This window comes from Podarcis melisellensis (assembly GCF_964234715.1).
Source record: "Podarcis melisellensis genome assembly, chromosome: 3".
Classification (NCBI taxonomy): Eukaryota; Metazoa; Chordata; class Lepidosauria; order Squamata; family Lacertidae; genus Podarcis; species Podarcis melisellensis.
In genome coordinates this window covers 119,396,801-119,468,889 of record NC_138530.1, presented here as the reverse complement: position 1 = coordinate 119,468,889, position 72,089 = coordinate 119,396,801, and the positions used below count along the sequence as shown (strand labels likewise).

Below are 72,089 nucleotides of genomic sequence, written 5' to 3'. Positions count from 1 at the left end.
AAGAACCCCCTTTGGTGATCACTTAATGCAAAAAGCCCTCCACTCCCCCCCCCAAAAAATATCCAGACTGTGCTGTACAGAAGTGAAAGAGATGTGACAGTCCAGGGAAGAGTCAGGGAGCCTTCTGGGTGCTAGTCTTGAAGGGCAGGAGGTCCCAGCCATCACATGATGGTGGGCAGTGAAATTTTGTGAGTGCTGGGATTTTGGCTCTGTTATGAGATTTTGCAACGAAGCTTGGGGTGAGACTGCAAAGCTCCATCCTCCTGGCCTCTGGTCAGTCATTCGCCATGAGACTGGGTCACAGGCCAAGGAGTGGGATGTAAGATAAACTCCACAGGGGCGGCTACTCACTTGTGGGCCTTATGGCAGTGCGTAATGTGGGAAACCTTGCCAGGTATGGGCACGGAAAGGTACTATGGCAGATGGGTCACTGTTTCAATTCAGTGGGGGGGTGGCACATGGCCCTTCTTAGCTAGTGGAGCAATTTGTCTGGTCAGTTCCCAAAGTTAATGAGACAGGCATGGTAACAGGCTTTTATTGGTTGATTTCAATTGTTTACTGTCTGTGGTATTCCACTGTTTTGATCATGCAATAATCTATCATGGGACCTTTGTTAAGGGGTAAATAATAAATATGCTAAGTACAGTAAAAACAAATAACCAAATACTGGGGATCTGTGGCCTGGGAATGGGTGGGGAAGAGGGAGTGGGAAGATTGCCCATGGCACCTCTCCTCCGGGCCTTGGGGCTCCCCTTTGCTGCAGGACTTGGGCCCTGTGGAAGGGCCGCCATCTGGCTTCTGCTCCAAAGCAGGCAATGAATCCCACCACAGACCTCCTGGGCTCGACAGGTAGCAGGAACCATGGCATGCTTTAGGTGCTGCAGACTTCGGCTGATCAGCCCCCCCACCCCCCGGATCAGGTGGGTATGGAGCTGTGTGATTTTGTGGTTGGCAAAACAAGAGGCAGGATGCTCAGGAAGGTACCGCCCCTTCTACTCTCTTTAGAAACCATTTGTGCCTACAGCAACTTATCATCTACTTGGCCAACTTGGCAGGGGGACACTTCACATATTTTGCTATTTATTTCACAAAGAATGACTATTTTATCTCTTCTCCAATCTTTTGTGTACATTGCATTGTGCATACAGTACATGTATGCAATATGCAAGGGCACCATTGTAAGCATTCATTAAAGAGGTGTGTTTTAGTGGAGCTGGGAAGGGAGGAACTTGTGGCCATTCAGGATCAAGCACTGGAGCAAGAATGCCTTGGGCTAGAGCAGGGGGAGGCAACCTAAGGCCCGGGGGCCGGATCCGGCCCAGTCGCCTTCTCAATCCAGCCCACGGATAGTCCAGAAATCAGCGTGTTTTTACATGAGTAGAATGTGTGCTTTTATTTAAAATGCATCTCTGGGTTATTTGTGGGGCATAGGAATTCTTTCTTTCTTTCTTTCTTTCTTTCTTTCTTTCTTTCTTTCTTTCTTTCTTTCTTTCTTTCTTTCCAAAGTATAGTCCAGCCCCCCCGCCCCCTGAAAAGGTTTGCTGACCCCTGGGCTAGAGGCTCCAGGATGCAGCTTTTCCTCCCTGCTTTATGCTCACTCTGTGGGCCCATTAGCAGGTGAGGGGGATCCTCCTGGGATTCTTGGCTTTAATGGAGCTCTGGATGGGATGGCAAGTCTGCATCACTTGTGACCATCCAAGCTGCCAGAGGCTCCCTGGATGTGCTATTTTGGTGACCTGTCTGGGGTGACCAAAGTATAGAGGGTCCCTTCTCAAGCACAGTCCAAGCTGACGGGCTGCATCAGCTTGATGGACCAGAAGTTTGGTGAGGCCTATGTCAGGCACAAGAACTGTATTTGGGAAGGGTGCTTTCAGTTGTAGCTCTTTGGGGTAAACCACAGTTCCTGGGTTTCTTTGTGGGAAGCCATGGGCTTAAATGTTGGGTGTGGCTGTGAACTACAGTGGGTTGCTTCCAAAATCTATTTTTTAACAAATAACAAAGAGTTAAAAGAACATTTCCCTGCATCTCAAATGCTCTTTTCTACTACATTTTCTTTTCTTTTCTTTTTAAATGCTGGCAAGTAACCATTAAGAAGAAGAGCTTGTAATGTATAATTGATGTTTTGCAAGTATCTGAGAACTTAGAGCAATTAGGCCCAAGGTACAACATGACTTATTCATCACCATCTGGGAACTTACAACTTGGGGAGCCCTGCACTGTTTATGTTTCTCTGGCAGAATTTTTTTAGCCCTGAACAGCTGCATTCTGCTGCAGAAAATAAATATTTAATGGCATCTGTGCTTAATTCAGCTGAGTCATGAAATGCCCATGCTATGTGGTCAGGGCAGACTAGGATGCCGATCAAGCAAAGTGGAAAAGAGGCCACAGTGTAGTCCTTTGAAAGAAATGGCACTCCCTTTTGTAACTCTCTTGTGTGGATTAATTGCCTTGGTCAGAGAATGTGTCATGTATAAAACAACGTGCAGAAAGTGTGCACAGCAAATACGCAACACCATCTTCAGTTCTAATTAAATGCGCAGAGCTGCAATTTGTAGTGCTGTATTTCTTCAACATAGCATTCCTTTAACAAATAGCAATGAAGCAGATGCATTGGAATACTTCTCCATTTAGGGTTTGGATGAGTATGAACTGTACTGCATCCCATACATGCAATTCACATGCGCCATCAACCCATTCCTGTCCCGTGTGGAGTCGGCCTGGCCAAGTTGCGCTGTTGTCACAAGCTGCTTTGCTAAAAAAGAGAACTACTTTTCTAGCCGTTTGGGTAAAACAATGTTAGTCCAAAACTGGCACCACATGGGAATGCCTATATTTGACTTCCATACACACATTTCTGGGACACAGGTGGCGCTGTGGGTTAAAGCCTCAGCGCCTAGGACTTGCTGATCGAAAGGTCGGCGGTTCGAATCCCTGCTGCGGGGTGCGCTCCCGCTGCTCGGTCCCAGCGCCTGCCAACCTAGCAGTTCGAAAGCACCTCCGGGTGCAAGTAGATAAATAGGGACCGCTTACCAGCGGGAAGGTAAACGGCGTTTCCGTGTGCAGCTCTGGCTCGCCAGAGCAGCGATGTCACACTGGCCATGTGACCTGGAAGTGTCTCCGGACAGCGCTGGCCCCTGGCCTCTTAAGTGAGATGGGCGCACAACCCCAGAGTCTGTCAAGACTGGCCCGTACGGGCAGGGGTACCTTTACCTTTACCTTTACACACATTTCTGTATTGACCTTTCCAAAACATCCATAATTTTTAAGTCCAAATTACTTACCGGACCAGTTCAGAACTGACATTGTGTGCTACCAGGGACCAGTTCTCCACATCTGACACATTTTTTAATAAAAAGGAAGAACAACATCTGAGGGCACAGGAGTACACTGTATTTCAGAAGAGTATTTTTGCATTTGTGCTGAAGGAGGCACAATTTTTGCATGCTTCCATTTCTCTGAACTGCTTGCATTCCCAGGAGACATCTTATCAGGTGAGCATTGTTCTGCCCTCCCAGAACATGACAGACTACTATTAGATAAAGAAGAAGGTTAATAAAATAGAAATTTCAGGTTACAAGCAGTGTTTTAGCCTGAGGCATTCTACAAGTTGCTGGAATGGAAATAACAGAGAGTCAGCTGCAGGTAGTCACCAACAGCGGCACCATTTCTTGATGTCTATATTTTGAGGTTGTCCTACAGGCACGTGTGAGGAGAATTGTGCTGCTGGTGCCCGCCCCTGCTCTCCAGGACCCAGGAGGGGAAGCAGCAGCTTTGCACACTGTCCGCTGGGAAGGATGAGACAACTGTGAGGTCTTCACATGACTGCTGCGTTACAGCAAGTGAAGTATTATTTTTGTACTCTCCCTCCCGCCCCCCTGCTGTTAACATTGTGATAGGAATTTTATGGTCTTAGATAGAAGGCAACGTTCATAACCACACGTACATAGATCAGCACAGGAAAGCCAACCTGGAACCATTTTGATTCCTAAACTGAGCAAATGTTTCTCTGCATGGTCAAAATGGAAAAGCCTCCCCATTGTCTCTTCCTTCACAAATCCTGTCTTAATCTATGTTTGAATAAGGGTGTGAGCCTTATCATTACAAGACTGCCCAGGCTCCCCAAGAAATCCAATCAAGTAACCTGCCAGACAGGAAGTAAACAAAGCGACAGGAGAAAACAACATGCAAATGTTCTGTTTTAGACCGCCTTATCTGAGGGGTGGTCTTAGGTTACACCCCTTCTGTGATGAATGCATGTTTCTGGGGGTGGTCTTGATCTAGAGGATGGGAATTTCAAAAGTCTTTATAAACCCTTGCACAGCATTGTTCTGGGTCCTCTTCCTCTCCTGCGTGTGAGGGGAGCACCCTGTTGCAACAGATCAATAAAGATCAATAAAGGTTGGCCTCTGTTATTTTCTCCTACCAATAGGGAACCTATGTAAGGACTCTATATGGGCTCTTGGATACCCCAGAAGGGAAAAGGGCATATTTTTATTTACAACAACATCAGCATGGCTTCCTTATTGTCAGTCAAGGGGCATTGGGGGGGGGGGGAGTGGCAGGGAGGCCTTTACCCTGTGCAAAATTAAGAAAAAAGCCAAGAGACTTCATAAACCAGGCTAAAAGCCAAAATGGCTTGATTTAATATTTTAAATCCAAGCAGCACATTCTGAGTATAGAAAATCATGGAGCATTGTAACTGTGCTATTCCCAGCGGCAGACGGGAATAATTTACACCGAGGCTTCCTCTATATGGAATAAAGTAATTAGAAATCTGTGGAGGACTTTGTGGCTGTATCCATTTTTATGTTTTTCTAGGTTGCCATCGTTGAAGGAATTCCTCAATTCCCAAACACGTTGTGCTTCATAAACCCTTTTGGCGCTTTGGGAATTGGTGTTCTCTGGCCTTCTCTGGTGCCCCTTTGCTTTCTGGAACAGGACTGCAGCCAGCCTGGCCTCACTATGCCGGGCTCCCAGGGGTGAAAGCGGGCGAAAAGAGAGGAGAGGAAATGGCCTCCTCCTGCCTTCCTTTCCCTCGCTGCTGAAACTTTCTCCACTGTGTTAAACAGCACTAATAAACGGCTCTGCTTCAGGGAAAATTAAATTGAAGGACAAAGAGCCTAGATACCCTAGGTAACATTTCTGGACAAACTGGTATCTATTTACTACAAAGGCTTGGTTGGAATGACCCCACTCTGTAAATATGCATTCTCTTGCCCTAGAAAAGGGATGAAAGGACACTGTTATCACTTGGTGTCTGAAGAGGGTGAACCCTCAAGATCTATAAGCATGTATGAAATCTTTTTCCCCCAGGTGGTTTTATTGATGAGAAAAATGCAGCATCTTTTATTGATGAGAAAAAGCCAATGCAATTCTGGGCTGCATCAATAGGAGTATAGCATCTTTCGGTCTTATTCAACATCTTTATCAACGGCTTGGATGATGGACTCAAGGGCATCCTGATCAAATTTGCAGATGACACCAAACTGGGAGGGGTGGCTAACACCCCAGAGGACAGGATCACACTTCAAAACAACCTTGACAGATTAGAGAACTGGGCCAAAACAAACAAGATGAATTTTAGCAGGGAGAAATGTAAAGTATTGCACTTGGGCAAAAAAAATGAGAGGCACAAATACAAGATGGGTGACACCTGGCTTGAGAGCAATACATGTGAAAAGGATCTAGGAGTATTGGTTGACCACAACAGTGTGACATGAGCCAACAGTGTGACGCGGCAGCTAAAAAAGCCAATGCAATTCTGAGCTGCATCAATAGGAGTATAGCATCTAGATCAAGGGAAGTAATGGTGCCACTGTATTCTGCTCTGGTCAGACCTCACCTGGAGTACTGTGTCCAGTTCTGGGCACCACAGTTCAAGAAGGACACTGACAAACTGGAACGTGTCCAGAGGAGGGCAACCAAAATGGTCAAAGGCCTGGAAACGATGCCTTATGAGGAACGGCTAAGGGAGCTGGGCATGTTTAGCCTGGAGAAGAGGAGGTTAAGGGGTGATATGATAGCCATGTTCAAATATATAAAAGGATGTCACATAGAGGAGGGAGAGAGGTTGTTTTCTGCTGCTCCAGAGAAGCGGACACGGAGCAATGGATCCAAACTACAAGAAAGAAGATTCCACCTAAACATTAGGAAGAACTTCCTGACAGTAAGAGCTGTTTGACAGTGGAATTTGCTGCCAAGGAGTGTGGTGGAGTCTCCTTCTTTGGAGGTCTTGAAGCAGAGGCTTGACAACCATATGTCAGGAGTGCTCTGATGGTGTTTCCTGCTTGGCAGGGGGTTGGACTCGATGGCCCTTGTGGTCTCTTCCAACTCTATGATTCTATGATTCTATGATCTAAAAGAAACAAAAATACAGAGAGGAACAAAATATTGAGGATCTGTTTCTTTAAGAGCATCTAAGTGGATATCTGGGTTTGAGGCCCAAACTGTAGGTATCCCTCATTTTCAAAAGCTGTTCAATCACATGTTCATGACCATATTAAGCACTTGAAATTAAAAGATTGTCAACTAGGCCTGCAAGAGGAAGTCATTCAGTTTGTGTTTTAATGTGTTTTAATACTTCACAGACCAATAAGTGAACGGAAATACAGCTATTCTTCAAAATGTGCACCTCTTTGAATTTTGTGTTGCGATACATTTTACAATTTTGTGTTGCGATACATTTAAGCACATCATTATCTCTCTCGCTGAATTCAGTGAGACTTATGGCTGAATTGCACCCTGGGTTTCTGCCATGGTAATAAAGTATTTTAAATTCCTGCCTGGGACTGCTTAAGGTCAATGGTGAAAATCCCCAAATCTTTGCTGCAAAAGAATCTGTACTATGCTCTTGCATGCTGTCCAGAGAGTTCCATGAAGTGTGCTTGTTTACAAATTAAAAGGTAAAGGTAAAGGTAAAGGTACCCCTGCCCGTACGGGCCAGTCTTGACAGACTCTGGGGTTGTGCGCCCATCTCACTTAAGAGGCCAGGGGCCAGCGCTGTCCGGAGACACTTCTGGGTCACATGGCCAGTGTGACATCACTGCTCTGGCGAGCCAGAGCTGCACACGGAAACGCCGTTTACCTTCCCGCTGGTGAGCGGTCCCTATTTATCTACTTGCACCCGGAGGTGCTTTCGAACTGCTAGGTTGGCAGGCGCTGGGACCGAGCAGCGGGAGCGCACCCCGCCGCAGGGATTCGAACCGCCGACCTTTCAATCGGCAAGTCCTAGGCGCTGAGGCTTTAACCCACAGCGCCACCTGCGTCCCTATTTACAAATTAAGTGCTCTCTAAATGCTTTGTTGTCTCCCCCCCCCGCATCTTGTCTCTTCCCAAACACACACTATGTCGTTTTCTCCATTTGTTCGGGGGAATCTGCTAGCAATGACTCTTGATTTCTTTTAGTGTTTCTATCAATGATAAACTTTGTGAGCTTAAAAGGATACATAGTGTTTCCTCTGGTTAAGTCTCCATTTAAACTCCCACTTTGCCTGCAATGAATTGCCTATATTTTGATTAATAGGCTAAATTCCAAAGCTGACCTTTCCAAAGAGGCTAAATTGCAGAATCCCAAGACGGACAAGAGCCCTCTGCTGAAAATGGGAAAAGATACGGCGGGGATCCGTTCCAGAGGCTCTGCCGCAACCTGAAAAAAGACGCAACCCAAAGTGTCACGTCTGCGTACGCACACAATGCAATTTAGCGCTTATGCATGAACGGCGCGAAGCCGGAAGTAACCCATTCTGGTACTTATGGGTTTGTGCCGGTCGCAAGCCGAGGGTGACATAAGCCGGAGGCAACGTAACTCGAGGCTCCACTGTACCCTGTTTTGTAAAGGCCTCAAAATGCAATATGGAGTCGGGCCTTAAGTGCCCCACAGCTCAAACAACTATCCAGAGTAATCTGAGCCAGAACTCCAGAGATCGGCCGGCCCTGAAAGTGACCACAGAGACAGTGATCCTAACTGGATCTGCTCATCTGCAGTAGCTATTTAAAAGAGAAGGCAGGGATTTGCTAATGCGCTAATTTGCATGCATTGATGCAAATTTAGAAATAATTAGTATATTTTTAATAGAAACGCACTGCATCTTGCCTTGGCAGGGACAGAGCAAGGCGGGTGTGGCGCGCTCCAGGTGCCATCCTGATGGGGGTGACATTCTGCCCCCTGCCTGCCCGCCACAACTTCCACGGCAAGCCTACCCGCTAGCCATCGGCTGCGCGCGGCTCAGCAGCTCCAGCTCTCCGGCACTCCGAGGCGGAGGGCCCCCTTCCCTCCCCGGCTCGCTGTAAAGTGGCAGAGCCGGGGAGGGAGGGGGACAGGCACTTCCCCATTTGCAGCTGCTTGCAATAACCTCCTGGCACACGCCACGCCCCCGGGCAGGGACCGGAGCAGGGTGCTGCGCCTCTATTCCTTGGTAGGAAAGACTATGTGCAGGTGACCTTTGTGACAGACAGTTGTATTAATATTATTAAATTTATATACTACTTATATGCCAAAATAGCTTCTGTCCAGTTTACAACTATAAAATCAATGACAAAATCCAAAGAAGGCGGGGATTGCTAATGTGTTAATTTCTATGTATAGATGCAAATTTAAAATTACTATAATTTAGTAGAAACACAGTCCATCTCACCTTAGTATTCCTCACCTATAAGGGCACACTAGGTATCATTAAAAAATCCCACTAGCTTTCAATAAATGTTTCTAATGTGCATTTGGGCTACAGGTCTCTCTCGCTCTGAGATAAGACTTTGTCAGTTACAGCCACAAAGCTCCTCTGTTTATTTCAATCCCCTAAATTGAAGATTTGGAAAATACTCTGTACATGCAAAAGAAACTGCAAATGGTTTTTTTAATACAAGTGTATTTATTAAAATATCAACTTACAGTAAGCAGTTTGTAAGCAAATACCCAGGGACTGGGGTGAATCAGTGACAGTTTGAACACTTCTTTTCACATCCACATTTTTTTTAAAAAAAACCCCAAATATTGTGCCAATGGCTGCAACAGAAACTCTATTTACTCAGAGGTAGAGTCTACTGAGCTGAATGGGATTTACTCACAAGCAAATGTGGTGATTCCGAATCAGTGAAGCCACTTGCACTCCTCAGTCTGCATTCCTCTGGACTGCAATGCAAAGATCACAGGGAGCAACCAAATAAGCAAGAAACAGTATAAGGAATTAGCTAATGACCACAGAATGACCCTTTGCAGTACCCCCCAATGGGTAGAAGTGGCAAAGAGTTCTCCAAATGAAAAGGAACTAGGTTCTAAATTCCCATAAATGTTTCTGTTCCAGTTAGTATCCATTTCATTGTCCTGGTGCTTCATCAGCTGCTTTCCAGGGACTCAGCTACATTAGTCAAAAAAACCTTTGTTTTGAATGCATTTGTCAGAGCTGCCTCCAGGTCCCAGCTCACAGAGGACCAACGCTAGCCGGTTGTAATGTACAAAAGTCTTTATTGAAGTTCAGTTTCCATTTACAAGCTGCAGCGTGCAGCTCTACGTCTAGAACCTAGACCGGCGAAGCTCCGTCTGAGTCTCCGCCCCCTGTACACCAGTTTAAGACTCTAGCCTTACTCCACCTCTTCCGTTGTTCTTTCCTCCTCTGGGTCCTTCTGCCCCCCGGGGTCTCCTCCTTTCTGGACTCTTCTGACGCTGACCCCCCTGACTCTTGTCCCTCCTTCCGGCCGGCTTTAGGACCTGGCTCCCTATCCGGGCTACCTGCTGTGCCGCTCGCCTGTACATTTGAACTTGGCGCGCGCGCCCAGCCTCCAACCTTCCTCTCGACCGTTTCCGCGCTCTCCGATGGAGGCGTGGTCAATCCTGACTCATCTCCTCTCGCTGGTGGTGAGCAGCCTGATCCCGATACCTGGGACTCCTCCCCCCCACTGCGCTCTGGTGGGGAAGCTGGTCCTGATTTCCAACTGCTGCTCTCTGAATCCCCTCTGGCCCCTTCTTCCTGGGGTGTCCCCCTAGGCACCCCCCTTGCCCTGGCCATGGGCGCCCCCTTCTGTGAATCTTCCGATTCGCTGGAGAGACTCAGGGAATTCCTCGGACCACTGTCATCGCTTACGCTCCCCTCGGATTCCTCCCCCTTGCTCTCCATTTCCTCCCTCTCCTGTGCCTCTGCTCCTGAGCCCCTGACAGCATTATATACCTGCAACACCAGATAACGCTGGAGAGCAAAAAGAATTTCTTTATGATTTTCCATAGTAGTTCCCCCCCCCTTTGTTCTAATGATTTAATTTCTGACTTATTTATAGCGGGTTTCCCCCCTATGTGTAGATCCACCCCAGGACTGATCTGTGGAAGGGCGACTTCAAGGCCTCTGCTCTCATTTCTTACTGTTCTTGATCTTGATAGGGGATTAGGGTCAGGCAGCCCTTCAGATATTCATTATTACACTTATACCCCACCTTTCCTCCAAGAACCCCAAGGTAGCGTACGTAGTTCTCTCCTTCCATATCTTATCCTCATGATGTATGTGGAAAAATAAACTAAAGAAAAAGTAGCCATTGCCATTATGAACACAGGAACACATATTTTGGGGCAGAATAAAGGATACTCATGCTGGCTGAGTAGCAGAAATCGGAGGTAGCCAGGAAAACCCGATCTGGCCAATTTGTAGCTAGTGGGATCATGTTCACAACAAAGGTCGACAGGACAGACCCTCCTGCCAGTACAATTCCACTTGTTTTAGTATGGGCATAAAATTCCTGCAACAACCCTTGGTTTGCGGTCCAGCCCTTTTCTTGCTAATGTCCCAGATTACTGGAAGCCAAATGTCTATACGGTTCTTGAGTATGGAATAAACTAGTAATTCCTGATCAGGTGTCTGTTTACTTTTTTTTGCACCTCATTCCTGAGTTCCAGCTTCCCGGCCAAGAACGGAGTCAGTACCCTAATCTCTGGTGAGAGATTTCCCACAACACTCACAACACCCCTGTGAGGTAGATTATGCTGAGCTTCATGGCTGAGTGCGGGGTTTGAACCCTGGACTTTCAGGACTTACTACACCACATGGACTGTCCACAAAGAGGAATGCCTTCTGACAGCCCTTTAAAAGACGGTTTGCTGTTTGCTACTCTAGGCTTTTCCCTGCTTCCCTCAACTTGTCTGCGAATCCTTCATTTGTTAACTTTAAACACATTTCTATTTTATTATTTATATTATTACTGTGAACTTCATCCCATTTTAACTTATTTCCCATCACAGTGCTTCATTCTTTCTGTCATTTTCAAATGCCATAAATAAACCATTTAAGAACCACTTGACTCTCAGGAGCTTCTTGCACACTTCTTTTTTGTTTGTTTGTTTCTTAAAGCAGATAGACAAACTTCTTTCTTCCTCTTGAGAGTCGTCACCTGAGCTAAGGGGCATTCTGCCAGTGGAACATGAATGCCAAGGGTACTTTGCATGCCAGGGATGAATGGAGTCAGAGACTAAAAGGGTTCTGATTGACAGTCCAGAATAAAGGCTACCACATATTAGGGTTTCCAATGTTTTTCAGGTTGCCTCGGAAGGAAGTCCTATTGAGTTTTTGGGTTTCTGATATTTATTTATTTATTTATTTAATATATAGCACAGCATAAGTATGCATAGCTAAACTATGTAAAGCAAAACTGCAGAAAAACAATTCTTTCAGCTATAAACCAACATATGTCTGTCAAACTGATTACCTTAAACTAGCAAAAATAACAAATATAGCCTGACATCTCCAAATTTTTCACTACAAAAGATGGTAAAAAATGCATATTTTTCAATAAATTTATTTTCAATTCTTATGCTTTCTCTTGCTCAATTGTAGTATGTAATTCTATACATAGCTGCTGAAACCCATACCCTATAAAACCAGTCGGATGGGGTATTTAGAAACGGACAATTTAGCTGAAGTCAGCAGTACTGCAATCATTTCAGCATCTCCTTCCTCCATGTAGTCTTCTCTTTAAAAGTATAATTATGGCATGATCTGGTAAGTTATAACCCACCATTTCTTTGAAATTGCTCAGAACTAAGAACTGGTGTTATTTTATTTTATGGCAATTCCAGAAAATGTGGATATAATCCACATCAGACTTTCCATGTTGCCAGCCTTTGTATTATGATATCTTATAAATATATTTCAGGTTATGAGGAGCCCTATTGCATTATAACAGGGGAAACTGCTTGCAAAAAAATTGTTTAAAATCTGATAGCACTAATGTTTTGCTGGAATCTGTGGCACCCCAATTGTTACTTCTCTCCAGGTTGACAGGAAGCCATTGTTGTAGCCTCTGGGCACAACAAATCAACCTGCTACCACGGCAACCCACAATAGCATGGTCTAGCCTAAATTTTACAAGCTTGCCAACATGGTTTTAAATTGGATCAAACAAGGCCACAACTTTATTGATTGCAGATGTAAGAGGTTTGGCACAGGCAGTGGGTACAACCTCTATGACTCACATCAAATAGGAATGTCCACACCAGGAAGACCACTTTCTTTCTTTTTTATAATAATTTTTAATAATTTTCAAACATACAACATACAACAAACAAGACAAAAAAACCCCACATATCTCAACAAACAAATACATACAAATAAAATTGACTTCCCCATACCTCCCTTTTACCGCATCCTTGTTTTTCCATTTTTTTAGCAACCCTTAATTCAATTTTTCTAATTAACTCTCTTTTGGATTTTCTTAAGCTTAACATTTACAGCTGTAGTTCTCTGTTTCTTACCCCTTGACATCTTATCAGTCCACAATTTTACAACAATTTTTAAGATATACTTTAAATTTTCCCCAGTCCTCCTCCACTGTCTCTTTCCTCTGGTCGCGGATTCTGCCAGTCATCTCTGCCAGTCCCATATATTCCGTCACCTTCGTCTGCCATTCTTCCAGAGTAGGTAGTTCTTGCATCTTCCAATACTTTGCCAACAGGATTCTTGCTGCTGTAGTTGCATACATAAAAAATGTCCTATCCTTTTTTGATACCAGTTGGCCGACCATGCCCAAGAGAAAAGCCTCCGGTTTCTTTACAAATGTCCACTTAAGGACTTTCTTAATTTCATTATAGATCATTTCCCAGTAGGCCTTAATCTTTGGGCAGGTCCACCAAAGATGGTAAAAAGTCCCTTCAGATTCCTTACATTTCCAGCAGTTATTATTGGGCAGATGATAGATCTTTGCAAGCTTGACTGGGGTCATGTACCACCTGTAAATCATTTTCATTATATTCTCTTTCAAGGCACTACATGCCGTAAACTTAATACCGGTGGTCCATAACTGTTCCCAGTCAGCAAACATAATATCATGACCAATGTCCTGTGCCCATTTAATCATAGCTGATTTCACCGTTTCATCCTGTGTGTTCCATTTCAGCAGCAAATTATACATTCTAGATAGATTCTTAGTATTGGGTTCTAACAATTCTGTTTCTAACTTTGACCTCTCCTTCTGAAAACCAAGTTTCCTGTCTTGTTTAAATGTCTCATTTATCTGATGATAATGTAACCAATCTCGAACTTTATGCTTTAGCTTCTCATAACTTTGAAGCTTCAACTTTTCGCCATCTTGTTCTAAGATTTCACAATATTTTGGCCAATTAGAGTCCATGTTAAGTTTTTTCACTGCCTTAGCTTCCATTGGTGACAACCACCTGGGGGTTTTACTTTCCAACAAATCTTTGTATCGGTTCCAAACGTTGTACAATGCTTTCCTAACAATATGGTTTTTAAAACTTTTGTACACCTTTGCCTTGTCATACCATAGATATGCATGCCAGCCAAAGTTATTGTCATACCCTTCCAGATCCAAAATGTCTGTATCCTCAAGAAGTAGCCATTGCTTCAACCAGCAGAATGCTGCTGATTCATAATAAAGTCTTAAGTCTGGCAGGGCAAAGCCCCCTCTATCTTTTGCGTCAGTTAAAATCTTGAATTTTATTCTGGGCTTTTTGCCCTGCCAGACAAATTTAGATATATCTTTCTGCCACTTCTTGAAACAGTCCATCTTGTCCAGGATCTGCAACGTCTGGAACAAAAATAACATTCTCGGCAATACATTCATCTTGATAACAGCAATTCGGCCTAACAAGGAAAGTCTCAACCTAGACCATATATCTAGATCCATCTTTACTTCTGACCAACATCTTTCATAGTTATCTTTAAATAAATTCACATTCTTAGATGTTAAATTCACCCCCAGGTATTTGACCTTTTTTGTTATTTCCAAACCAGTTTCACTCTGAAACCTATCTTTTTCTTCAGTTGTTAAATTTTTTCCCAACACCTCAGGAAGACCACTTTCAGGAGTGCTGTGGCCGTACATGACCCCCCCCCCCCGCGCATCTGGACAGAAGCACTTCCTCCAGGATTCCTTTAATGGGATGCCCTTTGTCTTGGACAGTCAGAGGCTTACCAGGTAAAAAGTAAATGTAAAGGTGAGGGACCCCTGGATGATTAAGTCCAGTCAAAGGTGATTACGGGGTTGCAACACTCATCTCACTTTTCAGGCCAATGGCGCCAGTATTTGTCCACAGAAAGCTTTCTGGGTCATGCGGCCAGCAGGACTTAAACCAGAGCACACAGAAACGCCGTTTACCTTCCCACTGCAGGGGTACCTATTTATCTACTTGCACTGACATGCTTTCAAAATGCTAGGTTGGCAGAAGCCGGGACAGAGCAACCGGAGCTCTCCCCGTAATGGGGATTCAAACCGCTGACCGTTGATTGGTTACAGTTTCACCAACTAAATGATATTTTCAAGATAGATAAAAAGAAAGCTTTCAGCTATGAGACCTCAAGATTTGAAAAGGACTTGTTAGAAAATATTATAAAATTACTGTCAAAAACGTACAGATTGCTTTTGGAATGGCATGCAAAGGATGAACAGGTTAAATCTATAATGATACACTGGGCAAGAGATTTGGTGCATAATATCCAATTTTCAGATTGGGAAAGGTTATGAAATTCTCGGCATGTTGTACGCTGAAAGAAAATTACATGAAAATTATGTACTGGTGGAATTTGACCCCTAGTAAGTTAGAAAAAAAATGTATAAGACAATTACAAATAACTGCTGGAAATGTAAAGAAAAAGAAGGCACCTTTTACCATATGTGGTGGATGTGCAAGGTAATAAAAGCATTCTGGGAAATGATATATAATGAATTGGAAAAAAATGTTTAAAATAACATTTCTTTAAAAAAAGAAAGCTTTTTTATTAGGAATTGTAGGTACCAGATCGCAAAGGAGCGGGAAAGACATTTTATGTATGCGATGACAGCCTCATGGATGTTACTAGCCCAGAGATGGAAAGAATGACGGCTCCCCACATCAAATGGGGGGCGCCTTTTGTGTGGTCGCACACAGCCCCCTGGATCCCAGCAAGGCTCCCACTAGTACGGGTTGGCATCACCCTCCCCAGGCTGGATACCTGGAGGTCTCCGCCTACCTCAGCCAATCACCCAATGCCGCCTGGGGAGGCATTGCCAGGGGATTGGCCAGGTAAGGGGAGGGAAGAAGAAGAAGAAGAAGAGTTTGGATTTGATATCCCGCCTTTCACTCCCTTTAAGGAGTCTCAAAGCGGCTAACAATCTCCTTTCCCTTCCTCCCCCACAACAAACACTCTGTGAGGTGAGTGGGACTGAGAGACTTCAAAGAAGTGTGACTGGCCCAAGGTCACCCAGCAGCTGCATGTGGAGGAGCGGAGACGCGAACCCGGTTCCCCAGATTAGAGACTACCGCTCTTAACCACTACACCACCCTGCCCACACAATGGAAGGTGAATCTTACCTGTGAAGCGTCACTTGGCTCCAGAGATATAAAATAGGGATTACTGAATGAGATGCAGTTGGAAAGGTTGACAATGGGACCCATGGAGGGGAAGGTGGGAAGTCCAGAGATTCAGAGAAATCTCTAAATATGGATATGTATTTTGTATTGTTATAATTCTATACATGTAAAATAAATAATAAATAAAAATTATTTATTAAAAAAAGAATTCTCAAGAGTTATTGACAGGGGCTCTGAGATGACACCTGCAAATTCCTTTAATATTGTGGAATGCAACACATCTGACCTACAAGACTTGAATTTATGTGGCCTAGCTAGGCATTTGTGTACGGATATCTTTCTTGGGCTGTAATTCCCTCCGTTAGCCATTGATCTTGTAGGCATACACACTGCATGGGCAGTGCTCAAAATTATTTGAATGGAGAAACTTGTTTGAAAGGTCTAGTGTGTTACACAATCTTAACCATTCGATCTGTTTTCTGCTAGGACAAGCAGTTTCCCTTGTGGTAAAAGACAGAGGCAAAGTGGAGGCATAATGGTTCTGTCACCTGCTTACGTTTCTCCATCTTCTCCAAGGGTCCAAGAAAGAGCTTACTGACAATAATGGAGTAATCCATTCACCTCCTGTCATTCACTCCCAGTTCCTGTCAATCTAAGGTTTAGCGATATTCAAAGCATGAGAATACATGACACTGAAGATCTTATCTTTTCAGAGTCAGATAGACTTTTCTGTATTCATAAATTGTTTCCAATTTATCCATAAAAGAGATTCCAAGGGGGCTTAGAACTCTCTAATAACAACACAGCCGTGGCAAAGTTTTAATTACTGACAAAGTCTAGGCATAACCCAGCCAAGGTACAATATTCTTTAGTCCTCTTGAGTTCAGCTGGAAATATGTTACCTTGAGTCTTGATTTAAAAAATAATAATTTTATATTCCATTTTACAACATTCAACATTGAATATAAATCTACACAAATCAAATAATATTTTCCGCAACTTACTTCCCTCCTCTTCTACGGTTTCTTATTTTTCCATTATTTTCTTACTACACATCCAAATTTATCCTTTTTACAAATTTATCCTTTATAATTCTTTTAAAAATTTTACTGCTCATGTTTATATCAGTCCTGTTAACTATTTACAATTTGTTTTCATATGTTCGATAAATTTTCCCCATTCTGTCACAAAAGCCTGTCCTCTTGATCTCTTATTCTTTTGGTAAGTTTTGCCATCTCTGCGTATTCCATCAGTTTTCACTGCCAGTTGGAGCCAGTTCCTCTTTCCAGTTTTGGACATATATCATTCTGGCAGCTGTGGTTGCATACATAAATAGTATTTTCTGGCCTTTCGGCACCTCTTCTCCGAATATACCTAAAAGAAAAGCTTTTGATTTTTAAACAAAAGTTATTTTCAAGACTTTTTTCAATTCATTATGAATCATTTCTGAGAAAGTTTTTGCAATCTCACACGAGCACTACATATGAAAGAGTTACCTTATTTCTCTTTACATTTCCAACAAATATTGGATTCAGACGTCTACATTTTAGCTAGCTTACTAGGCGTCAAGTACCCTCTGTACATCATCTTTATATAATTTTCTTTTAATGCATAGCAAGCTGTGAATTTTAAATCTCCATTCCAGAGTCTTTCTCACGCTGCCATGCCAATATTATGACATATATCCATTGACCAATGTATCCTTTATGATTTAACCATGTTTTATTACTTCTGTTCTCAGTCAAATGGTTGTGTTGGGCACACTTGCCTCTTGGCATCTCTGGTGGCAGTGAAAGCAAAGAGGGTTTAAACCCCCGAGCTGAATGCCCAGCTCAGAGCTGTGCCCGCTTCTTAACGTGGGAGAAGGCGGGTGTGAGGGTGGTCCCAGACAGCGGAGCAAAACAGCTTCTCCCTCTTCAGCCACCACCTTCCCTCCCACGGGCAGGCGCTCATGTTCTTTAGGGAGGGGGGTAACAAGGTCCCAGCACTGATCCTTGGAAAACTCCACTTTCTGTGGCTCTGTCTGTCTGGAGACCTGTCCATTTCTTTGCTTCCTGCCATGGAATGGATCCTGGCCCCGAGGACCACGCTCTGGCTCCAGGGTCAGAAGCAGCAGGATTCTGAAGGCCCCTTGGTGGGGAACTCAGGTCTGGAGGGCTTCCCATAAGGAGCATCTGGAGGAGACCAGGAGGCCAGATCCAGCAGGCCCCCACCTCACTTGGCCAGCCCAGGATACCACAGTCAGCCAGGAAAGGGGGGGGGCAACCGGCACATCTTCATATAAGCTCACCATGAGGAAGCATTGGGCACATTGGCTCCAGGGTCATCCGGTGAAAGATGAAGTACTTCTTGTCACACAGCATAATTGATTTATAGAATTCATGGCCACAAGGAAGAGTGGTGTCAGCAGACATAGATAGCTTTAAAAAGAATTAGACAAATTCAGGAAATTAGAGGGGGTTCTAAGGGCACAGATTTCTGGCACTTTTTGCAGAGCTTGCGAAGAGTAACTGGGAGAAGTCAGTACTCCAAATTTTTGGCCTATACTGAGTACATCTGAGTGAGTACCGATTTGTGAATGCTGCATGCCTCGTGTGCTTCTGCAAACACGCCACGTTGTTCATTCATTTTACTGAAACCCGTTTATTTGGGCTGAAATTGGGCTGGGGAAAGCGGAAACACTGAAGAGTCCCCAGCAGCGAGGAAAACGCGAAGCCGCGGACGGTGGTTGGGGAAGGGGCGGGAAGGGCCTCCGAGCCCGGCGGATCCTGGGGCGGGGGAGGCTGGGGCGGCGAGCAGCGGGGATCCAGCCCGCAGGCAGGCGGCGCTCGCCGCCCGGGATGGGGCGCAGCAGGAAGGCCCCCCCCCCGAAGTCCGAGTCCCTCGATGGCTCGGGAGGGCCGGGGAGGGGGGGGGCTGCTGCAGCCCCGCCCGCGAGGATGCTGGTGGGGGATCCGCGCCAGCGGGCGGGCGGGCGAGAGGCAGCCAGCCAGGGAAGCCCTGCCCTCTCCCTCCCTCGCTCCCCGCCCCCCCCCCCCGGACGGCGCTTCTCCTCCGCGCTGCTGCAACTTGCTGCAGTGTTTGAACGGCGCGGGCGCGCGCGCCGGGCGTGCACGCGGCAGGCGGATCCGGCGCGGAGCCCCGCGGAAGGTGCGCTTGCCCGCTCGGCGCCGGCAGCCTGGCGCCGGCTGGGGCGGAGGAGGATGCTGCGGCAGGCGATCCACAGAGGGCTCCGCTCGTCGTGCCACCAGCTGGGCTTGTTCGTCAGCCGCCACCCGGTCTTCTTCCTGACGGTGCCCGCAGTGCTGACGCTCATCTTCGGCTTCAGCGCCCTGCACCGCTTCCAGCCCGAGACCGACCTGGAGCGCCTGGTGGCGCCCAGCCACAGCCTGGCCAAGATCGAGCGCAGCCTGGCCAACAGCCTCTTCCCGCTGGACCGCTCCAAAAGCCGCCTCTACTCGGACTTGCACACCCCGGGGCGGTATGGCCGCCTGATCGCCCTCTCCAAGCCCGGAGGCAATATTCTGCATCAGGCAGAAGGACTGCTGCGCATCCACCGAGCCGTGCTGGAAATGAAGGTGAACCACAAAGGCTATAATTATACTTTTCCCCATCTGTGTGTGTTGAGAAATCAGGATAAGAAATGCGTGCTGGATGATATAATTTCAGTGCTAGAGGATCTGAGGCAGGCTGCCCTCTCCAATAAGACAACAGCCAGGGTGCAAGTGAGCTATCCCAACACTAAATTGAAGGTATGCGCTCAACTGCATGCTTTTGCCCGTTAAAGAGGCAGCACTTCCTTCCTTGTCCTCAACAGCAAAGAGAAGCGCCGTGGTCATTTCTGGGGTAGTTTTCCAAAGACGGCACCCAATGACATACTTCTGTGGGGGAATCGGGGGGGGGCGGGGGCGGGTAGATTTGGGGGTGGGTGGGAATGGTGTGGAGTGGGAAATTGTCCCGTCTGCAAATAAACTGAGCATGGGGTAAAGCTCTGCAACGCTTTTCAGGCAGAGGCTAATCCATCACAGGAATGTATATGGGAAATGTCACATTTTTTGCACTTGTCATGAACTCCGCTTGGTACGGGAACAGACCTTTGATATGGTCCAGAAAAAGCTTCCCTCGGGTGTGTTTTAGGAAACCTGTCCTGTAGTGTGCTGATGGCAGAAGGATTGCAGTAGTGATTCTAGGAATTGTGTTCGTTAGCTGCATGCCTAGGGTGGCAAGTCTGATGGCCAACATCCGCACGGCCAGCCGTGCCACTGGTTATGATCTGGCATATAGGATTGCACCATCAATGCAATGCTCAAGTAAAGGCAAAATGGTGGGATATGGAAAGTTTCTGCCCAGCTAACCCGAATATTTCATATCCCATGGCAAACAAAGGTTCCCTACCTGAATCTAAAAAATGCGACCGTGGATATGAATGCTTGGCTCAACAATTTCTCCACTGGTAGAAATTTTATTCTAGGATTCTGCTTGAGACTGCTGTGTTGCACGGCAGACAGAATTTCAGGTATAACCTGCAACCTTTTGTTATCACTGACATCACTGGATGTGCAATTTAAGCCTTAGCCACGTAGTTCAGAAACCATATCTTATTGTTATCCCTGACACCCACCTTTAGCCCAAACATGCATTTGGAAACCCACAAAAACTTCTTATTTTTCTTCAGAAAAAAAACACCATTCATTTTTATGGTTGTGACCTACATTAGTTCAGGCTGCAGCCCTAATAGTGGGTTCTCCTGATCTACCTGGAAGTTATAAATATGAGCACAATGCAGCAAAACCTGGTCACATCTAAGCCCTACTGAGATTAAGAGGGCTTGTTTAGCACAATTAAGGCTGCAATCCTCGGCACACTTTCCCAGTAGTTAAGTCCTATTGAAAGCAGGGGGACTTACTTCCAAGTAACCATGCACAGTGCTGCGTTGCATGTCCCATTCCATCCCATCCCATTGTTGCCAGAAGAACTTTCCCAGCATTAACTTTTGCTGAATTATACCTTACATGTTTCTTTCAGCTATGTGTGTGTGTGTGTGTGTGTGAATGATAATGTCCTACATGGGAAAATATCCATACTTGAGAATGTGCATAAAGTCTACCATAAGCCCTAAGTGAAGTAAGAAAAACACACTGTAGTAGTTCATTTTCTTTCACTGAAATTATTTATTTTGTGTAGGAAAGATATGACAGATGGAGTACATAATAATAACAACAGCAGCAGCAACGACAACAACATATTCATATGCCATAATTTATTATTTATATACCACCCATCTGACTGGGATTTTTTCTGATTTCTATAACTGAGGGGCATTTTATGTTTATTTCTGATTCATATACATGACTTGTCTTTGTTGGGCAGGAAAACGGCTTTGAAAACTAACAGTCAGGGAATTAAACTTTGTTCCATGCCGTTAGTGAAACTTTCTCCATGCTCAGAAACACCCAATAGACGTGCTGTAACTTTTTGTATTCTGAGAAGCCCCTGAGTCTAGAACTGTGAGTCTGCCCCATTATGTGGCAGGTCGTCCTGGATGTTCTTGACTTGGTGGAGACGGGGTCAGCTGGAACTGCGGGAGTTTGCCATTGCCATTGCACCACATCCTGGGGTGGTTTGGGCCTCCAGCTGCTGCTGTCCACCATAGGAAGAAGAGGTCGATTAGGTCCCACCCTAAAGGTTGATGGGATCTAATGTGTTCCTTTGGGCTCTCAGGGAATTTCTGGCTGGCATGGTTGGTGCTCCTGTGGAAGTCCATGTTGCTCTGTGGAATATGAAACTGTGCATTAACACCATAATTTATTTCCATGTCTCTGTGCACAGCTATTAGGGAATGAAATCTTTAGGTTTAAAGGTTCTCTTCCATAGGCCCAAGATCAGTTAATGTGGCCAAATATTGGTTAGCTGTTCTTTTCACTTGCTCCTTCTAGTTGTAAAGAACCTTGAGACTCAAGAGATGTAGCTCCTGCTACCCTGTCCTTGGTTGCACTTTGGACCGCAGCTTCTTTCAGGGAGAGTTGGCCTCCCCTATGAAACCTTGCCAGCTCTCTGCCCTTGTGTCCCTTGGGCAGGCCAACCAACCAAACAGAGCAGAGTCCGTGTTTTGGTGATGAAGGTAGCACCTTCCTTGGTTGAGTTCACTTTTGACCAACCACCGGGCAAGAGGCCAATTCTACCACATATATGACACCCACAAGCCAAAGAGGCCAAACAGAAAACACCCAAGTGCAAAAAGGGACTTCAATCAAGGCTCAACACCAGTTGCAAGATTTATTACCACCATTGAAGATTTGATGCATTAAAAAAATATTGTGTTTAAAAAGAAATGTTATAACTTTGTAACAATGACATGTATGTTAGTTTTTCTGTCTGTCCATGTAGCAAGACTGCCACACATAACGTCTGTGCATGATATACAGATACTTTTACCATAGAAATGTGTGTAAAAAAAGCATATAATGTTTCTAATTTTGATTGCTCCTGCATATTTTAAAATTCCCCTCATACCACTAATTGTAAATTTATAAGGAAATTGTAAGAAAATCCAAAAAAGTTGCTAACCTGAAAAGAACAAAACAAATACAAAACAAGAGCTGTTTTGGACTGTGGAGGAGGGCCTCTCCTCTCCTTCATTTGGTACCCATTTGTGGGGGAGATGGCCCCAGAAGAGGAGGAGCAGAACGCTTTGGTCCTTCTCCCACCAGCCTGCTGCATGTAGTTCTTTGTTTTCTATGGATCCCTTCTAAGTGCCCCGAGAGCAGACTGGGCAAGGCCTTTGGTGTGATCCGGCAGCGCTTAGCTTAAGGCACAAGAGGCCACTGTGACCTGTGTCTGGTCAGTACCTGGATACCACATATATACCAATCCATGAAAAAAGAAAAATGAGACAGAAATTTAATATACAGTATAGACACACACATATATGCTAATAGACATGGTTGTCATTCCCTTTTAACACTTTCCAAGTTGATGGCCATCACTACATCTTGTGGTAGCAAATTACATCGTTTAACTTTGCGCAGTGTAAAGAAACGCTTGGCTTTGTCTGTGCCTCTTCCGACATTCAGCTTCCCCAGAAGGCCCTGGGTTCTGGTGTTACTTTTCCTACACCACACATAGTTTTCTACAGCACTATCCCAGCCTCCCTCCTTACTTGTCTCCCCCCTCCAAACTAAAGAGCCCCAAATGTGGTAACTGTAGCCCACAGAGGAGTTGCTCCAGCCCCTTAAACATGTTGGTCACCCCTTTCTGCCCTCTTTCCAGCTCTAGAATATCCTTTTTTGGGGGTGCATGGGGTGTTTGGGGAGGGGCTCCAAGAAGCTGTCAGCATGCCCTGAGAACAGCTTTGACTGGCCAGTGAGCGGAGCTGATAGGTCTCAATCTCTCTGTGAGTTAGGGCTTCCCCTGCATTCAAAGACAGGCTCTGGTGGATTGAGCAGATGAGACCAAGAGTGGGTCCAACAGTCAAGGCGGTTTCTGCACATGCCGTAGAGGGAAGTGAGATGGGGGTTGTCAGTCTAGGAAGGTATCCCATCTGGCCCATCTAGGAGAATGAAATCTCTGATCCTAAACCTCTGCTGCCTTGTGGGATATCTTCAGAAGAAGAAAAGGCTCAGGAGTAAACCCTTCACAAATCCAGAGTGGAGTCCCTAAGGTGGTTGGATGGCACCTGGTGCGCCTGCTTCCAGCAACTCCTGCAGACGATCTGGGCAGCCCAGGACCTCCAGACACACTGCCCAGGTCACTTTGGTGCTGCTAATGCAGCGGTTTTGCTTCACCACTGGAGATGTACTCCATTGTCTCTCAAGACGGACGGTGGCCAAGGCCAAGGCAGTCAAGGCCAAACCAAGCTCAAGACCTCCAAGGCCAAAGTGGCCAAGCCCAAGAAGAAGAGGCTCCTTGGAACCACCGCTTGCCCTTGGCACGCGACCCCAAAGACTCTTTTAAGAGCCACCAAAAAAAGAAAGACAGGTGCCAACAATGCCCTTTTTGAGTTGTGGTTACCAGAAATGTACACAATATTCTACACATAGCCACATTTATAAGCATTTTGATTTATGATATGAAGGCATTGTGGTACAGACAGTTTCATTTTCTATCCCTACCATTAAATTCGCCCTTTTCATAACAGTTGCACACCAATGCAACATTTTCATCAAACTGTGACCCCAATATCTCTTTCTTGGTCAGTAACCACCAGAAACTTAGTATATTTGCCCCAATGTGTAACACTTTACTCTTGTTTACATTGAACCACAACTTGTTGCAACCCCTTTTGTCTTTTACCAACCTGAAAAATTTGGTGTCATCTGCTCAATACTAACTCCAGGTCGTTCATTCATGAACAAATTAAAAAGCATTAGTTCCAGCTGATCCAACGTTTTGCATCACCATGTGCTTAATGACACACTAAAATAACTCTTAAAAAAATTATTTGGACAGGTCTTACCTTTTCAGAAGCCATGCTGACTTTTCTCTGTGCTTGGTAATTTTGTCTTTAGTCATGCTTTCCATCACTTTTCCCAGAACAGATACAAAGCCAACTAACGTATAATTTCTTGGACCCTTTTAAAAATACAAGCTACATATGTTTATTATTATGACGTGAACTATGGGTGAACTGAGATCTATGGATGTGAACTGTGATCTATAGATGAAGGACAATATACTGCTGCTGCTGCTGCTGCTGCTGCCAATTTCTTAGAGGACCAGAAATTTCACATTTGAGTTCTTTAAGAACTTTTGGATAGATGCCACCTGATTTTTAATTTGGGAGGGGGCGTCTGCTGCAGCTGTTGCCAAAAACTCCACTCCCACATACCAGTTAGATTTTTAAAAAACTTCCTATTGGGTCTATGTCTGTTTCTTTCCTACATACTTCAGAAAAATTGTCATAAGAGCAGTTGAATTAGATCAAAATGTTTCTTTCTTTTCTGGTAGAGGAATGGCATAGACTTTTAAGGAGCATAGTTGTCAAGTTACAACTGTAGTCTGGAAACTGTCTTGCAGAAATCCTTGGTTCTCTATTATAGAAATCAACACATTGGCAAGCTGAACATCAAAGTGTTAGGTAGGGCAGAAACAAGAGTCAGACTTGATTGCAACATGTTGCCCAGTCAGGAAGCAAGGTACAGTATGAAACTCAAGGCTGGATCACCATCAGGCAGAAATGCTACTGTTGCATCCTGCACAGAGCCAAGGTTTGGACTAGGTGACATCCAAGGTCCATTCCAGTCCTATGATTCTATTCTATGGGACACTGGGGCAGGGGTAGAACAAAATAACACATTCACACGCTTGTGCACATTTTACACAAATTTACACATTTGTGCACTATTTAATCCCTGACTCCTCAGCTGTCCATGACTGTGGTCAACATGCTTTATGGATTATTAACTATGGGGAAATGTTGTGAATGCTCCCTTGTTTTAGGGTTAGGCTAATGTTCTGGATGTTAATGCCCTAAGATGCTCTTAGTGTTTAGTGCAGTTGACTATTTTTGACATTCTGTGGTTATTGAGAACTTTAACATGTACAAAGGTGAAAAAGACAGGAGATGCCATCGCTCTGAGGCGTTTTCTTTGTGACAAAGCTGCCACATACACTTATTCTATATCAAACTCTCACATGTTGTTCCAAGCGCCATTCAAATGTCCTTCATCGTGGGCCCACCACACTCCAGCTCCGAACTCGTTTCACCATTGCAGTGACAGGAATACCTCAGCATGAATTTATGCTAGATGATTTCTTCCGCAGCTGCCCTGGGACCACTCTATGAAATCTAACTTACATATTTATGGGAAGAGGGAATTACCCCCCACAGAAGGAAGAGAAATTAAAAGTCAGGTTACTGCAAAACATATTGCCTGACTTTGGCAGCTTGTAAAATCGGGGCTGCTGTGACATTATGGAGTGAATCTCATGGGAGTCGATGCACATTCCAGCATTTACTGAGTGCCATTAGCCAACCATGTATATACACTTCATCAGGTGCTTCTAAAATGACCTTTAATAGCTTACAACAAGGCCAGGTGTCCTGCCAAACTCATATTCCCCAGAAATAGAACAAAATCAAACAAATGAACTGAAGATTAATCCAGATAAGACTGTGGCACTGTTTGTGGGTGGCTCCCTAGACTGGATGGGTGGAGCATCCCCTACTGTGGGCGTGATGAAATTCCCTCTCGAGGAGCAGCTATGTAGCTTGCGGGTCCTTCTAGATCCCTTGCTGTTGCTTGAGGCTCAGGTGGCCTCTGTGGCGCAGAGTGCCTTCCATCAGCTTTGGCCAGCAGCCCAGCTATGCCCCAATTTGGACAGGGATAGCTCCACTTCTGTTGTCTGTGCTCTGGTCACCTCTAGGTTAGATTACTGCATTTGGAGACAGTTTGGAAACTGCAGCTGATGCAGATTTCAGCAGCCAGCAGGGCTGACCAGGGCAGGACAGTCTGAACATTTAGCAGCTATCCTGGCTCGACTGCACTGGCTATCACTTAGTTTGCAGTGCTGGTTTGACCTACAACCCATGATACAGCCTTGACATATAAAGTCTCAGGACTCCAATGCCTCCAGGGCTGCCTCTGCCCACATAAACCAGCCGGGACACTGCAGCCGCCCTTGGAGCACCTCCCTCATGTGCCCTCTCTGAAGGAAGTGTCCAAGATGGCGGCATGCGAATGGGACGTTTCAGTGGTGGCTCCCCACCTGCAAAAGGCTCTTTCCCAGGAAGCACATCTGGGACCATTGCTGGGTAAGCTTATTTGTCCAAACTTAATTTGGAGGGTCACTGAAAGCAAGGGTGGGACTTGTTCCCTTTAAACATATTGTCAGATGTATATTTTAGTTTTTTTGCTGTTTGCATCTGATTTTTATGACTTTGCCATTTTATTTTTGCTTCCCTTGATTGCAAAAATCACTAAAAATATAATAAAGAATAATAAATATAGAAACATCACATCAGTGCTGTAGTATCTTCTCTTCATCAAAACGCTGTGCACCTTACTTAGCTCCCCATCAGTGAATATAAAAATAAAATACAGACCTTAGGTGTTTTCGGTGTGCTCTAGGTCACTTGGCTAAATGTGATTTAGCTTTAATACTTTTGCTTTTTTTATGCATGACCTACTTAGCTTATAAGCAAAAATGACTGAAATGTTAGGTTGACTGAGAACAGCGCTGTTGTAGAAGTTTTTCCTCAGTTCCCTTTTAAAATGCAACCTCCTTAAGTCTGAAGTAAAAACATTTCTGCTATGGAATATACTCTGTATTCCTTATAAAATACCTCTTTGTCACACCCTAGCATGGCCAAGAAAGACAATGTGGACATTCCAAGAGGAGGGACATAAGAGACCTTTGAACATGACGCACTGCACATGCGTGCTAATGTTCTCCACATTCATACAAACACAGCACTAAGGAAATTAGCTTCAGGGTGACAGTGGACTCCATGACATGTTTGCTATAGAGAGCTACCAAATGAAAATTATGCATGTTATCTGATTTTCTTTTATTTTGTTGATGTAAGCTCACGTTGTTTCATATAAGAGGGCTTCACTATACCTTGTTGATAGACCACCAAAATACAGGGGGGGGGGGGCGCGACAAGGCAGGAAGCACAAAGCAGCAGGTGCCTCCCACCAGACCACTTTCAGTCAGGCAATTGTAGCAAACTCCTGCTCAGCAAACTCCACAACTCAGGGTGGAGAATGGGTGAAGGCAATGCAGGTGCCCCCCGGGCAACTCTAGCTCCTCTTTTAAGCACAAATGCTTGTTTTCTGGGGTGCATCCTACCAACCCTAGCTGTGCAAATTTAATCAAGGAAGCAATTTTGGATTAGCTGTCGCAAAATAAAAATGTCCAATTGCGCATACAAGTTCTGTGCTGGTTTAAAAAAAGGTTAAGTGGTCATGACCCTTTCTGTTTCAGTTCAAGACTGACAGCTCCTAAGTGGCTCTTTACTGGCTGTGTGTAAAGAAGTGAATTAGTACATCTAGTTTCTTACCTCTCAGGGCAGTAATGATGAGGCAAGTGCACCTGCCAAATTTCTCCTCACTCCTAAAGACACAAGAGTCACCTCTGGGCCAGGCATAGAACGTCCCAGGCAGTGCATATGGGAGAAGTGACTCTCCAGATAGGAAGACATTTGTGTTTCTTTGTATGCCATCAATTTAAAGGGTTCTCACCACGTTTCCTCAGAGGTTTGTTCCACTGGTTCCTCTGAACTGCTTCCCATCTGCTTCTCACTTGGGGACACTTTTTGTCCCAGAGAGCTGTTGTGAGGGTGAGCATATATTATGCTCCAAATAATCACCTGGTAATTAGAAACATGAACATGTTCTACTAAAGAGAGAGATGACTGTCTGCATTGACTTAGATTTTTATTTTATTTTTTCACCGCTTGAGTGTAAAAAACCTCAAACAGTTTACCAAAGACAAAACAGTAAAATCAAGAAAAATTCAGAGCCATCCTTTAAAACATACAAAAGCTAAAATATTAAAACAGATTAAAATTATCTCATCATTCTCGATGTCTGGGTAGGCTTACTTAAACAAGACTATTTTAGCTAGTTCTGAAAAGTGTGTGGTGAAAGTGCTCATTTGATCTCAATAATGACACAAAGAGAATGGTTGTTGTTGCTGCAGCAGACCAACATGGTTCCTCATCTGGAAACGGAATAATGCGTCATCAGTCTGTGCAGGGTGCCAGTTGTGCCACTGTTAGTCTCCCTTGCTCCCTCTGGAAGATTTGGCGAGTTTCTCAAATGCTCCTTTCCCGTGGTGTATCCCATGTTGTGTAAGATAAGTGCTCCTGTTGAGGGCTGGAGCTAAGCTAGAAGAGCAGCGTTCCTGGCCTCAGGGCTTCATCAGGGACTCAGCTAAACAGCTGCAAATAAAATGTTTTAAATGTGTTGTAAAGTGTAGTATACAAATGTGGCACTAGGTGGCAACAGTGAGCTATGTATTTTTCAAAACACCCCCCCCACCGCGGTGGGGGGGTGTGGAGCCTCGGGTCGGGCTCAGCCACGTGTCTTTTCATGGCTTCCCTTGCCCTCCCGGTGCTCTTTCCTACCTATCCTCCTTTCCCTTCTCAGTGGCGGCGTTGGGGACAGCAGCAGCAGCAGCAAGGTCGGGGCTCCGTGTCTTTCTTTGCCCACTATTTCTCTCTCCTCTCTCCTCTTCTCCCCTGCGCCGGCTTCGGGATCTTCTTGGTGCCAGATTGTCGCTGGACAGTCGGCTGGGTGGCTGGGTGTCCTCACTTTCGTTCCCGGCTCGGCCTGCGGGGAGGGGTTGGCAGCTCCCTCAGTTGGCACACTGGGCGCCCCCAGTTCCTTGTCGATTGTGGAAGCAGCAGCAGCAGCAGCAGGCCCTGCACTCCGGGAGCCAGCCAGGTAGCCCACTTGGTTCTGGCTGGCTTCAGGAGTTGCTCGCTGCCATGGCGTCTGCCATGATGCCTCACCAGAAGACGAGTTTTTTTCTATGTATCTAGATTCCACCCAGGAGACACCTTCCTCCACCTCTCCGTTTCGCACGAGGAGGGGAGATGCTAAACTCGATTTGCATCTCTCAAACCCTAATCATTTCCAAATGGAATTTATTTCTATCAGGGACTTCATCAAGCTGTTTTCTTTTTTCTACCTAACACCCTCAGCATCCCATATCTCCTCCTTAAGCTTGCTGGGGTCAGGTGGGCTGTCTCCTTTCAAATTTACAAGCACCTATTTTTGAGCATGCTTAGGGGGTTCTCCAGGTGTGAAGATACAATTGTCTTGTCAAGAGGCATAAAACCACCAAGGCTGAGATTAGAAGGAACAAGTTTGAGGCCTGTGAGAAATTGTGTGTGTGGCGCCTCTGGGGGAACTGCTGCAAAATCACTCCTTATAGCCCAAATGGATGAGCTCCCAGTGTCAGGTTGTGAAGCTAAGTGAGCAGGATGCACTGGCGGAGGAAGGCGGGTGCAGGGGGTGCGGTGCGCACCGGGCGTCAGCCATGAGGGCGGGTGACATTGCCACACCCCCACTCCCCGCTTGCTGCGCTGGCGGCTGGCAGCGCTTCCCCTGACGCTCGCTGCGCCAGGGCACATAGTTCTGCCCCTGGCAGGGTGCTGCCTATGTGGTCTGGAACTAGAACGGATACAATGTGAAGGAGGTTATATTTATGGGAGAGTCTCATGACATGGATCTCTGGCCCTGCTTTCATCTTTCCTCCTAGACAACAGAAAAATTGCCAGGGGCTAAAAGAGAATTTGGAGCATTTCCCCTCTGCTCCTAATTCATCACCCCACCAGGAGTTGACTCTTAACGGTATGTATATATTGCACAGCTCTTGGCTCAGCTTCAAAGAGGTCAGGCCCTAAAAAGTTCATTACATTTTGGACTGGTGGGAATTAGGGCACGGTAGTCCATTTCTCACACTCCACATTCCCCAGCCACAACTCCACACAACCCTCCAGGATATTGCAAGTTACCAGGGGCTCAAGCAGACCCTTGTGTGTCCTCCAACTGCCCCCCCCCCTTGGAGAACAATGAGCATGTTGAGTACTTATTGGGCTCTTATTTGTTTGTTTACAGAATCATACTCAGGAAGCCCTCGAGGGACTCTTCTCTCCATGTGGTCCTGCTTTGGTGCTCTGCTGATAATAATTGTGTTCCTGCAATAAAATGTTGCAGTTTATTTCCAGCTTCTAATAGAGAACAGTACACCTGCTCAGGACTAAAGGCATCCTGGAACAAGAAGTGTTATATGAGTCTTGGTGCATGTTTGTTTGTATGTGGAGGTGGGGGCAGAGAGAGAGTTCATCCAGAATTTCCCCCTCACTGTAGCAATAGTAGCCCCAAACTCGAGCACTTTCATAAAATTGTAGAGTTGGAAGGGATCCCAAGGGCCATCTAGTCCAACCCCCTACAATGTGGAAATCTCAGCTAAAGCATTCACGACAGATGGCCATTCAACCTCTACTTAAAAACCTCCAAGGCAGGGCAGTCCACAACCTCCCGAGGGAGACCGTTCCACTGTCTAACAGCTCTTACTGTCAGAAAGTTCTTTAGTTTAGTTGGAATCTCCTTTCTTGTAACTTGAAGCCATTGGTTCAAGCAAGAGAAAACAACCTTGTTCCATCTTTCATGTGACAGCCCTTGAGATATTGGAAGATGGCTATCATATCTCCTCTCAGTCTCCTCTTTTCCAAGCTAAACATATCCAGCTCCTCCAACTGTTCCTCATAAGGCTTGGTTTTCAGACCCTAGTTGCCCTTCTCTGCGCATGTTGCAGCTTGTTAACATCCATCGTAAATTGTGGTGCCCAGAATTGGACACAGTATTCCAAGTGTGGTTTGACTAAGGCAGAATAAGGTAAAGGTAAAGGTACCCCTGCCCGTACGGGCCAGTCTTGACAGACTCTGGGGTTGTGCGCCCATCTCACTTAAGAGGCCAGGGGCCAGCGCTGTCCGGAGACTCTTCCGGGTCACGTGGCCAGCATGACATCGCTGCTCTGGCGAGCCAGAGCTGCACACGGAAACGCCGTTTACCTTCCCGCTGGTAAGCGGTCCCTATTTATCTACTTGCACCCAGAGGTGCTTTCGAACTGCTAGGTTGGCAGGCGCTGGGACCGAGCAGCGGGAGCGCACCCCGCAGCAGGGATTCGAACCGCCGACCTTTCGATCGGCAAGTCCTAGGCACTGAGGCTTTAACCCACAGCGCCACCTGTGTCCGTTAAGGCAGAATAGAGTGGTACTATGACTTCCCTTGATCTGGACACTAGACTTCTGTTGATGCAACCTAGAATAGCATTAGCTTTTTTTGCTGCTGCATCACACTGTGGACTCATGAAGCCATTAAACAACATGACAGAAGCCTGCAGCACCCCACTGGTCACTTTTTATAGTGATCACCCTTTGGGTTCAGTCAGTCAACCAGCTACAAATCTACTTAACAGTTACCTTGTTTAACCCACATTTTATCAGCTTTCTTGCAAGAATATTGTGGAGAACTTTGTCAAATGAAATCAACATACCCTATGATCCGCCAAGCTTGTATCTACTCCATCAGTTACAATGTCTGGAGCTGCTTTAAGGAGTGTGATCTGGGAGGGACCCAGCATTTAAAAAACTCTGAGGACTTTCCATAGCCTGTGAGTGGAATATTTCAACACATGCTTTTCATGCAGAACGTCCCACGTCCCGTCCCTGGCACCTGCAGCTAAAATGATCGAGTGGCAGGCGCCACAAACACTTCTCTCTTGAGAGCCTGGGAAACTGGTGCCCACTAGAAGTCACAACCCTAAATGGGCAATTAGTGTCAGACTGGATATTTCCACAGTCTGTTCCCTAACGGAGCTAGAAAAACTGCAGTTTGTCTGGTAAAGCTTGCAAATACGGTGGGAACCCCAGAAGACAGCCTGATAACGGCTTTGTAGAAAAACGGAGTCTCTTTGTAACCTACTGCTCTAGCAAGGTTCAAGGCAATATAAACTCATAACTTTACTTTGATTTTTGAAACCTCTGGTTTTAGGCTCATTACTTGTTCTGGATGCTGTTGCCTTTTTCTTTGCTATCCCCCCCCAATATTTTTGTTTTGTAAGCCTTTGAATTGTAAAGAAAACCAGGGGAGAAAACTACAGCAACACACACTTTGGTCTAATTTAAAATCTCAATTTTGCCATGTTAGAGGGTTAAAAGCTTAGTTGCATCTGCTTGAAAATGAATCCACATTTGCATTTCACTTGGCTTTGGTTTCAAGGGAGTGATGGAGATGGCAATTTAATTAGATTTATGCTGGCTGCAAACTGCGGTTTGTTCTATGGTGGGTAGGATCTCTTTTGGTATAAGTTCGTAACACACCAACAGAAAGGATCAGGTGCTGTACAAGGAATGATATAACATCAACTGCAATGTTATTAAGCATTTTAGCAACCCTGATTATATAAAACAAATTGGTACATTATTTTTGCATTTAGTCTATATTCCCCCGATTAATAAAATAAGAGTTTATACCGCTATTCTGCTCAGACATGTCAATTATATATTTTTACAATTTTCTAGATAATTTTTAATTTTCTTCATAAGTGGGACAGAATTAAGTTCTAAAAAGTTTATTTAGATTTTTAAATATGCTTACTCCCAGGTACTGTATCTTATTATTTTGTTTATTACTGGCAGCTGTCCAGTCCTTTACTAGTTTTTGTTCTGCTTCTGAAAGTGCAAAACATAATTGTTCAGACTTTCTGTAGTTAATATCCAGTCTTGCAATAATCCCATATTCATTAGTCAATCTAACTGTCTCAGGTAGCGAGTGTTCAGGCATTGATAGGGAAAAGATTGTATTGTCTACAAAAAGTCCACACTTATATTATTGACCATGAAAAGAAATACATTTGATTGGGTTATTATCTATTATATGGGCCAAAGGTTCTGTGGAGGAGGCATGTAGAAGAGGAGATAAGGAACAACAGTGTTTGGTGCCCCACTCCAGACTGGAAGAGTCTGATATTGTTTACTCTAAAACTGGCTTTATTGTTTTTGAGACATTTAATGAAAGAGTAAGATAAGGAATTATTATTATTATTATCATTATTATCACATAGTACATCAGATTCAATGTTTTGCATATAGGAGCCTCAATATGCTTAATTTTGACATCCCTCCCATCAGTACATTTGGCAGCCATTCTATGCAAGCATTCTGCCAAGAGGCTTGTGAATAACTTGGCATATCAAACTTACAGAATAAGCTGAATCAGCATCTCCCTAGGTTTTAAAAATCACAATTATTTTAGGCATCTCTGTAGTTTGTCCTCCCATCATTTCCCCTAGCAACCAAGATGCATTTCCCCCAGGGTGGGTTTGTCTAAGATCAGGTACTCCCTAGAAGTTATTTTCTGCAACTTCTTCTACTCAGTAAATGTAAGTGTATGTTAAAGATTCCCCCTCTCCCCAAAAGCCAAATGTGAACATTTTGCAAGGAAACTAAAGTAAGTCTCCAGCTGTGCAGCAGTTAAGGGCCAAGTGCTCACTAAAAATTCACTTACAGATAGGTAGCCGTGTTGGTCTGCCATAGTCAAAATTCACTGTATTGTTAACTTACAGTACAATGTCTGCTAAATAGTAAAACTGTGCTTGATGTGGCAACCTGGACTCTGGTTCAGAGTCGGCATTGGGGAAAACCAGGGTTTGTGCCTTTAAGAGCTGTATGGCAGACAGAAATCAAACAAGTTAAACCTTCTATAGTATGGAAATACATTATGGGGAAAACTTCACCATGATTTTACTCTCTCTAATTTTGTGTTTTGCCATGCCCCTGCTTGACACCCATGTTTTTAAGGACCTGCCCCCATGGCAGCCATTTTGTGATTGGCACCCGCAGCACTCTCTCAAAATTCAAAATGATTTGGCCTGAAACATTTTGGAAGCTACCTGATTTGCTTCAAGTTAAAATCTGAATCCCAGGTAAAAAGTAAAAACAAAGGATGATATCCAGTGTTGATTATTTTAATGGATCTGGTCAGAGTGTGAGTAGATCATACCCATTTCCTCTGCTTAGGCAGGCGTGGCCAAACTTGGCCCTCCAGCCATTTTTGGGACTACAATTCCCATCATCCCTGACCACTGGTCCTGCTAGCTAGGGATCATGGGAGTTGTAGTCCCAAAACAGCTAGAGGGCCAGGTTTGGCCATGCCTTGCTTACAAGCTCAAAAGAGCTCTCCCTCCCCCCTCCCCCCAGCATTTCTTCCTTGTTTATATGACAAGTTCCGTTTTTGCAGACACACTTTCTGCATGGTTTTCAAATGCCCAAATCACTTAGGAGCCCCTCCTTTGGTTAGGGGTGCTGAAGAGGGATTCTGCTTTGGCTCAAACAGGCCTCAAATCTGCCCCAAGCAACCCCCTTCAGATTGCAGTTTGTCCGAATCCACTGCTTACCCTCATTGCAGTGCTTTGCTTAGCAAACTGTCACATTTGAGGAATGTTCTAAAAGAAAGAGGGCTTCTCTGAATACTCTGAAACTCATTAAAAAGTGAAAACTGTCAGATCTGAAGAGTAAAGCAGTGGGAAGCTTTCAGGATGTTACTCCTTTTTAAATTGTTAATAAAATGGACCCCTCGTAAAGTATGTCTGCTGTCACTGGTGGGGAACAATACAAGTTTCATACCATTTTGATGGAATGTGCTATAAGGAATGTAAGAATGAAAAACAATGAGACATCAAATGGGAAAGGAAACTAAAAATTTCAGGTATGCATTGCTGTATTCAGAGTGATGGGGGAAATACAATTGATTAGAAAATGAAAATCATTTCATTCAGCAATGGCTAAATTTCATGGTGTTAAGTTTTTATAGGCAACATTTGGGAGAAAATATTCATGAAAAATAAATATCCATATTCTATTTTAGGTCTTAAATATTTGAATTTTGAATAAATACTCTTTCAGTCTGTTAACTGAATCACAGAATTGCAAAGTGGACACTTATTTATTTCAACTTCAACTTATTATGATAAAATGCAGCAGAGAATAGCAGCTCCGTCGACAGCCAGTTGTAGCAATGGCATAGAATAATTTACATGCAAGAAGAAAATGAAAGAGACGTTGTTCCTAAACTTAATTCCCTGTCCTGGGTCAACTGGGTTTTCTAGTGTGCAGCTCCTCCCTTCCCTTTGGAAGCCTGACCCATTTCTGCCACATTAAGCCACTGAGGCTGCAATCCTATATGCACTAACTTGGTAATGAGCGCAGTTGAACTCAGTGGGATTTATTTTTAAATATCCATGTATAGGATTACACCGCAAAAGGATGATAAGGAGAAGGACACATTGTGCAAATGTATCAGATCAGCACAAAGATGTCAGAGCAGGGAAGAGCCACACTTTCTCTTTATCCTCCGGTGGCCCCCCCATGAAAGCTTCTTTAAATGGGGGCATATAGAGACACAAGTGTTTCTCGGGGAGCTTTGCAGACGTCATAGGAGGCTGGCTCCCTCTGCACTACAGGCTTCAGACTTTAATCAAATTGCCTACGTGTTTGGGGAAACTAGAAAGACTGTAAGACTAAACACATTGACAACTGTTGGGCTTTTCTAAGGTGGAGAGTTCTATGGTTTGGGTTAATGGGAGGAAAATGCAGCATTCTAACCAACTTCTAGTGATGCTTCTGAAACTTGACATTGAGCAGTTTGTAAGTCAAATCTAGTATGCTTACAGTTCTTGAATGTATGGCAAGCTCTTATTTCAATCCAATTAACCCAATAATCCAAGCAATAATTCAGATTATGTGTTAATTTATATGTTATGTGCCTGCATTGTTTGCATGTGTGAGAGTCGGTGGTGGGCCTTCTCAGTAAACTTGCAATAATACAAGGTGGCCCAAGGGCTCTTCAGCCATTTTCGTCTTTATTTTCGCCTCCCTGCTATGTGCACCAGTGGCCGCAGCTGCACTTCCTGTCCTCTCTGGGAGGCTCTTACCTTAGAGGCAAGCAAACCAAAGAAGAAAATGGTTTAACAGCCCTCAGACAACCTCATATTATTCTAAGTTTAAAACAGAAGATACTTTGAACTCTCATAACAATGGGACTTTTAACAGAATTTATGGCATGAGTAAATTGCAAATTACTGTTGGGTTGGTTCACTTACCACTTCTTTTGCTTTTTAAAATACTTTCTTCTTCAGGATGGAAGAAGCAGTTTCATCGGCCATCAGCTTGGTGGGGTCATGGAATTGCCAGGCAGCAAGGACCAAAGGGTCAAGTCGGCCAGAGCCATCCAAATCACTTACTACCTCCAAACCTACCATTCTGCAGTACAGGACCTCATTGGTGAAAAATGGGAGAATGAATTTTGCAAACTGATACACAAACTACAGCTGCACCAGGAGGACCTGCAGCTGTATGCTCTAGCCTCCTTCAGCCTGTGGAGGGACTTCCACAAGACCAGCGTCCTGGCCAGAGGCAAGATTTTGGTGAGCTTAATGCTGATTCTGCTGGCTGCCATCCTCTCAAGCTCCATGAAAGACTGCCTGCGCAGCAAGCCCTTCCTTGGCCTATTAGGAGCGCTCACCATCTGCATCTCCAGTGTCACTGCGGCAGGGATATTTTTCATTACTGATGGAAAATATAATTCGACTCTGTTGGGAATTCCTTTCTTCGCAATGGGTAATTATTTATCTTCATAATAATAGGATTAGCATGGCTTAATGACAGGATTGTAGAATGTGTCCTCAGCTACAAAGATGCAGTGTTTAATTTATTTATTTACCTTCAACTTTTTTTAGCCTGTTAAATTGCTCCATTCACTTACAAAGGGGGGGGGGGGGCGGGATCTCCAAACAAAGGAAAAGGGTAAAATGACTGTGTTTATAACCTCGGCCAATATGAGAGATGTGTTTTATTGATCCAAGTTACAAAACAAAGGAGAAATTGTTATTGAAAACTAGTCAAGTCAGCAGAGAAAATGAAGAGTTGCTGAACAGACTTTGATGCAGGACTGGGGAGATGGGCCAAAAAAGGGAAACAGAAAGACTTGGAAGGAGGCTTTTTAATCAACTTTCTGTTCCTATAAAGGTAGATGTGGAAGATAGTTGTCCTGAGTTTGGTAGGATTTACTCCTTGACAGTATTATCATGTGCATGTTTACACAGAAGCAAATTTCCCAACACTCCAAAGTGAGTGTGGGCAGGATTGAGACCAAAGCCAGCAGTCCTAATGACCCCTGCCCAAGTTAAGTCCATTAGCTCTGCTCTTGACTGCCAGCCACTGAAACGAGTGACGCTTCCTTTGGAGTAAATGGGCCATAAATGCCAAATGTTTGCAAGAATGTAAACAAAGGGACGTTACAAACCCAGCCCTAATATTTGCAAGAGACTGCAGTGTGGTGCCATTCATTCCACCTAAATAGCAAGCATGATAGTTTTGATAAAGTGAAATTGATTTGGGTGAGTTTTCTTTTGTATTTAAACAAGAAGTAACTAAACAAAATGTTGATTCTAATCAGAAGAGTGGGTTTTCTAGATCCGTATCCTTATTTTCAGATGTGAGTGAGGTAGGTTTGTATCCGAGAGGCTACAATATCTACAATATCCTTGTGGAGAGGTAGCCAGAATTTTGCACCGTATTCCAAGTCTGGTCTCCACATAGGCAATGCTAGAAACTGATAAATGAACACTAGGAGCTAAATGGCACCTTAAACCTAGGTTATGGGCACAACAATGGAATGTCTAGACACACTTTTTGTAACAAAAATACAAAGCTGAAAATGAATGAACTGCAGTTAAAGTATTATGTTCATTTTCCACATGGTCTAGTCCTACCCCTGCCCACCCCCCTAATATCTGAAGAAGGTTTCTTCTCCAGTCTTCCAGAGAGTAGCTGGAGGCAGAAAAAGGTCCTCCTTTCCTTCCACTCTGTAGTTTTAATCTGAAATCTTAGTTGCAGGACTGCGCCCAGAGCTCAGAAACTGTTCATGCTCCCTGTCGCAAAATGCGCCTAGAACAATGGGAGTTTTGAACACTGCCCATAGGTTTCTATTAACAAGCCTACGGTTAGCATTTCTTTTTTCCTAATGATCCCAGAAATGGAACTAGGCATTTTCTCAGCTGCCACATGCTGGGTCAGCATTTTCACTGTGCTTTCCACAAGGTGCCATTCCTGGCCTTCTCAGACTCTGTGAACGTATTTATGAAATTGAGATTTTGTTTTGCCCTGACATGCATCACTTTATTCTTGTTTATAATGAATTGCATTTACCATTTTACTGCCCCTTCATTCCGCTTGAAAAGATCCCTTTAGAGTTCTTAACAATCTCTTTTTGTTTTAACCACCCTGATCAACTGGGTATCATTAGCAAATATGGCTATCTCATTTCTCACCCCAAACTTGAAATATTTTATGAACAAGTTAAAATGGTGCTCTTTCCTTGCAGCTACTATATTCACACATGAGAAAATGGAATGCTGGTGCCTTTGTGTAGTATTGTGGGAACAATACTACACAAGTTGCTGATAGGAAGAGGAGTATCTAGAGTGGAAATACATAGCCTTGGAAATACACTGGGACAATTTTTTTTACAGTGTTATTTTGTACATGGCAGTTTGCAATCGTACTCAATTTCACACAACAATATAATCTAAAACAGCAGCTACTATCCCTGTTGTCTGTACACACAGGTGGACATGCTTTCAAATTAGTGCACAATGTGTTATTCATTCCCCTTCCCTCATCAGACCTTAAAAAAACCACCACAAAACATTTTTTGCAGTCCTGTGGTTGCTTTTTGCTTGTGCCTCTATGTGGTGGGGGGTGGTGGGGGGGGGCTGTACTACTTGCTTCTCGGCACAGTTGAAGCAGTTCTCTCTCTCTAGTGCTGCTCTGTGTTTAAACCAAATCTGGGAGCCTACCTGATTCCAAAGATTCCCAAAAGAAAGTTAGAGGGTTCCTGGTGACAGAAATTAGAATGCGCTGTATTTGTTGTGTTCAGATATACTCAAAGTCTGGTCTTATTTTTGTACTTTCAGAGATGGTGTGTATTCCAGCATCATCAATGTACATGACACTGATAGAGTGCTGTGAGCAGAGCCTGATCCTGCCTCAGTCCTCTGACCGTGGGATCCGCTCACAACGTGAATGGAGGCAGAATGCCTTTTACTTTATTCATTTTAGCAATTTGTATCAACAACTTTCTCATGGCAGTCATGCAACTAATCAAATAGGTATAGAGACCAAACATATCTGATTTTGGCATTCCTTGTGTGCTCAATTTGTACAGCAGTCAAAACACTATATTGCATTATGTTTTGAGAGGTAAATGTACTTTGCTCTGCACACACATCTCCCTGTCACTTGGGATACTCAGACTTCTGAAAGTAGGATGTTGTCCTTGCTTTTCTCCAACCTAGGCTATGCAGTCTCTGTTGATCTGTTTTCTTTAAGTAGCTGTCCCAGATCAGCTGCTACTCTGGGATTGGTTTAATTTATGAAAAACTGTCACCCTTGTATTTAAAATGTAGCAGTGCATATCATATTAAGCACAAATTCATTTAGGCTGAAAGGAGCATGCTTCACAAGAGGGATGATATAGTATTGTATGCACATCATCCTTTGTAGGAGACTGCCAGAGATAGCCATGAACTCTTCCAAAAGCTAGCAATTCCGCAGAAGATCTTGTTGCTGCATTGGGCCAGAGGCATTCTGCTCTCACCATGGCCCACCAGATACCTATGGGAAGCCGACAAGCTTCCTTATGGTGGCAAAAACAGTTGCAATAAGAGGATGAAGAGAAGCCTCTGCTGTTCATTACAAATGAAGTCCTTCAACACTGAAATTGGAAATGTTTTGCCAGCCCACAGAAAATAGTGGCTGTCACCAGCTGCTTTCTGTTCCCTTCCTCTGCATCAGGGGTCAGCAAACTTTTTCAGCAGGAGTTCGGTCCACTGTCCTTCAGACCTTGTGGGAGGCCGGACTATACATTTTTTTGGGGGGGAATGAACGAATTCCTATGCCCCACAAATAACCCAGAGATGCATTTTAAATAAAAGGGCACATTCTGCTCATGTAAAAACACGCTGATTCATGGACCATACACGGGCTGGATTTAGAAGGTGATTGGGCTGGATCCAGCCCCCGGGCCTTAGGTTGCCTACCCATGCTCTACATATATGGCAAAAAGTTCAGTTTCGAACTTTTGACACAGCACTAGGAAATGACATCACTCATTGTAATACATCACCCAGGCATACAGCAATGCCCTCTTAGTTGCAAAAAAAAAAAAAAAAAAAAGAGTGGCAAGCCTATATGAAGCACTAACAGGTGGCCAAACAGACTCTTTGGTCATTGTTTTCCCTAGCTCATTACTTGGTATGCTGATTTTCCATTGTTCTCAAATAATTTAGAATTTAATTGGGGGAGATAAGTCCTCAGAGAATTTGGAAGAAATTACAAACTCGCTGCCAACAACCAAAAATGCTGTCCCTGGAAAACTGGTGGAAAGTATTGTTAAAGGTAAAATAACCAGTCTTATAGAAGAACAACGCTCACTGCAGCAGGGTCATCATGGCTTCTGCAAGGACAAACCTATTAAGAGTTCTTTGAGAGTGTCGACAAGCATATAGATAGCGGTGATCCAGTTCTTGGACTTTCAAATGCTTTTGAGAAAGAACCTAACCGGAAACTCCTGACTAAGCTTGGCCGTCAAGGAATAAGAGGAGAAATTCTCTTGTGGATCAGGAATTGGTTAAGTTGCAGGAAGCAAAGAGTAGGCGTAAATGGACAGTTCTCCAAATGGAGAGAAATAGAAAGTGAATCCTCCCAAAGACTTAGCTGGTCTAGCCTGAAAACTGCTTCTTTCCGTTCTGCTTGTTGTGGCCATCACATACTTTTAACTCGCAGCAGCAGCCAAGCTGAAAGAAGAGGGCTGAGAAAATGCCTCTTTTGTCTGAGCCAGCCGAGCTGTCCAGGAGATGAATAAAGGCTGCACAGCTGAGGAGCAGAGGTCCAAGGGGAACTGAGAAAATATCTCCTTGCTTCTGTGCATGAACCATAAGAACAAAATACTTGAGAATAATTTCCACAGACCCATTTCCAAAGAATTTGTGGAAGATGTTTATTAATCTTTTGAAAATAGTAACAGTTTAGGGGGCGGGAACCTGTGGCACTCTCATTGTTCTTCCCTGGATTGATGCCCTGTGGCAGTTTTAATGTTCCTGTTATTATAATCCGATGGGATCCAAATTATACAGAAGAACACTGCAAGCTCATCATTTAATGAAGACAGCTGGTTGCCAACTATATACTCAGCCCAAAATTGTGATCAGCATTTAAAACAAACCTATTCTAAAATTAAAACAAATTTTGTACACTTGTGGAAGCTTGCTGCCTGTCATACATTTCACCTATTCAATCAGAAACAAATACTTCATTCCACTCCTTTGTTTCTCATTGTAATCCTTAGCTATATATTAGCATTCATTTTCCAATAGAATAATGGCCTGCTATGGTACACTGCCAGAAAACTTCAAGATGTTTCCAACTTAATTTTGTTAATATGCCATGGATTGATGCCAGCAGAGCCACCATATTGCCGTCAACTTCTGTGGTTTGTACCCAACTCAGCTGCCAGCAAAGCTTCCATCAGTGAAATGGGAAAGAAAGCAATTTCTGGCAGTTCCTCTTTTCCCTTCAGCCTCTTCCTTTTTTTAAAAAAAAATCATATTTTATTAGATTTTACAAAAGTTAACAACCAATAAAAGACTAACTAAAATCACAAAAACAAACAAACAACAAACATCAAAAATACACACAGAAAAAAAGAAAAAAGAAAAAAACATAAAAAAGAAAATTTAGCATAAAAAACACTCTCTTTCAAATCCATACCCTTCCAAATCTTATTTTCCTTACTTCCACCCGCCTTCCTTTCTTGTATTCCACTTTATAAATTAATTCAGCAAAATCATTTAATATTCAAATTCATCCTTTGTCCTTCCCTTTATACTCTTATTTATCTTAATCACCAGAACCCCTTCATTTCATTTACAATGCCCTTAGCATTCATAAATTTTACAATATTTTTGTAGATAAACTTTAAACTTCTTCCAATCCTCTTCCACCTGTTCTTCTCCTTGATCTCGGATTCTGCCGGTCATTTCTGCCAGTTCCATATAGTCTATTACTTGCATCTGCCATTCTTCCAAGGTGGGTAGATATTGTGTCTTCCAGTGCTTTGCGATGAGTATTCTTGCTGCTGCTGTGGCATACATAAAGAAAGTTCTATCCTTCTTTGGCACCAATTGGCCGACCATGCCCAGGAGAAAGGCCTCTGGTTTCTTTAGGAAAGTATACTTAAATACTTTTTTCAGTCCATTATAGATCATTTCCCAGAAAGCCTTAATCCTTGGGCAGGCCCACCAAAGGTGAAAGAATGTTCCTTCTGTTTCTTTACATTTCCAACATTTATTATCGGGCAAATGATATATTTTTGCTAGCTTGACTGGGGTCATGTACCACCTGTAAATCATTTTCATAATATTCTCTCTTAAGGCATTACATGCCGTAAATTTCATACCGGTGGTCCACAACCGTTCCCAGTCAGCAAACATAATGTTATGACCAATTTCTTGTGCCCATTTTATCATAGCAGATTTAACCGTTTCATCCTCAGTATTCCATTTCAACAGCAAATTATACATTCTCGACAATACCTTAGCACTGGGTTCTAACAATTCTGTTTCCAACTTCGATTTTTCCACCTGGAAACCATTTTTCCTGTCCGAATTATAGGCCTCTCTTACTTGGAAATAATGTAACCAGTCATGCACCTTATCTTTAAGTTTCTCATAACTCTGCAGTTTCAGTTTGTCCCCCTCCTGTTCCAGAATTTCCCAGTACTTTGGCCAGTTCGATCCCATATTAGATTTTTTCAAGGCCTTAGCCTCCATAGGTGAAAGCCACCTTGGGGTTTTATTCTCCAAGAAATCTTTATATCTGACCCAGACATTGAACAGTGCTTTCCTGACAAGATGATTTTTAACCGCCTTATGTGCTTTGTCCTTACTGTACCACAAATATGCATGCCATCCAAAAACATTGTCATATCCTTCCAAATGAAGAATGTCTGTATTCTCAAGAAGTAGCCATTCCTTTAGCCAGCAAAAAGCTGCTGCCTCATAATATAGTTTAAAGTCCGGCAGGGCAAAACCCCCTCTATCCTTTGCATCAGTGAGAATTTTATATTTTATTCTGGGCTTTTTGCCCTGCCAGACAAATCTAGAAATTTCTTTTTGCCACTTCTTGAAACAGTCCCTCTTGTCAATAATCTGTAACGTTTGAAACAAAAACAACAATCTTGGCAATACATTCATTTTGATGACTGCAATTCTACCCAATAAGGAAAGCTTTAAATTTGTCCAAATTTCAAGGTCTTTTTTCACTTCAGACCAGCACTTTTCATAGTTGTCTTTAAATAAATTAACATTCTTCGAAGTCATATTCACCCCTAGGTATTTTACTTTTTTCACCACTGTTAGGCCTGTTTCTCCCTGAAACCTTTCCTTCTCAATTGGTGTTAAGTTCTTCTCTAAAACCATAGTTTTTGACTTATTCAATTTAAACCCTGCCACCTGACCAAATTCCTGTATTATTTCCAAAGCTCTTTTAGTACTAGGGATTGGCTCCTGTAATGTCAGAACCAGGTCATCTGCATAGGCTTTCAGTTTGTAATGTTTGGCTCCAACCTGTATACCCTGAATCTGTTGGTCCCTTCTAATCATGTTCAGCAAGACCTCCAAGTTCCTCCTCCCCATATATAACCAACGTGCTTAAGTCTAATTAATGCATGAAGGGGTTAATACCATATAGTAAGCTGTCCTGCCAGGCTTAGTGAGGTCACTTCCCCTTACTTTGGGAGGAATGGGTAATGAAGCCTTTTGGCCAACTTCTAGTCTACCTGAGAAATGTGACATCTAAAGAGGTTTGACCTGGTTGCTCCAGCTCAGTCTGCCTGGCTCTCACAAGCTACTCTTGAGTTCCTACACCAATAATTTAGGGACTTTAACCACTTTGTGACTAAGCCAAGTTTTACTGCCTGTGAAACTTTTTCTGAATGCTCTGTGGAAAATGCAAACAATGCCTAGGTGACGCCATCACACCCAAGACATTTGGGCACCCGAGGTGGCCCCGAGAATGGCTTCTTCCTGCCTGCCAAAGAAGAAAGGGTGAGAGAAGATCTACATCAGGAAAAAGGAGGAAGAAAGATTGATTGATATTGGGATCTGCTGCCCAGTGAGGTGGTCCCCTCACCTGCCTCATGGGTGGGCCGGCCTGATTACACCTTTTAAGGAACCTTTGATCCCAAGACAAGCCAGTCTTAGCAAATTAGCCCCACAATCCCCAAACTTGCAATAAGTACAGTACGTCCAATACAGTTCAGAGCATTTCCTTCACAGGCTACATTTCCATTTTACCTCAGTTTAGTCTATCATTATATTTATCATTTATTATTATTAGCAATAAATCCTTTGATCATTCAGACATTTCGTTAACCCTTATATTCATTGTTAGGGTGTACATGCATTTTATTGAACTAATATGTGCAAATGGGAAGTAACTAAAGCTTCACAACAACAACAACAACAACAACAACAACAACCAATAAATTTATTTATTTTTTTAATAAAAATTTTATTGGATTTTCACATTTTTTAAAGACACACACACACAGAAAAAAGACAAAGACAAAACATGTATAATTTTGTATCCTTACTTTCTTAACCCTCTTTCCCTGACTTCCCCCCACCCACCCTCATACATCCCAGTTTCCATAATTAGTTCAGCAAGTTCTTATCTCTCCCTTTAACCTATTCTTGTTATGTTTAAACTTGATTCTTTTTGTTAGGCCAAATTTTGCTTATCCCCTTCTCTTATATACAATAAGTCCTTTTTCTAAGATCGACCTAGATTCTCATTCCACAAATTTCCTCTATTTTATATTAAAGTATAAATCAAAATAACCAAACACAAAAGTCATAAATTTTCCAAATTCTGCTCTCCCCCTCCCTCCCTACCCCGGTTTTCGTCCCTTCCCAAATAAACGTCCACCCATACAGTTCCTAGCCCGGATTCCTCACATCCGAGGCCTTCAAATCTCTGTCAGTCTCTCTCTGTCGGTTTTGTTGGTAGTCTTTTTTGTTGGTCCTCAGGTCTCGAGGGAATTCTGTCACAGCCACATCGCCGTCTCTTACGCCCAAAATAGTTGAAATTACTTGCTGCCAAAGTTCCCCATTCTCAAACTCAGAAAAGAAGAGGAAGTCCCAGTCATTTTTCTTTGCTCTTTTAAGTTCCAGTATTCCAGAAAATCCAGTGACTTCCTTCTTTACTTTTCTCATCTTTCTCATCTTTCCCAAATTTGTAATCCAAAAATCTTCTTCTTCATTTCCAGACAACCTAGGCTTCTGCTTGATTTTTTCTGTCTGTACTTTCTCCCCTCCTTCTTCCTTTTCCACCAATTCAAAAAATATTTCTTCTGATTCTGCTGCAGATTCTTTCCCAGTAAAGTCCTTTGTTTCATCAGCAGGGTTGCTTGTTTTGGAAATCAAGGTCGTAAGTTCTTTGTTCATAGCCATACTCTGCTCTTGCAAGATTCCCACGAGAAAAAAGGCTCTTTCTATTTCTGCCAGTAATTTTCCCTCTGCAGCCATTGCAATGTCACTAGTCCCCCCTAGGGGGATTCTAGTTACTCAATAGTTCTTTTCCAACAGTCCGTTACTTTGTTATTTATTGTTACTTTGTTTCCAACCACTTCTAGTTAAATGTAACACTTTTAGTCCAGAGAGATATAAAGTAATGCAATTTTTAACTTTATCCACCCGTTTGACAGCTCATTTGACAGCTGTCAAACTCCTTGTTCTTTTTCGCTAGACTCACACACAGGACGCTCCCGGGTCCGGGGGGGGGGGGGTCACACAAAAATTTCCAAAGTTCCTCTCTTCTCTCCAGCACAAAAAACTTATTCTGTCAAATTCATGGAATTTCTCTTATCCATCACCAAAAACGCACCGTTTTTTCGACCTTAGTTCTCCGTTCCTTGCTTTAGATTGTCTGCATGTAGGGGGGTGCGGACTTCCCTTTAGCACATCCCCCCGATCGTTCCAGATTAAAGATATAAATTTTAAAGTCCGAATTTCCTTCTACTCACGGGTTATTTGTTTCCAGTCCGAATTTCAGGAAGAAAGTTGACGCTCTCCGGCCATGGCTTGCGGCTTCGCTCCGCTGAAGTAGCGGTCTACTCTCAGCACCACGCCACTCTCCGTACCCTCTCCGCAGCCTTTAAAAAGGCTCTTCGTGAGTCGGGGAGGGCGCTTAAGGTGCCCGCTGAGTCACCAAGTCCACAGGCATCCGCGCCTGTGGTTTCTGAGGGTCCCCGCGTCGCCGGCGCGGCAAGACCCGTCTTCAGCGGAGCCGATTCCCTCCGGAGCTCGGAGGGAATCCGCCATTAACCGATGGCGTCAACCCGGAAGTCCAACAACCAATAAATTTATACCCCGACGTTTCCCCTAATGGCATTCAAGGCAGCTTATAGGTAAAAATAAGGACCATTACAAGCAGTGGGCAAACAAGAAAAAGGGGGGGGAGCTGGTTAAGGAGGAGAACCCATGGGACACATCTTTGCATGCCAATGTTAGAAATGACAAGGAAGGGTAGCTTGGAGGTGATGTCACCGTATACGTGAAAGATGACAGAGTCAAACCAGCTTGAAATCCCAGAGGGGCAGACTATATTAGGGAATAAGATAATGTGCAAAAGAAGCAAATGTGTTATAAACCAGAAAGGGAAGTTGGGGGAAGTCGTGGGGTGGGGGGGTCTTTTGAAACTTAGTTTGTGATTATATTATCAGTAGTAATTATGCTAAAATTTGTTGTAAAACCTAACAAAAATATTTTTTTTAAAAAATCCCAGAGGGGCAGAATCCAGCACATAGTGTTTTTAGTGGCAATAGCCATTTCAAGGATACACTGTCACCCCCCCTGACCCAAATCCCCAGAGACAATCCTGAGATGGAGAATAAAGTTAAAGAGGTGTCCAAAAGAGAAGAGTTGTTGCAAAAGCTGAGTTCAGGTGCCTTCACGTTGACTGGGTGTTCCTGTTATGATAAAGAGGTAAAACTTGCAATCTAAATGACCCTGCCCCAGAAGAGCTGCTCCCGGAACCTTCCAGAGAACAAGTAAGCATAGAAGTGGATCTGGTGCAAGATGCAACTATTTGTGGAACTGATTTGGAAACTTGAACCAATTCAGCATGTATGTCGGAAGACAATCGCCAGCAAAGTCAAACACAGTCACATTTGACTCCCAAAGAGAAAAATTCTGAAAAAAGGAAGTTGAAAAGGAAAGTCAAATCTCTCCAAGCCCCAAGAGGATGCCAGCACAGGTAACAAGCAAAGTCAAGGATGCTCTTAGGAGGCAAGAAGGCGCTGTCAGAAAATGGAAATCTTGGCCAAGTGAGCAAAACAGAACAGAACACAAACCTTGGCAAAAGAAATGCTTGCAGACAATAAGAGATGCTAAAAATAAAATACCGAGAGTCATGTACAAAGAAGCAAGTCCAAAAATAAAAAACCCTTTAAATATTTTGGGGTTAGGGCAGGGAAAGCTCTTCTGCCCAGGAAGTGATTGAAGTTGGAAATGAGTATGTAGAAGTTTATTCCCCTCTTTGTGGGAGGCTTCTGAGAAACCTGGGAGCTTGGATTGCAAGCCAGGCTCAGGTGAAGTGCTGGTCCATCTCTAGCAAGGTTTAAACGCTTCAAGCATTGCTAACAAAATGATGTTACTATCAATCTTTGCAATCTTTTTGTTTGGGTGTTTGGCAAACCAAAATGCAACTTTTAAAGGTTGTAACTCTTTGTAGGCATGTTGGCTCAATTCTAATCTCTTTGCAGGACACATTTACTTTTGTGTATCCCAGTCTCTCTCTCTCTCTCCGTGTGTGTGTGTTTAGTATCTCCTGCAAACCTCTCCTTGCCATCTGTTCCTGTGTAGATAATTCCTGTTAAGGTGACACCGTAGAATCATAATCCGGAGTCTCCTTTTTACCTCTTTTTGTTTGCTAATCCTGTTCCTCAAACAGTCAAAACACAAATAATCTTCTAACTGACAACTAAGGCCTCACAGCGATTCCCAAAGGAAAAGCTGCAAAAGTTGCATCCTGGCACACAGCCCACAGGAGTGTGCTGCATTTGATGTGGAAAAGGGAAGCAGGAGATGTGTGTGTGTGTGTGTGTGTGTGTGAGAGAGAGAGAGAGAGAGAGAGAGAGAGAGAGAGGGAGGGAGGGAGAACATGACCCTACTCTTCTTTTGAATGCCTAGCAATAATAATAATAATAATAATAATAATAATAATAATAATAATAACAACAGTTGGGTAAGGGGCAAAAGAAAATGAGCTCCACAGTATCAGGCTCCACCGAACAGGGCACAGCAGTTGCAAGAGCAGCCCTAGAACTAGAAGAGTGGAGCAGGGTATACTTTTCAGGCTGGAGGTGCCCCATTCAAGTCCTGAAAAGCATTTTGAGAACCCACACTATCAGAAGGCACAGCGCATAGGCCAATAGCCCAGTTCCTTTGTGGACCCTCCAACTCTTTTGGCGCACTCATACCCCTGGCAACCTACGATTCCTTTGCCCCTGTGTTGTCTGCTAGGCCAGCCCTTCTGGTTAGCATCCAGGTGAGCTCAAAACCTCTTCTCCTCTTTCTGCCGCTTGTCATCCTTTTATACCTTGGCAGCATACCTTAAGGATGGCCTCTCCCCATACAGACTGACCCAGACCCTGTGCTTGTCACCCAAGGCCCTTCTCTATGCCCCCCCCCCGCCTAAGAGGTTTGGGGGGGGGGTCACATGAGAATGGGCCCATTTGTAAAATGCTCTCCTCAGAGAGGCTCACTTGGCGCCATCATTGCATGTCTTTAGGCACCAGGCGAAAACATTACCCAGACCTTTGGTTATTAAACAATTGATGGCCTTTTAAAGTGCGGGGGGACTGTTATGATTTTTTCCCTGCAATTGTTTCATCATCATCATCATAGGCCATAGCACCCATCCCACTTGGGAGCTCTGGGATGCCTGCCAGCTTACAGGCAGCTTACAGGCCATTGGCCCTAACCCTATCAAGCCCACCCCAAGGCCTGGTGTTTCCAGCTTGTTCTAGAATTTCAATGGCTTTATTGAACAACCTCTGAGATGGAGGTAACCCTGAAAGGAAAAGAGCCCATAAAAAGCTATTCACAATGGCTTATTATTGGATAATTGCAGGTATTTCTCCTATACATTAATACACTTTTGTCTTAATGTATTACAGATGAGAAGTGGTGGCATTTTTCAATAATCTTGTGTTTCATTCAGGAGATGCTGTAAATTTAGTTTTAATCATGATGAAAGCATGATTAAATCAGGAACACCCCAAATCAATATAATTCAACTTGCAAAGCTCAAGGATACATATAGAGTCCACTCCACATGTACTTTGCATTTGAGAGTGTTTGAAAGCTACTTTCTTTTCTAAAATATCTCTCATTAATATTGTAGCCCTGACCAGCATGAAAGAATTAATGAAGAATTCTTCAAGAGCTCATCAAATGTGAAGGATTTTTTTAAAAAATGCTATAACAAAGGAGAGCCTTTACAATAGAATAACAAATCCACTACAGTGGTATCTCTGGTTACCTACTTAATTCGTTCTGGAGGTCTGTTCTTAACCTGAAACTGTTCTTAACCTGAGACACCACTTTAGCAAATGGGGCCTCCTGCTGCCACTGCGCCGCTGCCACACGATTTCTGTTCTCATCCTGAAGCAAAGTTCTTAATCTGAGGTACTATTTCTGGGTTAGTGGAGTCTGTAACTTGAAGCATATGTAACCTGAAGTGTATGTAACCTGAGGTACCACTGTATAGTTCTCAAAGCCAACTTCCTCCAGAACTAATTAAGTGGAACTAAGCCAGAGAAGATGGTCAGGGCCACTGAGTTTTGCTGTTTTGCACGATGCTGTAAGCTTAGGGCACTTCATTTTTGATAGACTTACTCTGAATTTTCACAAGACGAATTGTAATCCTTATTCTTTTGGACCAATCCTTCCTTTTTTGTTGAGAACCTGCTTTGCCTAATAAATTTCCTGTTTGCCTTGAGGGTACAAAAAAACCAAATGTTCTGAGGTTCTGCTTGTTTAAATTATGTATTTTCCTCTTAATAGAATTCCTGTTTGGGAACTCCCTAGTGCATCAGGCGCGGGCTAGAAGAAGAAGAAGGTTCCTTCAGCACAATTCAACTCAAGGGAAAAGATGCTCCATTTATAGTTGTTGTTTTCCTTTCTTTCCCGCGAGGCAGTCTGTATTCAGAGTACTTCCTCCAGCACTTTGTATACAAACTATTCCCACAGAGGAGAAACTGCTCTGCTTTTGTGAGCATCTCTTCATCTGCTTCCTGTACGGACAATCAAATGATCGTTGGTTGCACGGAGCCTCTTCTTTGAACTTTGACAGGTTTCTGTCATCTGATGTTATTATAACATGCGATTGACAGGTGAGCAGGATCACCAACCTGCCAAAGTTTTCCTGTGAGGGGAAAAGGATCTGGTCTGCTGGTCACAGAGGCCCAAATGCTCCCTCTCTTAAGAGCTTTCCTTAGTGCATCTCTCACATAGGTTAGCGCAGGTGCAGAAGAGAGGCCAAGGTGCAGACAAACTAGTACTCTCTCTAAAACAAAAAAAATTCCTTCCAGTAGCACCTTAAAGACCAACTAAGTTAGTTCTTGGTATGAGCTTTCGTGTGCATGCACACTTCTTCAGATACACTGAAACAGAAGTTTCCGGACCCTTCTATATAGTGAGAAGGTGGGGAGGGGTATTACTCAGAAGGGTGGTGGGAATGGGTGATTGGCAGATAGCTGTGATGAGCCTGTTGACGACTCTTAACGACTGCAATAGGTCTTACAAGAAAAAGCAAGGGGTGAGAAGGTGAAAAGTGGCTTTGTCATGTATAATGAGATAATGAGATAAGAATCCAATTGGACAAACAGGCCAGACCTTACGCCAAAGAATAAACGGACATAAATCGGACATCAGGAATCACAAAACAGAGAAACCAGTAGGAGAACACTTCAATCTCCCAGGACATTCTATACAAGATCTCAAAGTAGCTGTTTTACTACAAAGGAATTTCAGAAATAGACTGGAAAGAGAAGCTGCTGAATTGCAACTTATCACCAAACTTAAAACCATGGAGAAACCTGGCCTGAACAAAGACATTGGATTCTTATCTCATTATACATGACAAAGCCACTTTTCACCTTCTCACCCCTTGCTTTTTCTTGTAAGACCTATTGCAGTCGTTAAGAGTCGTCAACAGGCTCATCACAGCTATCTGCCAATCACCCATTCCCACCACCCTTCTGAGTAATACCCCTCCCCACCTTCTCACTATATAGAAGGGTCTGGAAACTTCTGTTTCAGTGTATCTGAAGAAGTGTGCATGCACACGAAAGCTCATACCAAGAACTAACTTAGTTGGTCTTTAAGGTGCTACTGGAAGGAATTTTTTTTGTTTTGGCTATGGCAGACCAACACGGCTACCTATCTGTAACTAGTACTCTCTCTGCCCCTCCCCCTTCAATATTTCCAAAGAGCATTAAAAAAACCCTTTTATCTAAATTGAACATTTAAACATTTTGCACTTATTCCAAAGGCATTTTTAAGGACTTGAACCACAAGTGGAAGTCCTTATAATTTATTATTATTAATTAATCTCTTTCCCATCCTTCCTCCCAAAGAAGCCCAAGGAGCCAAACACCAAAGTGGGGAAAAATACAATTAAAAATAAAATTAAAACATATTATAAGACATTGAGAATATTAAAAAAACCAAACCCATGTCACATACCCGATCATATACTTTCACAGCTAATAATTTCAAGGTGGTTGCCAGGAACAATGTATTTCAGCCATCAAATGCCTGGATAAACCTGAATGAAAGTTAATAATGATGTTATGCACATTTCATGTTGCTCTTCTCCTTGACGCCTGCAATTTTTAGTTTAATAATATCTTTCTGCTATATTGTTAGCACTAAGAATATAATGAAAGGACATCATAAGAGCCTTCTTGGATTCAACCAAAGGCCCATCATGCGCAGGGTGTTGTTTCCACAGTGGTCAAAGAGATGCCTGTGGGAAGCCCACAAGCCACACCTCAGAGCCACAACACAATTCCTGCTTAGGGTTCCCAGTCAATGGTGTTCAGTCCCCCCTCAGCCAGATAGCCCAAGGCCAGTCACTGCCTCTGAGCCTGGCCCACCTCTCACAGTTGTTGTGAGGATAAAATGGGGATGTGGAGCCCTTTGAGCCCCTTGCAGGAAATCAGTCAATCAACATCATGACTAGTGACTGTAGATAGCTTTGTCCTCGATGAATTTGTCTAGTCCTCTTTGAAGGCCATCAAGGTTGGTGGTCACCCCTAAATCTTAAGTAGTTGAACTATGAGCTTTGAGAAGCTTTGAGTTGTATCTGTTACCTGCATCTGGGTCATGACGTCCCTTCCTCACCCCTGCAATTTGGCTGCAAAGGCTTTCTTGAGCCTAATAACAGAGCGGGGCTGGGTTGAAGGATTTCACTCTTCAGGAAACGTGCAGCGGAGGAAGGCAATGTTATCCTCTAGCAAGGTTGTTTTAGCCTCAGACATCCATCATTCCTTTGCTTCTGGACACAGTGGAATGTTGGCTCTCCAAGGAGATGCCATTTATAAACACAGCAGTGTTTGTGTGATCAATCATTAGGTGACCATTTTTGCTGTCTCGAGAGATGGCCTAGAGTCATGCACAAAGGGCCACAGGAGTGTACCTTGCAGCAACGCCTCCACTGCCCTGCCTCCTGCCAGGTGGCACAATGGGTCTGTGCATCTGGCTGTTAACCAGAGGGTTGGTGGTTTGAGCCTCCCCTGGGACGGCTTGCAGGGGGTTGGACTAGATGGCCCTTGGAATCCCTTCCAATCAGTTATTAATTAATTGAAAAGCCAGTCAAGGAGGCTGGGCTAGGCATGCAGAATTTGCAGGTGCTTTATAGGTTGAAAAGTAGCAGCCTTCTCTTAGGCACATAACCAATCGCTTTGTTTGTACCCACTCCTCTCATTCCTTCTTTTTGGCAAGTATAAGAAGAGCCTCCTTTTCATTTCCTGCCGTTCTCTTGCTGTGCCTGTTGGCCTGGCAAAAAGCAAAGTTAATTAGAACACCTCCCCAGGCACAATGGGAACTGCATTTAGACAGAAAGCAGGAAAACGGAATGCTGCAGGCTTGTGCCTCCTGCCCTATTCCTGTAGACATCGAGAGCAAAGCTCCTTTAACAGAAGATTGTAGCCCTGTGTGTGTAGCAGTACAGACATGGCCAGTAGCTTAAAATACAGTTTCACATGTTTCTTGGTAAATAGACTAGAAATATTTAGTTCTTTGAGAGTCATCAAACAGTCCACTTTGCTGTGCCTTGTGCAAGTTCTGTTTAAAACAGTTTGCATTTATTTGTTTTATTTCATGCTTTATTTCAGAGTTATTGGCTGATGTTTCCTTTCTGATTTTTAGAGGGAAGTGGCGGGGAGAGCTCAAATACAACATTTAAATTATACAACATTTATATTTTTAGTATAAAAGCCAGCATTTAGGAAATTATTTTGGCCAGCAAGATGACCACTTTAGATTCCCCAGCCAATGCATTTAATTTTTTAAAAATGAAGCATTAATGATGTTAAGTTGTGGGTGAACATATCAGATGACACAGCGATTCTCCAAACAGCTCTTGTTTATTCAGAGGCCAGAACAGAACTGAACTGAAGGGTTCAGCCAGCCTGCTTATATAGAGCTCCACTAGAACGCAACAGTAACCATTTTCTGTAACTACCCAATCACTGAACGTCACTTTCGATCCCTTATTTGCATATGTGGACCTGAGTGAAAACTATCTACAGTATCCCCCTGCTGGCCCAGGGTGAGAACTTCAGTACATAACAAATGATATTTTTCCCCAACATCCAGTCCTTTCATACCTTTCAACATTTTTTTTTTTGCATGAGTTCTTATAGGCTAACCTACTTTGATTCACTTCCACATGCTAAATCACTGAACCTCTCTGCCAATGTTCTGTGCTTTATTTTTTATTCAGAATTCATTATATACAAAGAAGGAAAAACAAAACAAAAAAGGTTAGCACTTTGATGTTCATTCATTGCATTCTTTTGATGACATAAGTCCTTACCAAAAGAAATGGATTAACTCGTACACATTCTTAAACCTCGAACTTCATATGGCTGTAAGGAATGGGGCAGGGGGTTAAATGCCAAGTGTATCACGGCAGAGACTGTTGTGCTTTAAGAAACAGGGTTTATTTGCCTGTTTACACCCACAGGGAGGAAGTGCAGATCTTACAGTATGGCCCAAAGCATTGTGGGCAACCTTCCCTCTCGCCTGCCAAGATGGATCTCAGCCCTTCTTCCTCCTCCTTTTTCCCAGGAATCCCTGCTTCCAAACTCCCTTTTCCTGCCCCTCCCAAACAAACACACCTTCTCCTTGGTAACATCTCACTCCCCAGGCAAAAAGATTTCTCTCCTCAAAGGCCCTTGCTTGGCCAGGCTGGTTTGCATCTTCTAGCCCAGGAATTCCCTGTCTGGCACAGTTCTGCACTTCAATCCATATCCCAATTAATCAGAGCCCTGGCATTTATTAATTTAGAGGGGTTACACCACTTTACTCCCAGATATGTGGGCACAGGAGGGCAGCCTAGGAGGCTTTGGTTTAGCGTCGGCATTAGGGGAAACGGAGTTCTTCTTTTTTGAAAATGATATTTATTAAGAATTTTCAAAATTACAAAAAATAGAAGAAAAAGAAAAAAGAAGAAAAAAGATACACAAAACCAATACAACAACACAACGTCAAAAAAGAAAAATACAAATCCCATATTACATATCTTTATCTTTCGTTTGCTTGTTTCCTTGACCTCCTCACACCTCCCTTTTTGTATTCTAGCTTAATTAATTATTTCAGCAAATTCTTTCCCTCTTTTTCAATTATTATTGAATAATTTATCTTGACAATCTAACCTATTAATTAATTAATAGGTTACAACTTTCCAGGCTATTAGCTTACAAGGTTTTTGCTTCAGTCTATTTACAAAAAGCGGAAGGCGGACTTCCTGTTTTGAACCTTCCTGCTTCAGTGCCAAATTAGGATGTTTCTTGATCCAATTTTCCGTTTTTACTCACAGGTACTTGTTTAGAGTCTAATTGTCGACAGGAAAAAGTCAGCGCTCTCCGGCAATGCCTATGCGGCTTCCCTCCGTGAAAGTAGCAATCAGTTCGCAGCACCGCGCCGCTCACCCCACTTCGCTCCGGAGCCCCAAAATGGGGTCCCCCGCGAGTAGGGGAGGTGCTCCTGGTGCTCTGCCGAACCCCACGTTCCCAGGCTTCCTCCACCTGGGATTTCTAGCGGGTTCCCACCTTCGCCGCGGTGGGAAGACCCAGTTTCCACGGAGCCCGTTCCTCCGGTCGGAGGAACTCCGCCATTCGCCGGTGGCGCTAACCCGGAATTGTCGGGGAAACGAAGTTCTTGTTCTTTTCACACAACATATCTCCACAGCCAGGAGCAGCAGGAGAGAGTTGACTGCCCATGGGGATCATGAAGTTGTCTCTGGGGGCAGGACCAGCAAGGGCTAGACTCTCTCTAATTTTATGTTATGCTTTGCCCACATGGCAGCCATTTTGTAACTGGTGCCCACAATGCACTGAGTGAGCTCACTGGGCAATTTGGACTGGGATGACCCCCGCAGGCTTATCACACTCCACTCTATTTCTCAGTGAGGCTGTTCAGGTTCTGGGCTGATGCTTGTTTAAAAATGTAGAACTGCTACCTTGAATCAAGGTTAGGATCAGTTTGGGGCACAGAAATTACTTGGTTGCTCTGTATGATGACCTCTGACAGAAGAGGGATGTGTGTGTGTGTGTGTCCGCCCTTGTCAATCCTCCTTGATCTTGCAGCAGGTTTCAATACCATTGACCTTGGTATCTTGCTGGAATGGCTGTCCAAGTTGGTGGGCAGCACCACTTGGCAATGCTTCCAGTCCTGTTTGGATTACCATATTCAGAGATGTTGTTTGACCTTGTGAGCCCTCAGCATAGGAGTCAACTCCTAGGGTCCATGGGGGCTTTGGCCCCAACAATAATATATTTGAGGGGGCTGGGCACCCACAAAGTTGATGGGCATTCCAATTCAAATAGTGTGTGTGCATTGTGTCATGTGATTGATTATGCAGGGCAGGACTTACCTGGCCCCTCACAATATTCTATTCAAGTTGTCACCCCTGGCCCTCAGTGTGCCACAGGGTTTGATCCCCCCTTCCCCCGCTGTTTAACATCTACACGAAACCACACTGGGATCATCCAGAGTTTGGGAGTGCAGTGACAGCAATGTGTAGTTCTGTTTCTCCTTTACATCTGCAGGGTTTGCCGTGGATGTGCAAGACTAATGTCTGACCTCAGTCATGGACTGGATGAAAACCAACTGACTGAAGCTTAATCCAGATAGAGTGAGACATTGTTAGTGAGTGGTTCCCTAGATCAGATGGGTGCAGAGGCGGACTTTGATAATACGGCACCCTGTGCGAGGCTAAAATTTGGCATCCCCAAATGGATCTTCTCCATTGTGCATCCCCTCCAATCAGCACCCTTGATGGGGAACCACCTGTACTGCCCTAAATCTGGTGCTGGGTGGGTGTGGAAGGGGTACACTGCCTCTGAAGGAGCAGCTGTGTAGCCTAGACCCACTATTGTCACTTGAGACAAGTGGCCTCTGTGGTGGTCCTGCTATGCCGCTATCTGCACAAGGATAGCCTAACTTCTGTTGTCTATGCTCTGGAGCTCAAGATTAGATTTCGGCAATGTGTTCTGCAATATAATAAACCTAAATAAATATATTCTGTGTGACATTTTGCATCAGTTATATGTAGAGATATCAAGATCATTCATAAGTACAGTTAGAGAAAGAAATGTGATAATCAATGAAAAGAAATTAATAGATGGCCCTGTTGTCATTGCTATAGGTCATGGAACCAAAGGAGTGTTTGAACTTCTGTCAGGATGGCGCCGGACCAGAGAAAGCCTGCCGTTCAAAGACAGGGTTGCCGACGCCTACTCTGATGTGATGGTCTCCTACACCATGACAAGCTCCTTGTACTTCATCGCCTTTGGCATGGGTGCTAGTCCTTTCACCAACATTGAGGCTGTGAAAGTCTTCTGCCAGAATATGTGTATCTCCATCCTGTTGAACTACTTCTACATCTTCTCCTTCTTTGGTTCCTGCCTGGTCTTTGCTGGACAGTTGGAGCAGAATCGGTACCACAGCATCTTCTGCTGTAAAATCCCCTCAGCAGAATACCTGGAAAGGAAGCCTATTTGGTTCCAAACCATGATGAGTGATGGCTACCACCACTCTTCTCACCACGAAACTGATCCGTACCAGAACCACTTTATTCAACATTTCCTGCGGGAGCATTACAATGAATGGATTACTAATATCTATGTTAAGCCCTTTGTGGTGATACTGTATCTCATTTATGCTTCCTTTTCCTTTATGGGCTGCTTGCAGATCAGCGATGGAGCCAATATTATCAATCTTCTCTCCAGCAATTCTCCAAGTGTCTCCTATGCTGTCGTTCAACAGAAGTACTTTAGCAACTACAGCCCGGTGATAGGGTTCTATATCTACGAGCCCCTTGAGTACTGGAACGGCACCGTCCAAGATGACTTAAAGAAACTGACTGAAGGTTTCAACACCCTGTCCTGGATTCAACAGTATTACCAATATCTGAAAGCTGGGAATATTAGTGCCACCAACAAAAGCTATTTCCATAGCATCCTGCAAAGCTCCTTTTTAAGAAAGCCAGAATTCCAGCACTTCAAAAATGACATCATTTTTTCCAAGGCTGGAAATGTTAATAGCATTATTGCATCCCGCATGTACCTTGTGGCTAGGACTAGTGAAAAAACACAGAGAGATGTTATCGAGTTACTGGAGAAGCTGAGACCCCTGTCTCTGAAGCAGAGCATCAAGTTCATCGTGTTCAACCCCACCTTTGTCTTCATGGATCAATACAGCCTCTCTGTAACCATGCCGGTCTTGATTTCAAGCTTTGGCGTCTTACTGGTGTTGCTGCTCACCTTCTTCCTGGTGATCCATCCTCTAGGGAACTTCTGGTTAATTCTCACTGTCACCTCAATAGAGTTGGGTGTTCTTGGCTTGATGACTTTGTGGAACGTTGACATGGATTGCATTTCCACACTGTGCCTTATTTACACTTTGAATTTTTCCATAGATCACTGTGCACCCCTGCTTTACACATTTGTACTAGCAACTGAGCACACCCGGACTCAGTGTATCAAAAGCTCCCTCCAAGAACACGGAACAGCAATTTTGCAAAACGTTACTTCTTTTCTTATTGGGTTGGTCCCCCTCCTTTTCGTGCCTTCAAACTTGACCTTCACACTGTTCAAATGCTTGCTGCTCACTGGCAGTTGCACACTCCTGCACTGTTTTGTAATCTTACCTGTCTTCCTAACATTTTTCCCACCCTCCAAAAAGCACCACAAGAAAAAGAAACGAGCCAAACGAAAGGAGCGGGAAGAGATTGAGTGCATAGAAGTTCAAGAGAATCCTGATCACGTGACAGCAGTCTGAGTCACGCAGAACTACATGGTTTTTAATTGCGAAAAGAAATGCTACACTGGAGGGAAAGTAGAGCAAAGATCTCCGCTGCTTGCGCTGGCCCACACGAAACAAGTCTAAGGAAGCCCCCAAAAGGAGTATTTGTGGCACATGGAGGTGAAAGTGTTGTTAAATAATAACCAGAGGTGTGTCCCCCCCCCTTTTAAGGGTAGAGGAGGAAAACAAGCCCCAAACTTCCCCTAAGATCCTCTCAATTCACTGAGGGAAATGTTCCACAATACCCTATAATGCAAATGGAAGTTTCTGGGTAATATCTGTTGGTGTCCCTCTGCTGATGGAAGGCTCCCCTCAGTGGAATGGGAAGAGAGGCCATTTTGGGCCACTTCCCCTCCCCTGCAGCCTTTGTTAAATCTACTGTGTAGGGTGGTGGGGCTCTCTAGAACAGATACAGGGGCTGGGAAAGGGGCTGAAGGGGGAGGCAGAATAATTAACTAGAATCCCGCTCTCCCACTGATGGATGTCTTTCAACAGCACAGAGACCCCCCTGGGCACCACTCCATATTGCCAAGTTCCATTACCAATAATTTTCAAGCCAGAAAAGGTAACAAAAACAGAGGGGAAGTAGTTATGGTCATAATAGGGAGCATGTTTATTTTAAGAGATTGGTCTAAGTAAAACCTATGCAGTTGGAAAGAAAATGTTCAGTAAATCAAAGCCAAAGTACTTCCCTATGTGCCACCATGAAAAACTGTACCATTTGTTCAGAGAGTAAAGCTATGCTCCCCTAAAATTAATTGGAGAGAAATTGGCTAAGCAGGCCTTTGGCGATACTCCCAGGGCACTTGAGACCATCAGAGGCAGCCCTACGTATGTCAACCTGAATTCTAAGAGAGGCTCCTGGCTGCGCCACGGCTGCGCCACCTGTAATTTTTGCAGTGCTGTCCTTTGGCTTCCTACACATTCTCTGTACCAACATTAGACCAGAATACTAATTAGGCAGATGTGTCCACCGTCACAATAGCTCAGGCTCCAAAGACACAGCATGGAGATCACTTTGTACCTGCATCAAAAGTATTGAGCACAGAGCAAAGGGAAGCTCCATGTGTGAAGTTCAAAGTGAAATACCATTTCCCTGCCCTGAAATATTCTCTAAACTGCGCATCTTGTGTTTCACATCTTGGCAAAATGATCAGTTGATGATGCCTTTTGCCACAAAATATAACAATAATGAGAGTTATTAAACATAAAGGCACCAGCTGCTTGGGGAATTGGTTTTTATGCAGCATTACTATTAAATGCCTGATAGAATGTCTGAGGCAAAGCAAAGCTTTATGGCTGTTGAGAATTATAGATGAACGCAGTAAATCTGTCTCTTACTGCATGAGATTAGAGTTATACCATTACAAAAGGGTAGTCTATGCTTTACAAAGTATACAAGCTTAGAAGTGCAAGAGAAGGAATGGAAAGAGAGTGAGCCAATAATACTCAGAGAGGGTGATATTTTGCCCTTAAGCCACGTATTTCTCTCTTCCAAAAAGCATTCTAGAAAGTGTTTGCTTCCTGCATTCTTGAATGCAATCTAGCCTTGCATAAACAATGTCTTCCTGCAATATATTCCATATGTTACAATCACTGTTTAAAACTAATGTCAAAGAGTGTGTGAGGAAGGGGATCATCCCTTTTGAAGGAGGTTCAGACCGCCCGCCCGCCCAGTCCTTCCACGCATGTGGCTGTGTTTGTAAGAGGGGACTGACACACCGCTCAGTCGAGTCCTCCCCTCCTTCCCCAGCTGCCCCTTCAGTAAAGCGGGGTGAGTAAATCCTAAGCAAATTGTGGGGATGAGGTGGAAGTGCTCACGATTCTCCCACGGAAAGTAATGACAAGCCCAAATATTGGCAATGCAGGGGAGAAAGAGGGCTTCCATGGCCCACGTGCAGCCACGTCCCACGTTCTTGGTTGTAGCTGCTATCTTAACTTCCATGACACCAATGCTGTAAACAGATTCTGATTAGCAAATGTGTCTGATCCAAAGCCATATTCTGTAAAAACACACACACCATATTATGTCATATTGAGTCAGACCATCTAATTCTTATTCTGACTGGTGGTAGCAATTTAAGACTGAAGGCAGATTTCCTTTTAACTGGAGATGCCAGGGATTTAATCTGGGACGTTCTACATGCAGAGAATGCATTCTAGCAAAGCACTGTTATGTCTCCGCAGCTAAAGTCTTGTGGATAACTATTACCCTGCTTATACATTTTCCATCTCCATTGATTTTATTTTATGAAAAGCATATCCTAAAAAAAGGTAACTGCTCTCAAAATCCCCATATATGCCATCTGCTGCCACAAGATGCTAACATTTTTCACTTATTTTCTCTGTTGTCAACATCAGTACCTGAAATGTTTAAATCCAAATGGAAAAGCTTAACTTAGTGTGGAATTTGTCTGCTCTTAATCTGGACGTTCACCATTTGGTTGAAATATTCTCATTGGCAGGTCTTTGTCTACAGCATTTGAAGACTCAAGTATTCTCATCTGGTAAATCAGCATTTTAAATTATGAGCAACACCTTAATGTCACATTTTGGTACATCAAATCTTTTGAAACTTGATTTTGTAACAGGCTACATTTTAAAATCTTGTCATGCCAAAATCAGGGATGGGTGGGAAGAAGATGGGCATTGCAGCATTTGTCGAGGACTCACATACTCATTCATCACAATCTCTTGTCTTCCTGAACCCATTCAGATGACAACAGGTGAGGTCCAAGCATGGTGAGAAGGGAAGAGAGGATACTTTACCTGAGGCCGGCTGGGGGAAGGCCAAGGCTACTTGATCGCCTATTTGATTGCCCTATGGAAATGATCAAAGTTATGTGTTAGATGCTTTAGGTGGCACCTCTCCTGTTCCATCCCCACCATCAGGCCTCAGTGCCCTTCACCTGTTGGAGGTTGAAGGTGTGCAGCAAGGAACCCAGTAAACTTGTGCCGTCTTCCGGCATGATTTAGATGATTGACTCTGCAGGGTTCTTGAGCGCTTGGAGGCTTTAATGGGGCCAAGAGACAAGGATGCAGCTCACGGCTATCGAGCATCCCTGCTTTGCCTCTCTTTGTGCAAGGACAAGGACAATTGGACAGAGTTTATATTGCTCTATATCTTTATGGTGATATTTCCTGGAGCCAAACAGAAGTAGTGTTAGAATGTGTATGCATGTTTGTGTTTGTTTGTTTGTGTGCCTGTGCGTGCGTGTGCAGATAGATAGGTAATGTGCTTGCTTGTGCAGGAAACTCTAGGAACTGTAGATTGAAAAAGTGGTACACCTTTCCATCTCTCTCTTGTGACATAATCTGTCAAGCACTAAAAGAGATCCTTTGTTCTTCATTCATTTCCTACATTCATAGGCAGGAGGAGACTGCAAGGTATGGTAGTAGGAATGAGGGACTAGCACCATAAGAATCTGGTAGATGGAGGGCCAAACTACAAGTGTTCACACTTAAATCGTGTGAGTATATTTTACAGTTACAAATAGCAGCCTCCCAGGGAGAACAGGGTTAAGGCCATTGTGCCAGGGAGGAGGAACGAAGAGCTACTACCACAGTCCCAAAGAAAATCTCCCCTGAAGCTGCTGCTTGAATTACAGTAGTAGGGATCCCACTGCTACCAAAGGGTGCTTTCCTCCCAATGCAAACAGCAGCTTGCGGGGAGACAGTTTGCATGAGGACCACGGCATGGGAGGACTGGATTAACTCCCCTACTACAGGCCGTGGCCCTAGTCATAGTTGCAACTACTGTTTGCAAAAAGGTTATCTTGCAAGTTCTAAAATCCAGGAGACTATGCCCATTCTCACCTGTTTCCAGGCAGGTTCCTTCTACAGTGCTTTGAAGGCAGGGGCGTAGGAAGGGTGGTGGTGGGGGTGGACTGACCCAGATGTAATCCCAGAGGGGGGAGACAAAATCCGCCCCCCGGGCAGATCACCGCCACGCCGATCGCCCGGTCCCCAGGTGCACGGCTGTGCGCTGCTCCAGGTGCCCGAGCGGCTGGCTCTGCCGATGTTTGAAGACTGTTTCTTTTCTTATGCCATGTGATAAAGGAACAACTATAGAGACAAAAGCAAACCCCTGTGTTGCAATACAGAATAATCTACTCAAATGCAGTTGCAACACGTAGCTAATGAGTATAGTAAATGTGTTATTAGTAGTAGTAGAATGTCATCCAAAATTACAATTCATCAACTTCAAAATAATATATATATCAGTCCATAACCAAGAAGTAGTCGACGAAATGAATTGCTGGCGGGGAACACCATGGCACTTTCAGTGGATGAAGTCCAAGACAGTATATCCGGATTGAATTAGTTGTTTCAAAGATGAATCTTCGTCAGCTGATGATGAAATTGAATACATTACATACAATGAATGACTTCTTGGTTACGGACTGATATATATTGTATACATTGGAGCAGCCTTTGGCTATAAGCAATAAACTTTGACTGACATATATATTATTTTGAAGTTGATGAATTGTAATTTTGGATAACATTCTACTACTAATAATAAAACATTTACTATATTCATTAGCCATGTGTTGCAGCTGTATTTGAGCATGTGATAAAGGAAGGCAAGAGGAAAACATTTTGAGAGGACCTGAAATGCCCCTTTCAAGATACCATTGTAGCTTATCAATGTATTCATTTTTTTGCATTAATAATGTATCTCTGATACACAGCATTCTTGATCTGTCCTTTGGTTACAGCAGAGCTGTAGTCCATAGACCTTAGTCTGCAGGAATCAGACTAACTTTGGAGACGAGTTGCTATGTTCTTTTGCTGTTTGTGTTAGCCACCCAGGGAATACATGTGATTTATACTAGACATGTATAGTAACAGTGCAATATATAAATGTCTACTCAGAAATAAGCCCCAGGAGAGCAATTCTATGCTCTGCAACTAGGTCTGGAACGATAACAACAATTTTTGGGATGGTAGGGGCAAGAATAAGGGGGACATCATACCCCCCCCCCCGTGTTTTGTTATAAAAAGCACATCAGAGATGGTCTGAATCAAAATGTGGCTACAAACTAATATTTAAAGAGCTCAAAAACAATTATGTATTTTTCTTTGTTTATCAGTCAGCCAGTAAATACATACTTTAGTAATTACCTTCAATATGTGCAGATGTAAGCAAATATGTTCATCTCTGAGGTGCTACTTCATGCTATAAAAGAAGGGGGACGGTAGAAATGGTAGCTGTTTGGAGGCTTGGTTGTGAGTTTGTTTGTGGGGGGCCACGTGCTCAGCTAGAGTGCATGGTATGAGTGGGAGGGGCTACTGCTGAGAGGAAGCCAGGCTGGAGGAGGAATCAGAATTGTAGAGTTGGAAGGGCCCCAACGGTCACCTAGTCCAACCCCTTGCATTGCAGTAAGTGAGTTGTGGAATGATTTAGCAGCCAGCAGCAGCTTGACTTAGCTGCTTGCAGTCTCTGGGAGCTCGTGACCAGGACATAAGCAGGGGCCTTGTGAGGGAGGGGGCTGGAGTGTGGTCTCGTGGTGGGCATAGGACCAGGAGGCTGGGGGCTGAGGGAGCTGCTGCAGCGCCCAGAAGTGCCTGTGCCGTGTTTGCCTTCCTGCCTGAAAATGTGCAAAAGTGCCCCTGCATCAAGTGCAAGCACTTGTGGGAGGAAAAGGCACAGCAATTGAGGCCTTCCTATCTGCACTTGGAGCTACTGGGCAAGTTGAGGGATTTCTTGATAGAGCAGAGCGGTCTGTCCAGGATGTGTGCACTTGTCAAGGGATCCGTGACCTGGAGCATAGAAGGCAGATGGAGAGTACAGTGGTACCTCGGGTTACAGACGCTTCAGGTTACAGACTCCACTAATCCAGAAATAGTACCTCAGGTTAAGAACTTTGCTTCAGGATGAGAACAGAAATCGCACGGTGGCAGCGGGAGGCCCCATTAGCTAAAGTGGTACTTCAAGTTAAGAACAGTTTCAGCTAACTGGATCTCCAGAACGAATTAAGTTCTTAACCCGAGGTACCGGTGTATATGGGTAAAAAATGTAGGAGAGAAAAAGACCAGTGACCTTATTGTGGGGGTCTTCTATATAGACCTCCAAGCCAGACAGAAGACTTGGATGATGCCTTCCTACAGCAGGTTACTAATCATTCAAAAAGGAGAGATATAGCAGGCTTAGTCGTTGTTTGAGGACTATCCCTGCCTGCGGATCTGGTCCTGACCGGAAGGATACTGGAATCAGCAAGAGAAACCCACATGACCCGAAAGTGTTGCTGTGTAATGCCAGGTCAATGATGAATAAAACCACTGCCATCCACGACCTGATTGTGGATTTGACCTGGCATGTGTGACAGAGACCTGGTTGGATGAAGCAGATGGGCCTGTCCTTGCCCCCCCCCAGGTTTCTCTTATGCACAGCAACCCAGGTCATGTGGGCAGGGAGGGGGCGTTGCAGTGATTTTTAGGAAGTCATTAGTCTGCACCAGGCGTCCTATTGGGAAGACTCAGTTTTCTGAGTGCATGTTCTGGAAGTTGGGCAATAGGGGCAGTACAGGATTCCTGTTGGTGTACCAACCTCCCCGCTGCACCAAGGATTCCCTGCCCGAGCTGCTTCAGGTCATGGCGGATGTTCTCCTGGAGACACCTAGTTTGGTTGTCCTAGGGGATTTTAAAATCCATGCTGACACGACCTTACAAGGGGCTGCTCAGGACTTTTTGGAAAGCATGGTCTCCATGGGGCTGTCGCTGAATAAGTTTGGTGATCTGACACTAACTAAAAGTGAAACAAAAGAAGTGCCATGGTCAGATCACTTCCTGGTGCAACTGGACTTCTCTGCGACCCTTCTTTTCTACTGTTTTATTGTTGTTAGCCGCCCTGAGCCCGGCTTCGGCTGGGGAGGGCGGGATATAAATAAAATTTATTATTATTATTCCCCTCTGCAGGGAGGTGGGGCCGATTTGGATAGTCCGCTCCTGCTACTTAATGGATCCAGTTGGCTTCCAGAGAGTGGTAGGGAATGTTTTATCCCAAGTTGATGGCCTTTCAGCTGATTCCCTGGTGGCACGCTGGAATGTGGAGTTAACCAGGGCTATTGACTGTCTGGCTCCGAAGCGCCCTCTCCAATTGCGTGGAGCCCGGACAGCCCTGCGGTTTTCCCTGGAGCTGAGGGCGATGAAATAATTGTTGAGACGGCTAGAGTGCCGGTGGCGGAAAACTCATTCTGAATCAGACCGGACACGGGCTAGAGCTCAACGTCGAGCCTATCAAGTGGCAATGGCGACAGCAAAGAGGGCCTTCTTCGCCGCCTCTATTGCATCTGCAGAAAACAGCAGCAGGAGACTTTTTCAGGTGGTTCACAATCTATCGGAACCACCTGCACCACCAGGGCCTGGTAGGGACCCCAAAATCTCCTGCAATGCTTTTGCAAAGTTTTTTTTGCAGATAAAGTCGCTCAGCTTCAGAAGGAGGTAGACTCCACCGTGGGAGCAGGGCCAGCGCGGGGGAGTGCAAGAGTTCTGTCTAGTCTTGTTACATGGGATCAGTTCCAATCTGTTGCCTCCGAGGATATGGACAGGCTGCTTGAACAAGTGAAACTGACCACTTGTCTCCTTGATCCTTGCCCATCCTGGCTTATAAAAGCTAGCCGGGAAGGACTGGGCGATGGGCTCTGCGGAGTGGTGAATGCTTCCCTCTGTGAGGGAGCCTTCCCAGACCCGCTGAAAGAGGCGGTCATTAAACCACTTCTTAAAAAAACATCTTTAGACCCGGCCAATTTGGCCAACTATCGCCCAGTCTCAAATCTGCCATTCTTAGGCAAGGTGATTGAGCTGAACAATTCCAATTGTTCAATTGTTCCAATTGCTGAACAACTCCAAGCACGCCTGGAGGATGCGGACCATTTGGATTCCTTCCAATCGGGATTCAGGCCTCACCATGGGACTGAAACTGCCTTGGTTGCACTGGTTGATGATCTCCGTCGGGCTAGGGACAAAGGTGAGAGCTGTTTCCTAGTTCTGCTGGATCTCTCAGCTGCTTTGACACCATCAACCATAACACCCTTCTGGACCGTCTTAAGGGGCTGGGAGCTGGGGGCACTGTTATACAGTGGTTCCGCTCCTTCCTCCTGGGCTGTGTCTAGAAAGTAGTGTTGGGGGATGAGTGTTCAGACCCTTGGGCTCTCACTTGTGGGGTGCCTCAGGGTTTCTTCCTCTCCCCCATGCTTTTTAATATCTGTATGAAGCTGCTGGGAGAGATCATCAGGACGTTTGGGCTGGGTGTTCATCAATATGCAGATGACACCCAGCTCTACCTCTCCATTAAATCAGAACCAGTGAAGGCGGTGAAGGTCCTGTGTGAGTGCCTGGAGGCGGTTGGAGGATGGATGGCGGCTAACAGATTGAGGTTGAATCCTGACAAGACAGAAGTACTGTTTTGGGGGGACAGGGGGCAGGCAGGTGTGGGGGATTCCCTGGTTCTGAATGGGGTAACTGTGCCCCTGAAGGACCAGGTGCGCAGCCTGGGAGTCATTTTGGACTCACAGCTGTCCATGGAGACGCAGGTCAATTCTGTGTCCAGGGCGGCTGTCTACCAGCTCCACCTGGTACACAGGCTGAGATCCTACCTGCCCGCAGACTGTCTGGCCAGAGTGGTGCATGCTCTAGTTATCTCCTGCTTGGACTACTGCAATGCACTCTACATGGGGCTACCTTTGAAGGTGACCCGGAAGCTGCAATTAATCCAGAATGCGGCAGCTAGACTGGTGACTGGGAGTGGCTGCCGGGACCACATAACATCGGTCCTGAGAGATCTGCATTGGCTCCCAGTACGTTTCCGAGCACAATTCAAAGTGTTGGTGCTGACCTTTAAAGCCCTAAACTGCCTCGGTCCTGTGTACCTGAAGGAGCGTCTCCACCCCCATTGTTCAGCCCGGACTCTGAGATCCAGCGCCGAGGGCCTTCTGGAGGTTCCCTCATTGCGAGAAGTGAGATTACAGGAAACCAGACAGAGGGCCTTCTCAGTAGTGGCACCTGCCCTGTGGAACACCCTCCCTTCAGATGTGAAGGAAATAAGCAGCTAGCCTATCTTTAGGGAAGTTTTTAATATTTAATGCTGTACTGTTTTTAACACTTGATTGGGAGCCACCCAGAGTGGCTGGGGAAACCCAGCCAGATGGGTGGGGGTATAAATAATAATAATAATAATAATAATAATAATAATAATAATAATAATAATTATTATTATTATTATTATTATTATTATTATTATTATTGACTTCAACTTCTCCAGTATCTGTTGGAACTCACACTTTGCCAGGAATGTAAGGTCCAAAAAATTCTTCCATTGCCCCACTGACAATTTCATTTCCAAGAAGGTGGAAGAAGGGACAAGGGGATCATCATGTTTTGGACCTGCTCCTCACCAACAGGGAGGAACTGATTGATGAAGTGGAAGTACTGGGAACCTTGGGAGGAAGTGATCGTGTTCTCACATTTGCTTCAGTGCTGTCGACATGGTTTTGGGATGTCAAACCAATGGTACAATCTCAGGCCACTTTTATACTAATATCTTCCGGTACATTTTTGGAAGTTGGTGGAATTCAATATCCATTATGTTCTCTTCCAGCTCTTCCTTGAGGGTTTTCAAGGAAGTATAAATCAGGGATGGGGAGCCTCCATCTATACTATCGATGGACTGCTTCCATTAGTGACTGCACAGATGTTTTCATCCATACTGCGTACATTTCTCAGAGAGCCATCCATCCCATCTCTGCCACTTTGAAGGATGTCAATTTTGTAAGTACATTATGAATATTGGCATGGGACGCCCATGAATTTTTTTGCCTAGTGTCATAGATGTGTCTAACATCAATGTCATAGCCATCTTCTTGGGTAATCACTGTGCTTAGTCTATTTCACAGGACTACATGTCCCCTGGAATGTAGCTTCATGGAGATTTTTCTCCATGTAGTCAACTGAAAGGTTCTGAAGAACATTTGTCCATTGCAAAATAAATAAATAATAAATCTTTGCAGAATGGGATGCACGGTGACTGTGTCAGTCTTCCTGGGCTGGATTGCCTACAAAATTGTGTTACAGCATTTGCTAGTGGGCTCACCCATGCTTCAACTTCTCTGTCCCACTGCTCCCCCCCCACCCCACCCCAGGGAAAGCAGCTCTTACTGCTCATGCAGAGCAAACAGCAATTTGGGTTTTCTCTGGATTGCCGTTTATTCCAATTTAGAACTAAAGAATGAATTTTCCATTCCATGGGAAAGGAGTGAGGCAAGGGGGGAACTGCTCCTGCCTGGGAAGGGTGGGTCAAGTGGGAAACTGCTCGGCCCCCTGCTTTCTGGGCATGGGAGAAGCAGCAGTGTGGACAAAGATCTTAGAGTCTCATATCACTCTTTCACTCAACCCAACTTGCCTTTACGGGTGCCATTTTGATAACAACCTCTCTCCTGTGATGCCTTGTGCCTGCTGATGTGCTCTGATGCGCTGCCTGTATGCATGCTCAGCGTGATTAGGCTTCTCTGCTATGGCATAAAACCTATGCATGGGCACTAGGACTTTCTGTAAGACTTCCTTCCTTCCTTCCTTCCTTCCTGCTACATAGGATCCTTTTGGATATTAACATTTTAGCTCAGTTGGAAAGAGCATGAGACTCTTAATCTCAGGGCTGTGGGTTCAAACCCCACGTTGGGCAAAAGGATTCCTGCATTGCAGGGGGTGGGACTAGATGACCCTTGTGGTGCTTTCCAGTTCTACGTTCTATGTTTCTAAGGCTAGACTAAAGTGATCAAGCATAAAGGAATATCATCCCATGTAAGGGAGAGATTGACAGCTGTTCTGAATGTCCAACTCACACCACTGCACTTGCAGATGCCAGACCATTGCAGGCAGACATCTTCTGGAAATCCATGCCCCAGCATTGCATCACAAATCTCCCTTGGAACCCCCACATGTAACCAATTATTCCATGACTAGCAGAATTGCTGCCTAAGAAAATATATAAATAAAGGTGCAATCCCCGCAGACTGTTTTGCTTGCCAGATTGGCAGCTCTGCCTGCAGGGTCTGGATGTGAGGTTCCAGCTGGCTGTGCAGCAACATCCGCGGTGCCCTTGGAAGTGGGGCGGAAGAGGCCCCTTTCTCATGATGCCGCCTTAGGGTGTGCCTGAGTGTCCACATGGCAGGGCAGGTGAGGACGCTCATCCACAACCAGTTTCTTGGACTGCATCTGCACTGCCATAGTTTCTTCTATGTGTATGTAAAATATATTTTGTATCTCTGTGTGTATTACCTTTCCCGCCCCGACCTGGCCACAGTGATCCATGCGACGGTCATCTCCAGGCTTGACTACTGTCATTCGCTCTACTCGGGGCTGCCCTTGAAGCTGTCCCAGAAACTCCAGCGGGTGCAGAAAGCGAGGCTCCTCACGGGGTCTCTGCCATGGGAGCAGATTCACCCAGTGCTTTTCCAGCTGCACTGGCTCCCGGTGGAGTACAGGGTCAGATTTAAGGTGCTGCTTTTGACCTTTAAAGCCCTTCACGTCCTAGGACCCTCGTACCTACGGGACCGCCTCTCCTGGTATGCCCCACGGAGAGCCTCAAGGTCCATAAATAGCAACACCCTAGTGGTCCCAGGCCCTAAGGAAGTTAGATTGGCTTCAACCAGAGCCAGGGCCTTTTCAACTCTGGCTCCAGCCTGGTGGAACGCTCTGCCTCATGAGACCAGGGCCCTGCAGGATCTGATTTCTTTCCGCAGGGCCTGTAAGACAGAGTTGTTCCGCCTGGCCTTTGGCTTGGAGCCAATTTGATTCCCTCCCTCTCTTCCCCCCTTTTTTTCTTTCTTTTCCTTCTCCTCCTGCGATGAGGCTACATTTTAATATTTTAATGTTCCATTATTTTAATGTTGTATTTTTAATTTTGTTTTTAAGTTGTAATCATTTAACTTGTTTTTATTATTGCTTATAAGCCGCTCTGAGCCCGGCCTTGGCTGGGGAGGGCGGGGTATAAATAAAAATTATTATTATTATTATTATTATTATTATTATTATTATTATTATTCAACTCAGCTATCATTTGGGGCCTGTGTTGTTCCTTTTAGTATCTAAATCCTTGAATGCCATTTATTGATTCACGTGGCCCATTCTTTGGCATTGTTTCTGAAGCTACCATTTCATAAGGACATATGAACATGGATACATGATAACTCATGAAAAGGTTTGTGCAGGAAGCTGGTTTTGGTAGCCAAACAGGTTTGGGGGCTTTTTTAAAGCCAAGAAGCTTTGAAAAATAACACTAGCTACTGTTACCACCAATATGATCTAGTGAATGTGCTGGCATAGGGGCAGCAATAATGAGACCCCAAGAAACCTGGAACCGCACTCTTATTTCAAAATGCCTTTCCTCCCTCAAATAGACATTTTGAAACACACACAAACATCAAATCAGCACGAAAACGTTCAGGAAATATGGAAGATGGCTAGCTAAGCAGCTTTAGTCCAGGAGGCGACTCTCAAGTCAGGTCATGGCCTATTTGGCTAGGATTACACAATTGAGCAGTCCAGAAATCATTGCCTTCGAGTTTGTTCTACACGGGTTTTCTTGCCCCTGTGAGAGCAGCACGCAACCAAATCAAATTGCCTATGCAGCATCACATTCAGTACGAACCCTATGGGCTGTGAGAAAGAAGCCCTGGCCTGGGAAAATGGCACTGAGCAGCATTGGCAGATATGTTAGTGAGTAGCAAGTGGTCCCCCCCCCCAAAGTGAACGTTTTCTTAGTTGGCTCCCACTTCCGAAACCTGGAACTCAAAGTCCTACTTGAAGTTAAAACTGGTGCCAGTAAGTAGCATAAGAGACAGGAGGCAGGGAGATAGTTTTATATTTGAAGGCTGCCTTTCCAGTTTAAGGTTATCAAGGACAGTAACACCCCGTCCCAATAAGTATCAGAGCGTCTGAAGGGTTCGAAGGCAACCTCCATGTAGAATAATAGAGAATGTCGGGAGCTGCAGGAAGTGGGGAAGAAGCACATTCAAGTTGACTTACACGAGGTTGAGGGAGAAGCTACTCACTTCGCTATTTGATGTTCCAA

At 44.3% G+C, this 72,089-nt stretch overlaps 1 protein-coding gene across 2 annotated transcripts; it reads left to right on the top strand.

Annotated features, from left to right (window-relative positions):
- Positions 1-18,957: 18,957 nt before the first annotated feature.
- PTCHD4 (patched domain containing 4) lies at positions 18,958-69,629 on the top strand. 2 transcript variants are annotated; one of them, XR_014166925.1, is made up of 4 exons: positions 35,898-35,942; positions 36,434-36,914; positions 57,360-62,487; positions 68,619-69,629. XR_014166925.1 is itself a non-coding variant. In XM_081906124.1 (3 exons), exons 1-3 carry the CDS (start codon positions 18,985-18,987, stop codon positions 58,991-58,993), a joined length of 2,664 nt encoding a protein of 887 aa, XP_081762250.1. In that variant the 5' UTR covers positions 18,958-18,984; the 3' UTR covers positions 58,994-62,810. The 2 variants fall into 2 exon arrangements, 1 of the variants encoding a protein (XP_081762250.1); XM_081906124.1 differs by lacking the exons at positions 35,898-35,942; positions 68,619-69,629 and adding an exon at positions 18,958-19,533 and having other exon boundaries at positions 57,360-62,810.
- Positions 69,630-72,089: the final 2,460 nt, after the last annotated feature.

What these genes read in the sequence shown, in the direction of transcription:
- PTCHD4 (XM_081906124.1), top strand. Translation starts at nt 18,985, where the DNA reads ATGCTGCGGCAGGCGATCCACAGAGGGCTCCGCTCGTCGTGCCACCAG. An exon ending in ATCCCAACACTAAATTGAAG is followed by an intron (nt 19,534 to 36,433) that starts GTATGCGCTCAA and finishes TTTCTTCTTCAG; the next exon opens with GATGGAAGAAGCAGTTTCAT. An exon ending in AATTCCTTTCTTCGCAATGG is followed by an intron (nt 36,915 to 57,359) that starts GTAATTATTTAT and finishes TCATTGCTATAG; the next exon opens with GTCATGGAACCAAAGGAGTG.